We start from the raw sequence: 67,298 nt of genomic DNA, 5'->3' as shown, positions 1-67,298 counted from the left end.
TGAGCCGAACACCCCCCGGTTCGGTACGCACCAGAACTTTCGAACGGACCCCAAATTCATACGAACTTTAGAACCCCATTGAAGTCTATGGGACTCGAACGTTCGAAATTAAAAGTGCTAATTTTAACGGCTAATATGCAAGATACTGTCCTAAAAAGGGTTTGGGGACCTGGCTCCTGCCCCAGGGGACATGGATCAATGCCTAAAATGTTTTTAAAAACGTCCGTTTTGGCAGGAGCACTAATTTTAATGACGATTAAAGGGAAAAAAAGTGAAATATTCCTTTAAATATCGTGCCTGGGGGGTGTCTATATTATGCCTGTGAAGTGCCACGTGTTTCCCGTGTTTAGAACAGTCCCTGCACAAAATGACATTTAACGGAAATAACACCATTTAAAACTGCTTGCGGTTTTAATGTTATATCTGGTTCCTGCAATATGGTTGAAAATCATTGAGAAAAATGGCATGGGTAGCCCTCCCTGCCCATTACCAGCCCCTTTGGCTCTTGTACAGATATTAAGGGGAACCCTGTACCCATATTAAAAAAAGGAAATGCGTGTGGCCCCCAGGCCCTATATACTCAGAACAGCAGTATACAGGCGGTGCAAACAAGACAGGGACTGTGTAGGTTTGTTGTGTTAAGTAGAGTCTGTTTGTAATTTTGAACTGGTACATTTTTAAAGGGTAGCTGCAGTCAAAAAAACTATTTTTAAGCTTTTTGGAAAACATAGGGAAGGGTTATCACCCCTGTATAATTTGTTTTGCCGTCCATCTTTTTTCATCTCACTTGCTGTTGTCTCCTCCCGTTTGCAAGGAGGAGACGTTTGTAAGTTGGATGTTTGAAAGTAGGGGCCTGCCCTATATGCCCTGCAGAAATAGCGGAACAAGATGTTGGTTTTGCCACAACATTGTAAGCCCTCAAAGTGACTCTTGGTGGGCGCTGGAGCGCCCTGCTGTGAACGATTATATCAAGAATTGTAATTACATGCCATTGTTGAACAGTGGTAGAAAAATTGACCTTTGGTGGTTGTGGTGCTGGTGCCACAACACTATAAGTCCTCACAGTTACTCTGGGTGGGCACAGGAAAGGGCCCTCCTGTGAAATATTATATCAAGAATTGTAATTACATGTCCCTGTTAAACAGGGGCGGAAAAATTGGGCTGCTGGCACTGGTGCTGGTGCCACGACACTGCAACCTCTCCCATATACTCTAGTTGTAGTGCAGGAATTAGCCCCGCTGCAAAGCATTGCATCAAAAATTGTAATTAAACGCCCCTGTTAAACAGGGGCAGACAAAATTGTGCCTTAGGCACTGGTGCTGGTGCCACGACACTGCAACCTCTCCCATATACCGTATATACTCGAGTATAGGCCGACCCGAATATAAGCCGAGGCCCCCAATTTACCCCCAAAAAACTGGAAAAAATTATTGACTCGTGTATAAGCCGAGGGTGAGACATGCCTGTCCATCCCTGTGTGTCCGTCCATCCCTGTGGGTCCATCCATCCCTGTGTGTGTCCATGCATCCGTGTGTGTGTGTGTGTGTGTGTGTGTGTGTCCATGCATCCGTGTGTGTGTGTGTGTGTCCATGCATCCGTGTGTGTGTGTGTGTCCATCCATCCGTGTGTGTGTGTGTGTGTGTCCATCCGTGTGTGTGTGTGTGTGTGTGTGTGTGTGTGTGTGTGTGTGTGTGTGTGTGTGTGTGTGTGTCCGTGCAGCCTACCTGTGTCCAGCCTGCCTGTGTCCGTCCAGCCTGCGTCCCGTCCAGCCTGCGTCCCGTCCAGCCTGCGTCCCGTCCAGCCTGCGTCCCGTCCCGGCCCGTCCCGAGCCGAGCCTCCGTCCTTCAGCTCTTCGTCGGCGGCCATTCTAGGATTCAAAAGCCGCGCCTCCGTCGGTGATAGGCGGAACACTCAATTTCCCACTGACTGCTGGGAAATTGAGTGTTCCGCCTATCGGATGTCCGTGATAGGCGGAACACTCAATTTCCCAGCAGTCAGTGGTCCGCCTATCATGGACGTCCGCTCATCTTCATACTACGGACGAGGATGAGAGGATGTCCGTGATAGGCGGAACACAGACTGCTGGGAAATTCAGTGTTCCGCCTATCACCGACGGAGGCGCGGCCTTTGAATCCTAGAATGGCCGCTGTCTGTCTGCTCGACACGCTGATCGGGCAGACAGACAGCGATGACTCGAGTATAAGCCGAGGGGGGCACTTTCAGCCTCAAAAAAGAGGCTGAAAATCTCGGCTTATACTCGAGTATATACGGTACTCTAGTTTTAGTGCAGGAATTAGCCCTGCTGCAAAGCATTGCATCAAATATTGTAATTAAACGCCCCTGTTAAACAGGGGCAGAAAAATTGGGTTGATGGCATCACCCAGAACCAAAAATGTTCTTCCAACATATCAGTGGAGGAGGAAGAGGATAGACAATCAACATAACAGGACAGTCATTCAGCATCAGCATAGGCAGTCTTGAAGGGATGTGATATTTCAAAAAAAATTATTCAGTTACATCAGCTTCAGGTGCTTGGTAGCTGTGGGTGATCCAAGACTGATTCATCTTGATGAAGGTCAGTCGATCAACTGATTTGGTGGACAGGCGCACCCTGTGATCGATAACAAAGTCACCAGCAGCACTGAAGGTGCGTTCCGAAAGAACGCTGGATGCAGGACAGGCCAGTAGCTCATTTGCATACTGTGCAAGCTCTGGCCAGTGATCCATCCTCAAGACCCAGTAAGCCAGAGGATTTTCGGTGGGAAAGGTGTCCAAGTCTGACCTTGCCCTTAGGAATTCCTGCACCATGTAAATCAGACGCTGGCGATGATTGCTGGAACCGATCATACCTTGGGGCTGCGGACTAAAAAATTGTCTTAAAGCATCGGTCAGACGACCACCTTCTCCACCGCTCCTTCTGACCAATGCCTCAGCAACACGTTGTCCAGGTCCAGGAGTTTGTAACCTCCCAGTCTCTGGGAACGCGTTGCACAGACCTTTCTGCAAGGCCTCCTGGAGAGGTCTCATCCTCTGCTCCCTCTGCAATGGCAAGATAAGGTCGGCAACCTTACCCTTGTACCGTGGATCAAGGAGAGTGGCCAGCCAGTAATGGTCCCTCTCCTTGATCCGAAGAATACGAGGATCCTTCCGCAGGCTTTGCAGGATCAGGGAGGCCATGCAGCGTAGGTTAGCTGAGGCATTCGGTCCAGGGTCCTCTGGGTCACTAAGGACAACATGATCCGCAGCTACCTCCTCCCAGCCACGTACAAGTCCACAGGTTTCTTGGGACTGTAACTCATCCCTACAAGACTGCTGCTGCTGCTGATGCTGAGTGCCAGCCTCCACCTCCATGCTGACACAATCATCCTCCTCCTCCTCCTCCTCTTCCTGTGTGATGGGTGGCACAGCAGGAACACTGTATGAAAAAAGGAGGCCTTGAGAGGCAAGGAAGTCCTCCTCTTCCTGCCTCTGTTCTGCCTCAAGTGCCCTGTCCATTATTCCATGCAGCATAAGCGGTGGACAAGAGGTACAGTGTCACTGATGCATGCACTGTCACTGCTCACCATCCTTGTGGCCTCCTCAAACGGTGACAGGACAGTGCATGCATCCCTGATCATGCCCCATGAAAAAAAACGCGCTCCCCTGACCCTGTCCTGGTGCAGTAGTCGCACAGGTACTCATTGATGGCCCTCTGCTGCGTGTGCAGCCGCGTGTGCAGCCGCTGCAGCATGGCCAACGTTGAGTTCCACCTGGTGGGCATTTCACATATAAGGCGGTTCTTGGGCAGGTTCAACTCCTTTTGGAGCTCAGCCAGCCGAGCACAGGCATTAAATGATCGGCGGAAATGCACACAGACTTTCCTGGCCTGCTTCAGGACATCCTGTAAGCCCGGGTACCTGCCCAAGAACCGCTGAACCACCAGGTTAAGGACGTGAGCCACACAGGGCACATGGGTCAGTTGTCCCTGTCGGAGGACGGAGAGGAGGTTGGTGCCATTGTCGCAAACCACATTCCTGGCTTAAGCTGGCGTGGCGTCAACCACCTCTCGGCCTGCCCCTGCAGAGCTGACAAAACATCCACCCCAGTGTGGCTCCTGTCCCCTAAACAAACCAGCGCAAGCACGGCATGGCATCGTTTTGCCTGCGTACTTGCGTAGCCCCTGGAACGCCTACGGAGCACCACTGGTTCTGAGGACAGAGCACTGGAAGAGGCCATGGAGGAAGAAGAGGAAGGGGTGGAGGAGAGAGGTGTGTCACAACCAATAGTAGCATTTTGGAGGCGTGGTGGTGGAACAACCTCCAACACTACTGCACCTTGTCCTGCATCCTTCCCAGCTGCCAGAAGAGTGACCCAATGAGTCGTGAAAGACAGGTAACGTCCCTGTCCATGCCTGCTGGACCATGAGTCAGCGGTAATATGCCCCTTACCGCTGACCGCCCTGTCCAGCGAGGCAAGGACATTGCCTTCCACATGCCGGTAGAGAGCCGGAATCGCCTTCCGTGAGAAAAAGTGGCGTTTGGGGACCTGCCACTGAGGAACCGCACATTGTACAAACTCACGGAAGGGGGCCGAGTCTACCAACTGAAAAGGCAGCAGTTGAAGTGCTAGCAATTTAGCCAAGCTAGCATTCAACCGCTGGGCATGTGGATGGCTGGGAGTGAACTTCTTTCGCCGGTCCAGCAGCTGGGGCAGGGACATTTGCCTGCTATAATCGGACATGGGTGTACTGCTAGCAGAGTGCCCGGAAGCACTTGGCTGTGACACACCTAATTCTACACCTTCATTCCTCTCAGAGCAGGTTTCAGAAAGGACTGAAGGTCTAGTAGGGTTGGAGATCCCAGCTGATGAGGAGGAAGGAGAGGTCCGCTTTCTTCTTTGGTGTGGGTCTTTGAGGTACGCTTGCCAACAAGCTGCATGGCAGGTCAACATATGTCTGGTCAAGCATGTGGTGCCCAAGCGGCTGATGTTTTAGCCACGCGAGATACGCTTGAGACATATGTTGCAAATAGCAGCGGTGCGATCTGATGCACTTGTCTCAAAAAAGGCCCACACCAAAGAACTTTTAGAATAACGCGCAGAGGCAGCGCCCTGCACAGGCGGAGCTCTGTGGTGTGATTCAGTCGGTGTGCTGCCCCTAATCTGGCCCCCGGAGGGCATCCTGCCTCATTGGACATGTGCCTCCTCCTTCTCCTCCTCTCTCCTACCAGGCACCCATGTGGAGTCAGTGCCCCCATCATACCCTCCCTCTTCATCGCTGGAGCAAACCTGACAGTATGCTGCAGCTTGTGGAACATGACTGCCAGATTGCTGTCCTTCTTGAGCATCCCCTCTCTCTGCGCTCACGCTACTGCCTTCCTCTAGCTGAATATCATCATCAGAGCCTACAAAACACTGGGCATCCTCCTGGAGCATGTACCCAACACTGTGCTCAAAGAGTTCAGGAGCCTCCTCAGGAGGACCTGGTGGGTCTAGGGAAGGAGTCACTGATGATGACATTGAGAGGAGGGAAGACGATGCGTTGGCAGCTGCTTTGCTAGTACCCTGAGCCTGGGTGAGAGAGGATGAAGAGGGCTTGGTCATCCACTCTACCAAGTCGTTGGCATGTTGCGGTTCAACATGTCCAGCTGCCGAAAAGAAGGACAAGCGTGTCCCATGGCCACGTGCTGATGATGACGATGCACCGCGTCCACGACCAGCACTGTTGTCTCTAGACACAGAGCCTGCTTGCCCTGTTTTATCAGCTCGCGCCTGTCTGCCTCTCCTTGCTGGCCTTCCAGACATGGTAATGGTCTGAAGGGAGATGGGAAAACCAGCAATTGGGTAGTGTATATTGTGCTGGAGGCACACACAACATCCACTAACTCCTGCAGATGGCAGATGGCTCAATTAGAGAAGAGCTATGTAGGTGGATATAACGGTGTATACTGGGGTTCAGGGCACGCAGACAGCACGCACAATCTCCTACAACTGACTGCAAGCTCTATTTAAAAAGAGCAAGATAGTTAGCTATATAGGTGGATATAGCGGTGTATACTGGGTTCAGAGCACGCAGACAGCACGCACAATCTCCTACAACTGACTGCAAGCTCTATTTAAAACGAGCAAGATAGCTAGCTATATAGGTGGAAATTTTTTATTCCAGTAAAACTGCTACCAATCAAAACAAAACTTTACATTATACAAACAAACTTCACAATTTACATAACAGATAACAAAACATAAACTTATAACTTAGTTACTTGACTTTACATTTTTCTTACAAAGAGGAGATATGATTAGCTCCTGTACCTAATCATCAGTCAATTCATCAAAATACTTTTCCCAATCGTTACGTTCCTTTTTCTTCTTTTTCTTTTTGGCCAGACTTTTACCACTTATCTTGGGACTAAGACTATTGCCACCACCTATACTTTTTTTAACCTCTTGGACTGTTACAACAGTACCTTCCAGTGCCTTCCCATTCTCCTGCTCATCACCGGACACCGACGAGCTAGAGGACTCCACCCCTCTACCTGGGAGACGAGCCGGAGAAGGAGAAGCCGAAACAGAAGATCTAAGAGGGCTTCTACTCCGCGAGGAGCTCATCTTCCGCTCCGGCCTCAGCCTCGCCGACCCCCTCCTCCTCACTCTACCTCCCATTTCCCCTGTCGGGCTTAGTCCACGACGTGACATTCTACTGTTTGGAACAGGGAGGGGGCTTTCAACACCAGTATTACCCGAAGGGTTTTCATTACCAGGACTGACCACACCGTCCATTGGTGTTTCACTGACATGTACCACCATATTACCGTTAGGGGTCACTTCATCATCAGCCCCTCTAGAAGGGACCCTCCTAGCTTTCCCTGTCATGTTCCGGTCTCCTTCAGAATTACCTTCCGCAGGCTCAGGAGGAGGTCCCCCACCCCCAGGCCGACCGCCAGAGGGCGGTCCAGGAGGAGCAGGCTCAGGAGGAGGTCCCTCACCCCCAGGTCGACCACCAGAAGGCGGTCCAGGAGGAGAACCACCCCCCCCCGGCTGTCCACCAGGCGGGGCATCACTCCTGTAGGCTTTAGGGCACCTACTGAAAGGGTGGCCCATCTGCCCACACAGATTGCAACAAATGAGGCCACAGGCTTCACTTGAATGCCCAAACTTGTTGCATTTTATGCATTTAACAACCGTGCAATCTGCACTCAAGTGGGTTGGACACCCGCATTTGAAACATCTACGTGGCTGTCCCGGATAGAACACCAGGATTCGATCCCTTCCAATAAAAGCACTACCGGGAACATGTGCTACTGTGCTCCCGACTCTCCGCAATCGAATCCTGGTGTTCCACGCCCCGGTCCAAACTCCCCGTTCATCAAGGCATTTGTTTAGTGGACATTGTAATTGGCCATGCCTGCTCAGCCATGTCGAGATGTCTTCCGGAGGAAGACTCTCGTTTCTTACCAGGATTGTAAGATTCTTCACATCTTCCTGCCGGCTCAAAGGAATGATCCGAAACCCCTTCCAGGGCTCAGTTCCTCTGATCAGACCGAAAGAGGTGATAAAGATCTCCATCACCACTAAGTTTGTGAAACTTAGGTCAAAATCTGGAGATCCCGCGGGATGAATAACCGCAAAGATCTCACAAACCTTAATACCCAAAGACAAAACCATGTCAACCACCTTACCCCTACTGGGGCACTCGCCCTCCCCCACCCACCTTAACTGTACCACATTGCGGCGCTTGCGCTCCGGGCCACCTGTACCCCGAGACCAAGAGTTGGCCCCTGAAGACTGACCAGCCGGGGGAACCCGAAAGTTACCGGCACCGAACTGGTCATACAGGTGACCCAGAGACACATTTGCACCTGCAACGTTTGCATACGAACGCCTTTCACCCAAGGCATTCAAAAGTCTGGCCTCCGGTGAGCCCCTTAGAGCAGGCTCAGGGATAGGAACCCCCTCTTTAGGACCCGAGGGGGCGGCCTTAGCCCCAGAGCCCAATTCATCTCTTCCCTCTACCACCCCCTCCTGTTGGACCATCGTGATATCCTCCCCCAAACCACCTGATGGCTGGTCACCAAAGAGGGCATCCAGACTATCTGATACACCAACAACCTCGTGAGCTCCACAGGAGTCTACCTGTAACCTTTGTGACCCTTCCAGGTTTTTAATAAAGATCATTGCTGAGCTATCAGTTTCATCTAAATCCCCCATAGGGCAATCTCCCCATGCTGACACTTGCCCAGGGGGTAGGTTGTCAGAAACCTCCATACACTCGTTATCACCTCCCACTTCCTCCCGCTGTGATACTACACCGGAAGCCGCCGACCGGAAGTTCCTCACACGGCCAACTTCCGCCTCCGGTCCTGACGTCACTTCCGGCGCGACCACAGCATTATGAACTGCCTGACCGGAAGTTTCGTCAGCCACCGGCCGGAAATGCACTCCACGGCCGACTTCCGCTCCTAATGACGTCACTTCCGGCTCTGAGTCGACTTTGTTAGAGGCCGACCCGCCCACCGGAAGCGCGCCATTTTCCTCCAATGACCTTGCACTAGGCTCCCGCCCGGCAACTCCGCCCCTTTGCCCGCGAAAAGACGGCGTTCTGTCGGCAGCAGCCGCCATTACCACATCACCAGAAGCCCTGCCGCCGGTCGCCACTGAAATACCCCCCACAGCGGCGGCCTGGCTGACTTGGCTTTTAACATTCACTTTACACTTCCCATTCCCTTTCCCCTCTCCCTGAAGCCGGCTTGCAGCAGTGGCAGCCGACAACTCCGCTGACGGCCTGCCCTGCTTACAACCGGTCGGGATCCCTGGGGATACACAAGGTAAGTCCGTTTGTCTGTCCTTCAACCTTATCAACTGTACCACTGGCATCTTCTCTTTTTTAAAGTCCTTCTTGTTTCTTTGTTGCTGTTTTCCCTCTGCCTCACTGAGACCTACCACACCACCTGGGGACACAGCCTCACTCACAGGCTGGTCACCCTTGGGTTTACCTGGTCCCTCGGCAGCACTACCAGAAGCAGCAACCTTAGAAACTACTTTCACAACACCTCCTTTTCCCACACCAGTCTCTTTAGGCAAAACCTTCACCGCACTTTCTTCCATCACAGCAGTCTCTCTGGGGTAAGCTTTCACAGTCACAGTCCCACTTACATCAAGGGTCTTTACTGGCACCGGGTCTTCTGATACTTCACCCACAGGCTTACTTTCCTTCACCACTTGGACACTTTCCATGGCGGGAAGTTGCTTGCGGCGCCTCACCGCCTGGGAGCCCTCATCGCATGCCACTCTCATAACTTTTTCTATTCTCAACAGAAAGTCTTTTTCGCTTGAGGCACTTTCAATTAGATTTGATAAAAGCTCACCAAGCATGTTACACTGCTCTTTCAGTCCATCTATGACAGGCTTGAATTCTGTTCTCTTCTTGATACCTGATCTGTCGCGTCTATTCCTCAGTTCGGTCAAAACTTTCATTTTTTCGCAGTAACAGCGAGAAGCCTTTACCATTAAGCTCTGGGCTTTTCTTTTCCTCTCCGCAGATTTCTCCACGTCTTCTCCTGGCTGTCTCAGAGACCAGTCAACCAAGTCAAGCTGGTCTTCTAAGTACTGCCTCTCCTCCTCAGCGAACTCCAGGAGCTTCAGGGCTCCACGCTTTTCCTCAGGCCGAGAAACAGGCACCTGGCCTGGGCTGACCGACGCCATCAGCTCCCTGTCCTCCTCCACCACTCTGGAAGTCCTCAGAGCTCAGAGCACGCAGCCAGCACGCACAAGCTCCTACAACTGACTGCAAGCTCTATTTAAAACGAGCAAGATAGCTAGCTATATAGGTGGATATAGCAGTGTATACCGGGTTCAGAGCATGCAGACAGCACGCACAATCTCCTACAACTGACTGCAAGCTCTATTTAAAAAGAGCAAGATAGTTAGCTATATAGGTGGATATAGCAGTGTATACTGGGTTCAGAGCACGCAGACAGCACGCACAATCTCCTACAACTGACTGCAAGCTCTATTTAAAACGAGCAAGATAGCTAGCTATATAGGTGGATATAGCGGTGTATACTGGGTTCAGAGCATGCAGACAGCACGCACAATCTCCTACAACTGACTGCAAGCTCTATTTAAAACGAGCAAGATAGCTAGCTATATAGGTAGATATAGCGGTGTATACTGGGTTTAGAGCACGCAGACAGCATGCACAATCTCCTACAACTGACTGCAAGCTCTATTTAAAACGAGCAAGATAGCTAGCTATATAGGTGGATATAGCGGTGTATACTGGGTTTAGGGCACGCAGACAGCACGCACAATCTCCTACAACTGACTGCAAGCGCTATTAAAAAAAAACAAGATATTTAGCTATATAGGTGGATATAGCGGTGTATACTGCAGTCAGGGCACGCAGACAACAACCACTACAGAAGAGCAAGAACGAAAAATCGGCCGATAACGATCGGTGTATACTGTGTTGAAGGTACACAGAACACCCACTAACTCCTACAGACGCCAACACACTACACAAGGCCGCCGCGCTGGTGGCCTTATATAGTGTGGGGCGTGTACTACACAGCCTGAGCTATGATTGGCCACAGGCATCCTGCCTGTGGCCAATCATGGCTCTCCTCGCTGCCGGCGCTGTGATTGGCCAAGCATGCGGGGTCACAGTGCATGCTTGGCCAATCATGAGTCAGCAATGCACTGCGATGGCGCAGTGCATTGTGGGCCGTGAGCGCCAAACTAATTTGGCGCGAACGGTCCATAACATTCGGAATTCATCGAGCGGGCGAACAGCCGATGTTCGAGTCGAACGTATGTTCGACTCGAACACGAAGCTCATCCCTAGTCCCATCTTTCGAACCCTATGTAACTGTTGTGTCCCGTAGTTACATATGTGTTTAGATTAGAATATTGAAATGGCCAAGGACACAGCCATTTGACATTACTTCAAAACTTCACGCATTCTCTGAATCAAGCAGAAGGAGCCGCACTGGTTATTGAACGTCCTCTTTCTCTTGTACGTCACCACGTTCTCACATTCGGAAATTTTTGGCCAACATTTGTGTGTATGCAAGACAAGTTTGAGCCAACATCCTTCGGGAAAAAAATCCACGGTATTGTCGGGATAATCCGATCGTGCGTACGGGCCAAAAGTGTTCAAAAGTAGAAACTCTGGAACAGACGGGAAGCAGTAGAACTTTGGAGCCTGTGTCGATTGCCTTTTTGGGTTTTCTATTTCCATAAAAGTTCATTAGAAAAGTAAAGCCAACTCATAACAGGTCAAATGCATTCAGAAGGAAGTCAGGTGTACCTGTTAAAGAGGAAGTAAACCCTTCCAAACAACTTGGACCTACAGGTAAGCCTAGATTAAGGCTTACCTGTAGGTCCAAGCAATATCTCCTAAACCTATATGGTTTAGGAGATATTTGCCCGAAAATGGGCACCGCTGTCTACGGCGCATGCGCCGTAGACAGCGGCGCGCAGGCGCACTAAATGGGGCAAATCCATGAATGGATTTGCCAAATTTGTCGACTCCCGTGCGCATGCGCGGGAGTGACGTCATCGCGGCTTCGCCGAGTGGCAGGGGCGGAGCTGCGAGACGCGACTCCCGTGCGCATGCGCGGGAGTGACGTCATCGCGGCTTCGCCGCTCTGATTCGTCGGAGCTGCGAGACGCCACCAGCAACATGGATGCGGCGGACTACAGGGATCAGCGGCGACTTCGCTGGCTCCTGTGTCAGGTAAGTGACACATAATGAGCTACTATGCGATGCATAGTAGTCCATTATGCTTTACCTTTGCAGGGAAAAAAAGAGAAAGTAAACCCATCAGGGTTTACTTCCTCTTTAAGGAAATTTGAATGGTCTCGGAAGTGTCTCAACCTGATGTCAACCCAAAGCTCATCAATGCAGGCCCTTAAGATGAATAAATGATAATATAGAATTTCTATACACATTTCCTGTACACTGAAGCATCATTTTTTATGATTTTTTTTTTTTTGCATTGTTGTTTTTTTTTCACTGACCCAATTGAATATGTGCAGTTTTGAGGTAGGGATTGCCTCCTCCACCTAGGATTGGCTGTCGGCTTTAAGAGCTTCCTGGTGGGATAGCTCGGGTAGGTTCAGACTTGTGCCTGAACACATATGAGCTTATGACTACTCATCACCCCCCCCCCCCCCCAATATAAATCTTACCCCCCAGCCCCCTCTTCAATTCCAGTGCAAAGCTCTTCCACCCAACCCAAGCTATTTATTCAGTCCTCCATGTGGGAGGAGTTCCGGACAGGGAGCTGTGTTGTCACGCTCTGTGTGAACGCTCCCTACTCTTGAGGTTGACAGCCCCGCCTCCTGGCAGCTTCTCCCCCCCCCGTCCTGCACTGAGGAGGTGTTGTCTAATGGCGCGTACACGTGACCGGTTTTTCAGTCAGAATAAACTCAGACATTTTTTTCCGACTGAGTTTTCCGCTGAAACGGACTTGCCTACACAAGATCACTCCAATCGTTTAGAACGCGGTGACGTACAAACGCGCATGACGGGACTAGAAAAAGGAAGTTCAATAGCCAGTAGCCAATAGCTGCCCATGCGTCGTTCTTTGGTCCATTGGAATAGCACGCCGATGAACCATTTTCCCGATAGGAATTGATTCCGTCGGAAAGTTTTAAAACATATTCTATTTCTAGGTCCTTTAGAATTTTCGAAAAAACTTTTTCTGCCGGAAAGTCCAAGTACACGGCGTAAGTCAGCCCCGTAATACTCCAAATCCAGTAAAGCTGGACTTCAGGGGTAACACAGCTCTATGTTTCTTTATAGCCCGCGTTGTGTTCTATGAGGTCTGTCCTCACTGGCAGCCCAACTATCACGGTGCAAGGGTTGCTCTGTGATAGTTGGGCTGCCCCTGAGGAGAGACCTCATGGCACATCATTGACCATACATGGACATGACCAGATCTGGTCAGTGATATCACACGATTCCTGGAATTTAACAAATATTTTTGCTTTGGTATATATCTCCCAGAGCTTAGCCCCTACCCCCCTGTCCATGCCATTTGTTTGACCATCCCTTGCCTATGAGTCTATAAGTGACCAGATTTTTTTTTTTTTTTAAAGTACCGTACCCCCCATAGGAGGAACTGGAGAATTTGACCCTATTTCCCCACTTAGAGCACACTCACCCAGGCACCCAGCATTCTCCTTGCTCTTCCTCTGACTCCAAAGAACAGTCTAGAGTAGGGATATGCAATTAGCGGACCTCCAGCTGTTGCAGAACTACAAATCCCATGAGGCATAGCAAGACTCTGACAGCCACAACCAGAGGCAGAGGCATGATGGGACTTGTAGTTTTGCACCAGCTGGAGATCTGCTAATTGCAGATCCCTGGTCTAGAGTTTTTTTTTTTTTTGTTGCGTTTTTATTGGGAACGCTGAACTTGGATAGGGAGGGGAGCATGGGATACCCGACTAAAGTGTAGAAGTGAATAACTTGAGGACTCATCAACTTTCTGGCTGCACAGTACAAAAAAGGAATATCCCGCTGGATCTCTGTGGTGATGGTGACCTGTACTCTTTCCAGATTTTTTATTTACACACTAACTCTTCAACATTGGGGTCACTTACAGTACATAGACACAGGATCATCAGTTGCCTTCTGCCAATCTCCACCAGTTTCTTCCTAGGGATGGAGATATAGACTCACACAACCACAGGACAGCTTGACTCGTTCCCACTATGTTCCTCCTGGCCCTCTTCAGTGATCTTCTCTGGACCTAACTTGATCCCTGGACTCAAGCTTCCCAATAGGCACACCCAGCTAAGCCTAGTTGGGACCTCAGGGCCTTCTTAACTGCTTCTTCTAGAAATCTGCTCCAGGCGCAGACACCATACAGGGGTCTCCTCCAGGAGGACTGGACACAGGAACTCTGCCCCTGCCGCTCAGGCCTAAGACTATTTATGGACTCCCTCCCCACTAACTGGGCACACCTCCCCAGGAAATGGTTGGAATCCCATAAATACTTAGGTAGCATGCCCTGTTCTTCTTCCCACTATGATTCTAGAACAGTGGTGGTGCGTTCATAAGGGCGCACAGGGTCTGTTACCCGTCACCTGATTGACTGAAACGACAGGCGCTGTGATTGGCTTCTATCAGGCATACAATCATCGCAGAGGATGGGAAGAGAGGACGGGAGAAGACATGGAGGAGCATGTCCATGGAAGACACCACTCACCGCCATCACCCGCTGCCCCACCGATACAGGGTAAGTGTCGGGCAGATGGCGAGTGGCCAGGGGGAGTCACAGTGGCTGCATTTGATGGGCACAGTGGGAGCATTTGCTAGGCACAGTGGGAGAATTTGATGGCACACTGGGAGCATTTGATGGCAGCATTCGATGGGCACAGTGGAAGTATTTTATGGGCACAGTGACAGCATTTGATGGGCACAGTGTCAGCATTTGATGGGCACAGTGGGAGCATTTGATGGTACAGTGGCAGCATTCGATGGGCACAATAGAAGCATTTGATGGGCACAGTGGGAGCATTTGCTAGGCACAGTGGGAGAATTTGATGGCACACTGGGAGCATTTGAGGGGCACATTGGGAGCATTTGATGGCACAGTGGGAGCATTTGATGGCAGAGTGGCAGCATTCGATGGGCACAGTGGAAGTATTTTATGGGCACAGTGACAGCATTTGATGGGCACAGTGTCAGCATTTGATGGGCACAGTGGGAGCATTTGATGGCACAGTGGCAGCATTCGATGGGCACAATAGCAGCATTTGATGGGCACAGTGGGAGCATTTGCTAGGCACAGTGGGAGAATTTGATGGCACACTGGGAGCATTTGCTAGGCACAGTGGGAGAATTTGATGGCACACTGGGAGCATTTGAGGGGCACATTGGGAGAATTTGATGGCACAGTGGGAGCATTTGATAGGCACAGTGGCAGCATTTGATGGGAAAAGTGGCAGCATTCGATGGGCACAGTGGAAGTATTTTATGGGCACAGTGACAGCATTTGATGGGCACAGTGTCAGCATTTGATGGGCACAGTGGGAGCATTTGAGGGCACAGTGGCAGCATTTGATGGGCACAGTGTCAGCATTTGATGGGCACAGTGGGAGCATTTGATAGGCACAGTGGCAGCATTTTATGGGCACAGTGGCAGCATTTTATGGGCACAGTGGCAGCATTTGATGGGCACAGTGGGAGCATTTGATGGCACAGTGACAGCATTTGATGGGCACAGTGGAAGTATTTGATGGGCACAGTGGCAGCATTTGATGGGCACAATGGTGGCAATTGATGGGCACAGTGGCTGCGTTTGATGGCACAGTGAGGCTGCAATTTTCAGTTTGCACCCCCCCCCCCCCAAAACATTTTGAGCACCAGCCACCACTGTTCTAGAAGACAGGGGGAAGTAACAGAGCAGAGCCTTGTGAGACACTGAGCAGCCCTAATTAATCAACCTCTGCTGCTCTGATTACAGTGGACCAAACTAAATGTACCTAGCAGCCCACTCTACCAGGAGGGTGCAACATCAACATTCAGCTCCTTCAATGGTTTTCAGTGTCGTTACCTGAACTTTATATATGTTCTGCTAATAACTAGTCAGGACATAATGCAGGCTTCTTCTGGTCAGGGCTTATAGTTTTTATTTGTTTTTTCCATTTTGTACAGCATCACCTGGGGTCCCCAAAACTATCTGGATGCTTTATTATAAACATTTTGAACCCATTTTTACTTCCTCTACACCACCCTGTTGGGTCACCCCTAAAGCTCACCTGTTACTGGCTTGTATCTCCCTCACTTATGAACACGAAGGTGATCCAGAGAAAAACACAAAGCAGAAATAGTTCGGCACCTTCACTTTATTATGAGCAGAATGGTTTCATTTTGTATAGCGGTTCATATCTGCCTTTTTACATTCGTTCCTTCCTCTTCCCCCGGTAATCCCGCCGAAGGCGGGTTCGTGACTCGGCCAATCCAGAGAATGGTTTGGGTAACTTTGTGGTAGATCAGCATGAGGAACGGACGGTCAGCTTTGAATTCGGGGTTTGAATTCAAGTTCAAGTTGTAGTGTACGCGGGTATCAGTCACTCCGCTCGCCACTGCTTCTAACTCTTCAATGTTGGTAGAAGACTGGTGGTAAATCTGTCAACACAAGTAAAGGAACAAACCTATAAAAAGGGAAATGACTGCAAAATATAAAAAATACATCCTTAATAAAAAAAACTCATTTGAGAACTAAGATAAATCACAGATATGTATGGAGGAGAGTGTTCATAACGTTCATTGCAACAACAAAAAATGAATTTAAAGTGTATGTCTGGCCAAAAAACTTTAGGACTTATAACTTATATAGGTTTATAACAGAATTTAAACGCAGCCACTGAACAGAATTTGTATTAAATCTCAAGGACAGAGAAGGGATGTCTGACATTTTAAAATCAAGATCTGTGTAGACTTCATGGAAAAACAGTGGCCTAACCTCTCAAGCAGTGTATAAGTAGGTTCCCCTTTTGGTACTAAAACAACCCTGACCCATCGAGGCATGGACTCCACTAGACAAAGCATCGCACTGCCCCCGCCGGCTTGCCTTCTTCACACAATGCATCCTGGCACCATCTCTCTCAGGTAAGTGACACGCCTGTCCATCTGGTCCAGTTCTGATGCTCACGTGCCCATTATAGGCACTTTTGGCTGTGGACACGGGTCAGCCTGGGTACCCTGCCCAGTCTGCAGCTACGCAGCCCCCATACACAACAAACTATGATGCTCTGTGTACTCTGACACCTTGCTAGTAGAACCAGCATTCACTTTTTCAGAAATGTAAACTCCAGTAGCTCTTTCATTGGATCGGACTGCACAAGCCAACCTTGCCCACCTCCTTCTAAGAGCCTTCTCTCCCCACCTCCACCAATGATCTTTACTCCCCGCCTCCCCCAATGATCTTTCCTCCCCACCTCCATCAATCAGCCTTCCCTCCCCACCTCCATCAGTGAGCCTTCCCTCCCCACCTCCATCAAGGAGCCCTCCCTCCCCACCTCCATCAATGAGACTTCAGTCCCCACCTCCATCAGTGAACCTTCCCTCCCCCACCTCCATCAATTAGCTTCCCTCCCCACCTCCATCAATGAGCCTTTTATCCCCACCTCCATCAATTAGCCTTCACTCCCCACCTCCATCAAAGAGCCTTCCCTCCCCACCTACATCAATGAGCCTTCAGTCCCCACCTACATCAATGAGCCTTCAGTCCCCACCTACATCAATGAGCCTTCCCTCCCCAGCTGCACCAATTAGCTTCCCTCCCCACCTCCATCAATGAGCCTTTTATCCCCACCTCCATCAATTAGCCTTCACTCCCCACCTCCATCAATGAGCTTTTCCTCCCCACCTCCATCAATGAGCCTTCTCTCCCCATCTCCACCAATGATCTTTACTCCCTGCCTCCCCCAATGATCTTCCCTCCCCACCTCCATCAATTAGCTTCCCGCCCCACCTCCATCAATTAGCCTTCCCTCCCCACCTCTATCAGTGAGCCTTCCCCCCACTTCCATCAATAAGCCTTCCCTCCCCACCCCCATCAATGAGCTTTTCCTCCCCACCTCCATCAATGAGCCTTCCCTCCCCACCTCCATCAATGAGCTTCCCTCCCCACCTCCATCAATGAGCCTTCCCTCCCCACCTCCATCAATGAGCTTCCCTCCCCATCTCCATCAATGAGCCTTCACTCTCCACCTCCATCAATGAGCCTTCCCTCCTCACCTCCATCAACAAGCCTTCCCTCCCCACCTCCATCAGTTAGCCTTCCCTCCCCACCTCCATCAATTAGCCTTCCCTCCCCACCTCCATCAATTACCCTTCCCTCCCCACCTCCATCAATTAGCCTTCCCTCCCCATCTCCATTGATGAGCTTTTCCTCCCCACCTCCATTACCAACCTTCCCTTCCTGCCTCCACCAATGATCTTTCCTCCCAACGTCCATCAAGGAGCCTTCCCTCCCCACCTCATTACATTTGCGAGAACTTTGTGTCAAACTTTTGGTAATATAGTGTATATTGCTGTTTTTAAACAATGTTCCGAATAAAAATAGCTATATTTTGGTTAAATATTTGCTGTTATGTTGGGACCTCAAAAGTCCATTGTAAATTCACTGAACGAATGTCGTGTAAATTGGAGGTAGAACAGATACCGAGCTCATCTTCTCACACCTACATTGATAAGTTGTATCTTTCCATCCTCTGAGATCCCGGAGAAGTCGGCGTCTTCACTGGAGAACAGGCTTTCCATGCCCATGAGGGACATTATATATTTCAGACTGAACTGATCTTTAAAGGAGACTTTGGGTAGGTAGAGGTCCAACATACTGTAAAGGAAAAATACACATCAGTGTCTGTATTAGCAATCCCAACCGGAATCCCAGGCGCTCCCAATTCAACATAAAGTGTTTGCAATCCACAGCAACCCCCATCAGCCAATCAGAAAGTAACTGATTCTTTCTCACAATGCAACTCCTAAACGCCAATAAGGCCTGCCTCCCACTTCTGTGGAGAGATGCTGACCCCCCTTACGGAAGCTCTGTGGTTCACTAAAGTCAACAATTTACGAGACATGGAAGAACTAATGGCGCATACATACGACCGGAGTTTTCAACGGACTAGGTCCGACGGACTTTCGGAGGACTTTCCGAATGAACGGACTTGGCCACACACAATCACACCAAAGTCTGATGGATTAGAAAACGAGATGACTTATGACCGGACTAGAATAAGGACGTTCATAGCCAGTATCCAATAGCTGCCCTAGCATCGGTTTTCATCCGTCGGACTAGCACACACGCGAATGTGTTTCCCGCTAGGAACTGGGTCCGGTGAAAAAATTTGAAACATGTTCTATTTCTAAAGTCCGTCAGATTTTTAGGGATGGCAAAGGTCTGATGGAGCCCACACACGACCAAATTGTCTGGCGGATTCATTCCGTTGGACCTTTGCTGTGGAAAAGTCCGGTCGTGTGCACGCGGCTTTACAGCCACTCTGCATAACAGGGAAGAGGTATGTTCCCAAAACCTGGAGGCCGTGGAATTATTTAGCGCATACCGATACCTACCTTAAAGCGGAGGTCCACCCTAAAATGGACCTTCCGCTCATCGGATTCCTCCCCCCCTCCGGCGCCACAATTGGCACCTTTCAGGGGGGAGGGGGGTGCAGTTACCTGGATAATCCAGGTAACTGCACCCACTTCCGGGCTAGCTCACTGCAGAAAGGGGCGTACATTACGCCCCTTTCCGCAAGTGCCCCGCTGCCTGCTGGGAAACACACAGATCCCAGAGGCAGCGGGGACCGTCCTCATTGCGCAGCGCGACTCGCGCATGCGCAGTAGGGAACCGGGAAATGAAGCCGAAAGGCTCCATTTCCTGATTCCCATACCCAAGATGGCGGCGGCAGCACCCGAGTGTCGATCTAGAGATCGGCTTCGGGTGCCGACATCGCGGGCGCGCAGGACAGGTAAGTGTCACTATTTTAAAAGTCAGCAGCTGCAGTATTTGTAGCTGCTGACTTTAAAAAAAAAAAAAAAACGCGGAGTCCCGGCGCACTCCCGCTTTAATGTTCTGTCCACCGCAAAGCGAATTCCACACGCCTTACCACGCACCGGAAAAGGGATGACCGGGTGTTCCTTTCCACCCCCCCCCAATTCCCCCCCCCCCTTTTTACCTAGTTGGTCCCGCTCTGTTCCTGTTTTGGTGAAAACCCAAAACGTAGCGTTTTCTTTCACTTTTACTCTCGGTGATATTGGTCCCAGGACAAATAGAGAGGGTGAACCTCCCTAATGAGGGGGCGCACGCCCCAATATAAACCCAACAGGGGTTCTAATCCCTCTTCCAAAACTAAAAAAAAAAAGTTGCCTTTAGTTATAATTTAAAGCTGAACATAAAACACAGACATAAAAAATCCCACATATATTAAAGCTGTTCTGCCAGGGATCGAATTATGCGATCGTGTGATGCAGGCGTACTGTAGTCATTCGTCTCCTTTAGAGCCGGTTCACACAGCGGGCGATGCGAGGAGACACGACTCGCCTCGCTCTCGCAAGTCGCCCCCATTCTGTACAATGGAACCGTTCTGAGAGGAGCGACTCGAGTCGCTCCGACTCAGAAGAAAGGTTCCTGTACTACTTTTGGGCGACCTCGGGGTGACTTGCATTGACTTCTATACAGAAGTCATCTGCAAGTTGCCGCTGAGGTCGCGGCAGGTCGCGGCGAGGCAAGTCGGAGTCGCCTCGCCTCGCCTGCAGTGTGAACCGGCCCTTAGTAGATCCAACCCAATGTGTTCATACACACTGCGCAACCCTGCAGGTCTGCAATCTGTCACCAGAACTACTCGGGTGTGATGTGCTACAAAGCTGCAGAGACCACATACAGGAATACAAACTCTGACTCCATGTTTGACACTATTATCTAGTGTAGCACATTGAGCATGTTACCTCCCACCCCCCCAAAAAAAAAAAAAAGATAGAATAAAGATGTGTGTACCACATTCACTTCTTCTATCCTACTGGCATCACCCCTCCTTGATTCTGCACAGTACAGACTCCAGATAGATAAACACAAAGTAACATTGTTTATAAACATGAATCAGACAGGAGATAGAGAGATACAAAGTAACATTGTTTATAAACATTGATCAGACAGGAGATAGAGAGATACAAAGTAACATTGTTTATAAACATGAATCAGACAGGAGATAGAGAGATACAAATTAACATTGTTTATAAACATGAATCAGACAGGAGATAGAGAGATACAAAGTAACATTGTTTATAAACATGAATCAGACAGGAGATAGAGAGATACAAAGTAACATTGTTTATAAACATGAATCAGACAGGAGATAGAGAGATACAAAGTAACATTGTTTATAAACATGAATCAGACAGGAGATAGAGAGATACAAAGTAACATTGTTTATAAACATGAATCAGACAGGAGATAGAGAGATACAAAGTAACATTGTTTATAAACATTGATCAGACAGGAGATAGATACAAAGAAACATTGTTGATCAGACAGGAGATAGATATAAAATACCATTATAACAGTTATATCTCCTGTCTGATCAACAATGTTGGGATTGAAATGGAGAAATAGATTATTTATTTTGAATCTTCTTGCTATTAACCACTTCAGCCCCAGAAGATTTTATCCCCCTTCCTGAACAGACCACTTTTTGCGGTTCGGCACTGCGTCGCTTTAGCTGACAATTGCGCGGTCGTGCAACATTGCAACCGAACAAAATCGACGTCCTTTCCCCCCCCCCCCCCCACAAATAGAGCTTTCTTTTAGTGGTATTTGATCACCCCTGCGATCGATTTTTATTTTTTGCGCTATAAACAAAAAAAAAAGAGCGACAATTTTGGAAAAAAAGGCAATATTTGCTATAATAAATATCCCCAAAATATATCTAAAAAACATTTTTTTTCCCCTCAGTTTAGGCCGATACGTATTCTTCTACATATTTCTGGTAAAAAAAAAAAAAAAAAAATCTCAATACGCGTATATTGATTTGCACAAAAGTTATAGCGTCTACAAAATAGGGGATAGATTTATGGCATTTTCATTATTATTATTTTTTTTTTACTAGTAACGGCGACGATCTGCGATTTTTATCGGGACTGCAACATTGTAATGGACACGTCGGACACTTTTGACACTTTTGACACTATTTTGGGACCATTGACATTTATGCAGCGATCAGAGCTATAAATAGCCACTGATTACTGTGTACATGTCACTGGCAGGGGAGGGGTTAAACACTAGGGGGCGATCATGAAATTGTCCAAAATGTCTTGGTATGCTGACGCCTTAAGAGTTCCCTTCACTGGAACTAAAGGGCCAAGCCCAACCCCTGAAAAACAACCGCACACCATAATCCCCCCTCCCCCCACACCATAACTCCCCCTCCCCCCTCCACCAAGTGATTTGGAAAAGTGCACAAAGCAAGGTCCATAAAAACACGGATGAGCGAGTTTGGGGTGGAAGAACTTGACTGTCTGCACAGAGTCCTGACCTCAACCCGGTAGAACACCTTTGGGATAAATTAGAGTGGAGACTGCAAGCCAGGCCTTCTCCTCCAACATCAGTGCCTGACCTCACAAATGTGCTTCTGGAAGAACGGTCAAACATTCCCATAGACACATCTCCTAAACCTTGTGGACGGCCTTCCCAGAAGAGTTGAAGCTGTAATAGCTGCAAAGGGCCAACTCAAAATTGAACCCTATGGACTAAGACTGGGATGTCATTAACGTTCATGTGTGTGTAAAGGCAGGTGTACCAATACTTTTGACAATATAGTGTATATGTACACAGTGGCTATATCGGGACCTCCTTCCTCCAGCTGGTGACCCCTCTAGTGATATAAAGATCTATATAGAGGGATCAGGACCTCCTTCCTCCTGCTGGTGACCCCTCTAGTGATATAAAGATCTATATAGAGGGATCAGGACCTCCTTCCTCCTGCTGGTGACCCCTCTAGTGATATAAAGATATATATAGAGGGATCAGGACCTCCTTCCTCCTGCTGGTGACCCCTCTAGTGATATAAAGATCTATATAGAGGAATCAGGACCTCCTTCCTCCTGCTGGTGACCCCTCTAGTGATATAAAGATCTAAATAGAGGAATCAGGACCTCCTTCCTCCTGCTGGTGACCCCTCTAATGATATAAAGATCTATATAGAGGGATCAGGACCTCCTTCCTCCTGCTGGTGATCCCTCTAGCTATATAAAGATCTATATAGAGGAATCAGGACCTCCTTCCTCCTGCTGGTGATCCCTCTAGTGATATAAAGATCTATATAGAGGAATCAGGACCTCCTTCCTCCTGCTGGTGACCCCTCTAGTGATATAAAGATCTAAATAGAGGAATCAGGACCTCCTTCCTCCTGCTGGTGACCCCTCTAGTGATATAAAGATCTATATAGAGGAATCAGGACCTCCTTCCTCCTGCTGGTGACCCCTCTAGTGATATAAAGATCTAAATAGAGGAATCAGAACCTCCTTCCTCCTGCTGGTGACCCCTCTAGTGATATAAAGATCTATATAGAGGAATCAGGACCTCCTTCCTCCTGCTGGTGATCCCTCTAGTGATATAAAGATCTATATAGAGGAATCAGGACCTCCTTCCTCCTGCTGGTGACTCCTCTAGTGATATAAAGATCTATATAGAGGAATCAGGACCTCCTTCCTCCTGCTGGTGATCCCTCTAGTGATATAAAGATCTATATAGAGGAATCAGGACCTCCTTCCTCTTGCTGGTGACCCCTCTAGTGATATAAAGATCTATATAGAGGAATCAGGACCTCCTTCCTCCTGCTGGTGACCCCTCTAGTGATATAAAGATCTAAATAGAGGGATCAGGATCTCCTTCCTCCTGCTGGTGATCCCTCTAGTGATATAAAGATCTATATAGAGGAATCAGGACCTCCTTCCTCTTGCTGGTGATCCCTCTAGTGATATAAAGATCTATATAGAGGAATCAGGACCTCCTTCCTCTTGCTGGTGATCCCTCTAATGATATAAAGATCTATATAGAGGGATCAGGACCTCCTTCCTCCTGCTGGTGTTCCCTCTAGTGATATAAAGATCTATATAGAGGAATCAGGACCTCCTTCCTCTTGCTGGTGATCCCTCTAGTGATATAAAGATCTATATAGAGGAATCAGGACCTCCTTCCTCTTGCTGGTGATCCCTCTAATGATATAAAGATCTATATAGAGGGATCAGGACCTCCTTCCTCCTGCTGGTGTTCCCTCTAGTGATATAAAGATCTATATAGAGGAATCAGGACCTCCTTCCTCCTGCTGGTGATCCCTCTAGTGATATAAAGATCTATATAGAGGAATCAGGACCTCCTTCCTCTTGCTGGTGATCCCTCTAATGATATAAAGATCTATATAGAGGGATCAGGACCTCCTTCCTCCTGCTGGTGTTCCCTCTAGTGATATAAAGATCTATATAGAGGAATCAGGACCTCCTTCCTCCTGCAATCGGTATATCACATCAGGAATTTTTGTTGGATAAAGGAGGGATGCTCGGCTGCCTCTTTTGCCATTACCAGTCCAGCTGAAAGCAAGGATAGTCACATGACAGGCCACATATGGGATTCAGACAATCTCACAACAATTTCCTACCCTTTGGCCTTCTGGTTCCCCATTTCTGGGATTTTTACGGTTCTTATGCTGCCTATCTATCAGGTGAGTTTCTTGTCGTCTTCAACTTGGTGAGGACTGGCTAGCTTTTGGTCGGGCCTTTCCCCCCCCCCCCCTTGTTGCCCCACCCCCCTTTTCGGCTGTCGTTGGGTTGGCCGTGTCCGTCCCCGTCTTAAATGGTCACTGTGAGGTTAGCATAGCCATACGTTCTCCTTTCTTCATAAAAGTTCTGATGTGATATACCAAGACATCCGTTTCTATATGATACCATATATTACTCATGCCACTTTCTCCTGATGAAGAGGGATAACGCGTGACCTTGAAACGCGTTGCGCATCACTCTGTCCATTTATACACGAGTGATGTAAATTCGTGTTTTTTGGGGGATTTCATTGTGAATAACATGTCATATCCTCTGTAATTGTGTTGATGGTCGGTACAGCACATGCTGTATTTATTTTTATACCCTGCTTTATTAAATTTGTAAATTTTTTATCTATCTAATTTGTCATATGTTTTCTTTGGAGTCATTGCCCTTTAAAATCCTGCTAGAGGGTTCTTTGTTTTGTTTTTTTATGTCTTACATTAGGGATGTGGGCAATGCCTCTGATACCCCAATAGAATCCTCTACCAACCCTCTCCTCCAATCCCTACACTGGCTCCCAATCACCCAGCAAATTAAAATCAAAATACTAAACACAACATACAAAGCCATTCACAACTCTGCCCCGAGCTACATCACCAATCTTGTCTCCAAATACCATCCGAATCGTCCCCTCCGCTCTTCTCAAGACCTCCTACTCTCAAGCTCCCTCGTCTCCTCCTCCCATGCTCCTCTCCAGGATTTCTCCAGAGCCTCTCCCATCCTCTGGAACTCGCTATCTCCACCTGTCTCTTGCTACCTTCAGGCGATCCCTGAAAACTCATCTCTTCAGGGAAGCCTATCACGTCTCCAACTAATCTCCTACCACTTCCATCAGCTCATTCCCCTACAGTTACAACCCCCACCCTATTAGATTGTAAGTTCTTCTGAGCAGGGCCCTCTTAATCATCTTGTATTTTATTGTATTGTAACTGTATTGTCTCCTTTTATATTGTAAAGCGCTGCGTAAACTGTTGGCGCTATATAAATCCTGTATAATAATAATGTGGCTGACGCTGACCACTTGGACTAATAGATCGATGCAACCAACCTCCTTGTCAGAGAGGCCAAATCCCGAGGGATACCCAGATACTGTCACTGTATTTGTACTACACTGAACCGTACTGTATAGCTTATGTCATGTATTCTTCCCTTTAGTTAATTCTGTACAAAATCAGCTATTTGGTTCTGTCCGGCCACCTAGCATTCTTATGCCATGTGACTTTCCTGCAGAAAAGATCCGACGTTCCCCCCGGCGGAATTCCGATGGAGTTCCGAGTCTGACCGTATAGACTTGCCCACACACGAACGGACCATAGTTTGTTTGTTTTGAACGCGATGATGTACGACGGGACTAGAAAAGGAAGTTCAATAGCCAGTAGCCAATAGCTGTCCTTGTGTCGTATTTGGTCCATCGGTCCAGCATACAGACGACCGGATTTCCCGATAGAAAATGATTCAGTCAGACAGATTTGAAACATGTTCTATTTTTAGGTCCGTCTGAATTTCTGAAGAAAAAAGGTCAGATGAAGCCCACACGCGATCGTAATTTCAGATGGAATGATTCCATCTGACCTTTTCTGGCGGAAAGTCCGGTCATGTGTCCGCGGCTGTCAGAGAACTCACCGCGCGAATGCCCATCCCCGCGCAGCAGCAGCTTATTTTCGTTCTGTTAATACTAATGACTAGGGATGAGCCGAACACCTCCCCCCCCCCCCAGTTCGGTTCGCACCAGAACTTTCGAACGGACCCCAAATTCGTACGAACGTTAGAACCCCATTGAAGTCTATGGGAATGGAACGTTCAAAATTAAAAGTGCTAATTTTAACGGCTAATATGAAAGATACTGTCCTAAAAAGGGTTTGGGGACCTGGCTCCTGCCCCAGGGGACATGGGTCAATGCCTAAAATGTTTTTAAAAATGGCCGTTTTGGCGGGAGCACTGATTTTAATGACGATTAAAGTGGAAAAAAAGTGAAATATTCCTTTAAATATGGTGCCTGGGGGGTGTCTGTAGTATGCCTGTGAAGTGCCACGTGTTTCCCGTGTTTAGAACAGTCCCTGCACAAAATGACATTAAACGGAAATAACACCATTTAAAACTGCTTGTGGTTTTAATGTTATATCTGGTTCCTGCAATATGGTTGAAAATCATTGAGAAAAATGGCATGGGTAGCCCTCCCTGCCCATTACCAGCCCCTTTGGGTCTTGTACGCATATTAAAGGGAACCCCGTACCCATATTAAAAAAAGAAAATACGTGTGGCCCCCAGGCCCTATATACTCAGAACAGCAGTATACAGGCGGTGCAAACAAGACAGGGACTGTGTAGGTTTGTTGTGTTAAGTTGAATCTGTTTGTAATTTTCAACCGGTACATTTTTAAAGTGTAGCTCCAGTCAAAAAAATTTTAAGCTTTTTGGAAAACATAGGGAAGGGTTATCACCCCTGTATAATTTGTTTTGCCGTCCGTCTTTTTTCATCTCACTTGCTGTTGTCTCCTTCCGTTTGAAAGTAGGAGACGTTTGTAAGTTGGATGTTTGAAAGTATGGGCCTGTCCTATATGCTCTGCAGAAATGGCGGAACAAGGTGTTGGTTTTGCCACAACATTGTAAGCCCTCAAAGTGACTCTTGGTGGGCGCTGGAGTGCCCTGCTGTGAACGATTATATCAAGAATTGTAATTACATGCCATTGTTGAACAGTGGTAGAAGAATTGACCTTTGGTGGTTGTGGTGCTGGTGCCACAACACTATAAGTCCTCACAGTTACTCTGGGTGGGCAGAGGAACGGGCCCTCCTGGGAAATATTATATCAAGAATTGTAATTACATGCCTCTGTTAAACAGGGGCTGAAAAATTGGGCCTTAGGCACTGGTGCTGGTGCCACGACACTGCAACCTCTCCCATATACTCTAGTTGTAGTGCAGGAATGAGCCCTGCTGCAAAGCATTGCATCAAAAATTGTAATTAAACGCCCCTGTTAAACAGGGGCAGAAAAATTGGGCCTTAGGCACTGGTGCTGGTGCCATGACACTGCAACCTCTCCCATATACTCTAGTTGTGGTGCAGGAATGAGCCCTGCTGCAAAGCATTGCATCAAAAAGTGTAATTAAATGCCCTTGTTTAACAGGGGCAGAAAAATTGGGCCTTAGGCACTGGTGCTGGTGCCACGACACTGCAACCTCTCCCATATACTCTAGTTGTGGTGCAGGAATGAGCCTTGCTGCAAAGCATTGCATCAAAAATTGTAATTAAACGCCCCTGTTAAACAGGGGCTGAAAAATTGGGCTGGTGGCATCACCCAGAACCAAAAATGTTCTTCCAACATATCAGCGGAGGAGGAAGTGGATAGACAATCAACATAACACGACAGTCACTCAGCATCAGCATAGGCAGTCTTGAAGGGATGTGATATTTAAAAAAAAATGATTTGGTTATTTCCGCTTCAGGTGCTTGGTAGCTGTGGGTGATCCAAGACTGATTCATCTTGATGAAGGTCAGTCGTTCAACTAAGTCGGTGGACAGGCGCACCCTGTGATCGGTAACAAAGCCACCAGCAGCACTGAAGGTGCATTCGGAAAGAACGCTGGATGCAGGACAGGCCAGTAGCTCAATTGCATACTGTGCGAGCTGTGGCCAGTGTTCCATCCTCAAGACCCAGTAAGCCAGAGGATTTTCGGTGGGAAAGGTGTCCAAGTCGGACCTTGCCCCTAGGTATTCCTGCACCATGTAAATCAGACGCTGGCGATGGTTGCTGGAACCGATCATACCTTGGGGCTGCGGACAAAAAAATTGTCTGAACGCATCGGTCAGACGGCCACCTTCTCCCCCGCTCCTTCTGACCGATGCCTCAGCAACACGTTGTCCAGGACCAGGAGTTTGTAACCTCCCAGTCTCTGGGAACGCGTTGCACAGACCTTTCTGCAAGGCCTCCCAGAGATGTCTCATCCTCTGCTCCCTCTGCGACGGCAAGATAAGGTCGGCAACCTTACCCTTGTAACGTGGATCAAGGAGAGTGGCCAGCCAGTAATGGTCCCTCTCCTTGATCCGAAGAATGCGAGGATCCTTCCACAGGCTTTGCAGGATCAGGGAGGCCATGCAGCGTAGGTTACCTGAGGCATTCGGTCCGGAGTCCTCTGGGTCACTAAGGACAACATGATCTGCAGCTACCTCCTCCCAGCCACGTACAAGTCCACGGGTTTCTTGGGACTGTAAATCATCCCTACAAGACTGCTGCTGATGCTGAGTGCCAGCCTCCACCTCCATGCTGACACAATCATCCTCCTCCTCCTCCTCATTCTCTTCCTGTGTGATGGGTGGCACAGCAGGAACACTGTCTGGATAAAGGGGGCCTTGAGAGGCAAGGAAGTCCTCCTCTTCCTGCCTCTGTTCTGCCTCAAGTGCCCTGTCCATTATTCCACGCAGCGTATGCTCCAAGAGGTGGACAAGAGGTACAGTGTAACTGATGCATGCACTGTCACTGCTCACCATCCTTGTGGCCTCAAACGGTGACAGGACAGTGCATACATCCCTGATCATGCCCCACTGGCGTGGTGAGAAAAAACGGAGCTCCCCTGACCCTGTCCTGGTGCCGTAGTCGCTCAGGTACTCATTGATGGCCCTCTGCTGCGTGTGCAGCCGCTGCAGCATGGCCAAAGTTGAGTTCCACCTGGTGGGCATGTCACATATAAGGCGGTTCTTGGGCAGGTTCAACTCCTTTTGGAGCTCAGCCAGCCAAGAACAGGCATTAAATGATCGGCGGAAATGCACACAGACTTTCCTGGCCTGCTTCAGGACATCCTGTAAGCCCGGGTACCTGCCCAAGAACCGCTGCACCACCAGGTTAAGGATGTGAGTCACACAGGGCACATGGGTCAGTTGTCCCTGTCGGAGGGCGGAGAGGAGGTTGGTGCCATTGTCGCAAACCACCATTCCTGGCTTAAGCTGGCGTGGCGTCAACCCCCTCTTGGCCTGCCCCTGCAGACCTGACAAAACATCTGCCCCAGTGTGGCTCCTGTCCTCCAAACAAACCAGCGCAAGCACGGCATGGCATCGTTTTGCCTGCGTGCTTGCGTAGCCCCTTGAACGCCTACGGAGCACCGCTGGTTCTGAGGACAGAGCACTGAAAGAGGCCATGGAGGAAGAAGAAGAGGAGGGGGGTGGAGGAGAGAGGTGTGTCACAACCAATAGTAGCATTTTGGAGGTGTGGTGGCGGAACAACCTGCAACACTACTGCACCTTGTCCTGCATCCTTCCCAGCTGTCAGAAGAGTGACCCAATGGGCCGTGAAAGACAGGTAACGTCCCTGTCTATGCCTGCTGGACCATGAATCAGCGGTAATATGCACCTTACCGCTGACCGCCCTGTCCAGCGAGGCAAGGACATTGCCTTCCACATGCCGGTAGAGAGCCGGAATCGCCTTCCCATGAGAAAAAGTGGCGTTTGGGGACCTGCCACTGAGGAACCGCACATTGTACAAACTCACGAAATGGGGGTGAGTCTACCAACTGAAAAGGCAGCAGTTGAAATGCTAGCAATTTAGCCAAGCTAGCATTCAACCGCTGGGCATGTGGATGGCTGGGAGTGAACTTCTTTCGCCGGTCCAGCAGCTGGGGCAGGGACATTTGCCTGCAATAATCGGACGTGGGTGTACTGCTAGCAGAGTGCCCGGAAGCACTTGGCTGTGACACACCTAATTCTACACCTTCATTCCTCTCAGAGCAGGTTTCAGAGAGGACTGAAGGTCTAGTGGGGTTGGAGATCCCAGCTGATGAGGAGCAAGGAGAGGTCCGCTTTGTTCTTTGGTGTGGGTCTTTGATTTACGCTTGCCAACAAGCTGCATGGCAGGTCAACATATGTCTGGTCAAGCATGTGGTGCCCAAGCAGTTGATGTTTTGGCCACGCGAGATACGCTTGAGACATATGTTGCAAATAGCAGCGGTGCGATCTGATGCACTTGTCTCAAAAAAGGCCCACATCAAAGAACTTGTAGAATAACGCACAGAGGCAGCGCCCTGCACAGGGGGAGCTCTGCGGTGTGATTCAGTCGGTGTGCTGCACCTAAGCTGGCCCCCGGGGGGCATCCTGCCTTGTTGGACATATACCTCCTCCTCCTCTTCCCCCTCCTCTCTCCTACCAGGCACCCTTGTGGAGTCAGTGTCCTCCTCATCCCCTCCCTCTTCATCGCTAGAACAAACATGGCAGTATGCTGCAGCTTGTGGAACATGACTGCCAAATTGCTGTCCTTCTTGAGCATCCCCTCTCTCTGCACTCATGCTACTGCCTTCCTCTAGCTGAGTATCATCATCAGAGCCTACAAAACACTAGACATGTGCAGAGTAAAATATTTCGTTTCGGAATTTCGTTTTCGTCTGAAAACTTAATTTATTTAGTTACTCCCGAAATTCGTTTTTATTTATTTCGTTTTTCGTTCAAAAATTGCATTCGTCCGAAAATCCACATGAATCACGGTCGAATCTGTCTTTGAAGGCTTATGGTGTCTGTTGAATGTATAAAGAAGATTCGATGGAGCTAGTATATAGCATACTTTAGAACCCTATTAAAGTCTATGGGACTCCAACGTTCAAAATCTAAAGTGCTCATTTTAAAGGCTAATTTGCAAGTTACTGTCCTAAAAAGTGTTTGGGGACCCGGGTCCTGCCCCAGGGGACATGGATCAATGCAAAAAAAAGTTTTAAAAACGGCCGTTTTTTCGGGAGCAGTGATTTTAATAATGATTAAAGTGAAACAATAAAAGTGTAATATTCCTTTAAATTTCGTAGGGGGGGGGTTGTCTATAGTATGCCTGTGAAGGGGCGCATGTTTCCCGTGCTTAGAACTGTCCCTGCACAAAGTGTCATTTATGCAGGAAAAAAAGTCCTTTAAAATCACTCGCAGCTATTATGAATTGTCGGCTCCGTAATACAGAGAACACTCATTGAAAGTCATTGATAAAAAAAAAAAAAAAAAATAAATAAAAAAAGCGTGGGGGTCCCCCAAATTCAATTACCAGGCCCTTCAGGTCTGGTATGGATATTAAGGGGAACCCTGCCTCAAATTTAAGAAAAAATTTGACGTGGGGTTCCCCCTAAATATCCATAACCAGACCCTTCAGGTCTGGTATGGATATTAAGGGGAACCCCGCGTCAAATTAAAAAAAAAATTGACGTGGGGTTCCCCCTAAAAATCCATACCAGACCCTTTATCCGAGCACGTAACCTGGCAGGCCGCAGGAAAAGAGGGGGGGACGAGAGAGCGCCCCCCCCCTCCCTCCTGAACCGTACCAGGCCACATGCCCTCAACATTGGGAGGATGCTTTGGGGGTCTGTGACCCCTCAAAGCACCTTGTCCCCATGTTGATGAGGACAAGGGCCTCATCCCCACAACCCTGGCCGGTGGTTGTGGAGGTCTGCGGGCGGGGGGCTTATCAGAATCTGGAAGCCCCCTTTAACAAGGGGACCCCCAGATCCCAGCCCCCCCCCTGTTTGAAATGGTAAGGGGGTACCCCCTACCATTTCACAAAGAAAGTGTAAAAAATGGTTAAATAAAACAAACACACTTTTGAAAAATTCCTTTATTAAAAATAAAAAAATAAAAAAAAGATTCCAGCGGCGGTAATCCACTCTTGCTATCCAGCGACGGACGGTCATCTCTCCAGCGATGTCTCATCTCATCTAGCGCAGCGAATCCTCCGTCCTTCTTCTGTCTCCGTGGAGGAGACACTGCAAGGATTCCGGCGGCTGACGTTTCTTATATACGGAGGGCGGGGCCACCCGTCACCTGACCCCGCCCCCCTCTGACGCAAGGGAAAACCCGGGGTTCCCCGTGACGTATAGGTGACCCCGCCCCCCTCTGATGTAACGGAAACCTGCCTGTGTTACATCAGAGGGGTGCGGGTCACCCCTACGTCACAGGGAACCCCGGGTTTCCCCTTGCGTCAGAGGGGGCGGGGTCAGGTGACGGGTGGCCCCGCCCTCCGTATATAAGAAACGTCAGCCGCTGGAATCCTTGCAGTGTCTCCTCCACGGAGACAGAAGAAGGACGGAGGATTCGCTGCGCTGGATGAGATGAGACATCGCTGGAGAGATGACCGTCCGTCGCTGGATAGCAAGAGTGGATTACCGCCGCTGGAATCTTTTTTTTATTTTTTTATTTTTAATAAAGGAATTTTTCAAAAGTGTGTTTGTTTTATTTAACCATTTTTTACACTTTCTTTGTGAAATGGTAGGGGTACTTTTGTACCCCCTTACCATTTCAAACAGGGGGGGGGCCGGGATCTGGGGGTCCCCTTGTTAAAGGGGGCTTCCAGATTCTGATAAGCCCCCTGCCCGCAGACCTCCACAACCACCGGCCAGGGTTGTGGGGATGAGGCCCTTGTCTTCATCAACATGGGGACAAGGTGCTTTGAGGGGTCACAGACCCCCAAAGCATCCTCCCAATGTTGAGGGCATGTGGCCTGGTACGGTTCAGGAGGGAGGGGGGGCCGCTCTCTCGTCCCCCCCTCTTTTCCTGCGGCCTGCCAGGTTGCGTGCTTGGATAAAGGGTCTGGTATGGATTTTTAGGGGGAACCCCACGTCAATTTTTTTTTAAATTTGACGCGGGGTTCCCCTTAATATCCATACCAGACCTGAAGGGTCTGGTTATGGATATTTAGGGGGAACCCCACGTCAAATTTTTTCTTAAATTTGAGGCAGGGTTCCCCTTAATATCCATACCAGACCTGAAGGGCCTGGTAATTGAATTTGGGGGACCCCCACGCTTTATTTATTTATTTATTTATTTATTTTTTTATCAATGACTTTCAATGAGTGTTCTCTGTATTACGGAGCCGACAATTCATAATAGCTGCGAGTGATTTTAAAGGACTTTTTTTCCTGCATAAATGACACTTTGTGCAGGGACAGTTCTAAGCCCCAGAAACATGCGCCCCTTCACAGGCACACTATAGACAACCCCCCCTACGAAATTTAAAGGAATATTACACTTTTATTGTTTCACTTTAATCATTATTAAAATCACTGCTCCCGAAAAAACGTCCGTTTTTAAAACTTTTTTTTGCATTGATCCATGTCCCCTGGGGCAGGACCCGGGTCCCCAAACACTTTTTAGGACAGTATCTTGCAGAATCTTTTCTCTCTGTCAAATCTTTTTTCTCTGTCGAATATTTTCTCTATATAATCTTGGACTAATAGAGGTAAGGTTAAGCACATTCGAACACAGGTTCTATAGACACAGATTGTTGTCAGAGTCATGTCGAATCTCCTATTCTATATCGAACTGTTGTAACAATGAAAACGAAAATAAAGCATTTATTTATGTCGGATCTTCCGTTTTTCGGATTTTGTGCTTTCGTTATCGTTTGTCAAAACGAAAACGAAAATAGCTGAAATTCGGACGAAAATGCATTCGGACGAAAACGAATGCACATGTCTACAAAACACTGGGCATCCTCCTGGAGCATGTACCCAACACTGTTCTCAAAGAGTTCAGGAGACTCCTCAGGAGGACGTGGTGGGTCTAGGGAAGGAGTCACTGATGATGACATTGAGAGGAGGGAAGACGATGCGTTGGCAGCTGCTTTGCTAGTACCCTGAGCCTGGGTGAGAGAGGATGAGGAGGATGAAGAGGGCTTGGTCATCCACTCTACCAAGTCTTCGGCATGTTGCGGCTCAACATGTCCAGCTGCCGAAAAGAAGGACAAGCGTGTCCCATGGCCACGTGCTGATGATGACAATGCACCGCGTCCACGACCAGCACTGTTGTCTCTAGACACAGAGCCTGCTTGCCCTCTTTTATCGGCTCTCGCCTGTCTGCCTCTCCTTGCTGGCCTTCCATACATGGTAATGGCCTGAAGGGAGATGGGAAAACCAGCAATTGGGTAGTGTATATTGTGCTGGAGGCTCACACAACATCCACTAACTCCTGCAGATGGCTCAATTAGAGAAGAGCTATGTAGGTGGATATAACGGTGTATACTGCGGTCAGGGTACGCAGACAGCACGCACAATCTCCTACCACTGACTGCAAGCTCTTTTTAAAAAGAGCAATATAGCTAGCTATATAGGTGGATATAGCAGTGTGTATACTGCGGTCAGGGCACGCAGACAGCACGCACAATCTCCTACAACTGACTGCAAGCTCTTTTTAAAAAGAGCAATATAGCTAGCTATATAGGTGGATATAGCGGTGTATACTGCGGTCAGGGCAAGCAGACAACAACCACTACAGAAGAGCAAGAATGCAAAATCGGCCGATAACGATCGGTGTGTACTGTGTTGAAGGTACACAGAACACCCACTAACTCCTACAGACGCCAACACACTACACGAGGCCGCCGCGCTGGTGGCCTTATATAGTGTGGGGTGTGTACTACACAGCCTGAGCTATGATTGGCCACAGGAATCCTGCCTGTGGCCAATCATGGCTCTCCTCGCTAACGTTCGGTATTCGCCGATGTTCGAGTCGAACGTATGTTCGACTCGAACACGAAGCTCATCCCTAATTCCTACTTACCCGCTTGGCTTCCGCTGAACACTTCCGGTGAGCAGTCTACACTCCCTCCTCCGTGAGGATCCAGTATCTCCGAGCTTCAGTCTTCAGCCTGCAATCACCTGCACCCTTTCGCTGTCTTAGCACTCCCTGTCCTCACTACCAGGGGTGTTGAGATCGGAACCATGCAAGAGGTCACCCTCAGCATTCGGACTCCACTGTAAGGTACGTGACAGCGGCATTAGTGGAACCTGCTCCTAAGCAGACATGAGGGGGGGGATTGTTTTGTTTGGTTTTGATTCTAAATAATTCATTTATTTCCATTCGGTTGATTAGTTCAATTCGTATTCAGAATTTTCGAATCTTCTTCAAATTTACCGTTTTTTTTGGATTCAAAGCGTTCAAATCAATAAATTTTCAAATCAGTCCAAACGAAAACATTATATTGTTTTCGATTTGAATGCAGCAAAGTGAACAAACAAAAGAAGAATCTTCATCAAACGATAACAATGACTCTTGAAATCACCTTTTGGCTTAACAAAAATCAGCAATTATTTCCAAATGTTACTTCTAATAACACACACACAGGCTTTGATTTCAGCAATATGTGTAGTTAGATTTCGACTGGAGTTCAATGTAAAAATTAGATTCGAATTTAGTTCTGTTATTCGGAGTATTCAGTAAAAATTTGTTTACATTGTAATTTGGGTAGTCGGATATATCCAAATCTCTGAATAATGAAAGATTTGTCTAAATATTGATTTCGGGAAACAAAACGAACTGCACATGTCTACTCCTAAGCAGCCCCCGTTACTGCAATAGTTGCATTGCCTGTTATATAAAGTTTTTGGCATGTGGTATATCCCTTTACCATCCTGTCATCATTGTCAATGTATCCTGCATTGTACATTTCTGTTTGTATGATTATTTGGCTGATTTGTGTTAAAACTTTTTTAAGCCACTGAAGTAGAATAATAATGTATCGAACCAGGCAGGACTTCGGTGACGCAGGTTTTCTTTGACTCGTATGAGGAGACAAGGTACAAAAAAGGAACAGATATTTGCCTATTGGTTCTCACCGCTATAACCCGTGCGATAGGGCTGCAAATATATCGGTGAGCCGGATAGACGCCTATCTAGACGTGTCTGTCTAACCATTGTAGAACTTGCATTTATATGCCCTTTTACAAGCCTTATCTTAGCCATCTCTCCTAGATATGATTGGTTGCTAAAATCTACATCAATGTAACCATCCATAAACCTGACACCTGTTCTACAACCAGACAAACTTGTTCATTCCCAGAATTCATATACTGTATGTTCATTAAAGTGATTTATAACTGGTTTTGTCCAATTAAAAACACCTGTGTAGAGACAGTATGGCACCCAGCTGTGTTAAATCAAACCCTCCTTGTCCTGATAAGACAGATTTACGACTTCGGAAGAATGAACTTTCCACATAATTATTTCTAGACCACCTGTATAATATGTTCTTATCTTATCTCTGTGATTTATCTGCTGTCAAGTGTTTTCTTTTCTAATTAGCGCTTACTTAAAAACTAAAAATGAACTATCCTAATGAACTTTCACCCAATAAACCATCTTGTAAAAAGTATGAGAAAGAAGCAGAGAGGTCATCTAAAGTTCAACATTTTAAATTAAGTCTTTCTAAATCTATGGAAAGCATAGTATACATTATTAAAGATTACTAACTATTGCTTTACTTATTGAATAATAATATTGATAAAACCACTACTATATATTATTAATAATAATAATAACATAAAATATATATTGGTTAATGTGAAATTCTACTACACAACTCTCATGTATACCTGGTTTTCATGAAACTAAAGTAGTTTTTTATCCTCTGGGGGGTCAGTGTTTGTACCACACGGTCTATATCACCCAGTTTTGGTACGATGACGAGAAGGGATATGTTACCCGCGTATGGCACTTCCACCACATCACATTCCACCTCTGTGTCCTTGTACGTCATATACATTCCCTGCTGGTGCATCGTTGGCACTAACTTTGTTTTCTCCTCATTTAACATGAAGTTTCTCTTCTCTGTATTTTCTTTGTGAAATTCCGATTGCCATTTACCTGCAGGAAACAAAAGATGGTTGTTTTAAATGTAAACTATAATTTATTTGGGATCTATGAATGGAGGGGGTGGACCTTTCAATCATCCACCCATCTTCCATTTATAGATAATGTTTAATTTGTAGAAAGTTGTAGTATGGCTTCTATGAATGGATGAGCTGGGTGGAAAGAAGGGTAGGCTTAGTAGGGCTCTCTGGATGAAAGTGGGAAGGTAGGTGGGTGGTACTTCCTCCATGTTCTCCTCCTCATTGGGTGCCAAGTGTGGCTCCCATGAGAGGCCTACCCCAGAGAAAGCTCTTCTGGGCTACGCTAGGAACCTGAGACAGAGTCAATCACCTTGCAGATGGGGGTATCTTTACTGTGCCATGCTCATCAATGCCTCGGGACAAGGTGGAAGACACTTTTATGCCGCGTACACATGACCGGACTTTGACGGACTTGGTCCAGCGGACAATCCGACTTTCAAATGAACGGACTTTGGCCACACACGATCACACCAAAAGTCTGATGGATTTAAATATGATGTGATGTAGAATAAGGAAGTTCATAGCCAGTAGCCAATAGCTGGCCTAGCATTGGTTTTAGTCTGTCAGACTAGCACACAGACGACCAAATTTTTCGACCGGACTTGAGTCCGTCGGAAAGATTTGAAGCCAGTTTTATTTCTAGGCCCGCCGGGCTTTTGGGAAGAAAAGGTCAGCTGGAGCCCACACACAATCGAATTGTCCGATGAACTCTGGTGCGCCGGAAAGTCCGATCGTGTGTACGTGGCATTGGGGGAACTCAACCTTAACCACTTGCCGCCCGCCCCATAGGCAATTGACGGCGGCAAAGTGGTTTCATAATCCTGACCGGACGTCATATGACGTGATCAGGATTATGAGCAGCTGCGTGCCCCCGGGGGCGCGCATCGCGGCGATCGTTGTTGCGGGGTGTCAGTCTGACACCCGGCAACTACGATCTCGGTAAAGAGTCTCCGACGGAGACTCTTTACCATGTGATCAGCCGTGTCCAATCACGGCTGATCACAGTGTAAATGGGAAGAGCCGGTGATCGGCTTTCCCTCACTCGCGTCTGTCAGACGCGAGTAGAGGAGAGCCGATCGGCTGCTCCTCTGAAGGGGAGGTCTGTGCTGATCGATTATCAGCACAGCCCCCCCGAGGATGCCCACACTGGACCACCAGGGACGCCACCAGACCACCAGGGAAAAGGTAATAAAGGTCATAATCCTCCCTAGACCACCAGGGATGCCAGTCAGCACAATGGGTGCCAATCAGTGCCCATAATGGATGCCAATCAGTGCCCACAATGGGCATCACTGATTGGCATGCATTATTGTTTGGCAATGATTGGCATCCATTACTATAGTATAACACCGATGCCGCCTATGAGTGCCCACCTGTGCCGCCTATGAGTTCCCACCTGTGCCGCCTATGAGTGCCCACCTGTGCTGCCTATCCATGCCCACCTGTGCCGCCTATCCATGCCCATCCATGCCGCCCATCCGTGCCGCCCATCCGTGCCAGCTATCAGTGCCAATTTGTGCCACCTATCAGTGTCCGTCCGTGTCGCCCATCCGTGTCGCCCATCAGTGCCGCCTATCAGTGCCACTTCATTGGTGCCACATTGGTGCCCATCAGTGCCGCCTTATCAGTGCCCATCAGTGTAGCCCCATCAGTGCCCATCAGTGAAGGAGAAAACGTACTTATTTACAAAGTTTTTAAACTGAAACAAAAAAAAACATTTTTTATTTTCAAAATTTTCGGTATTTTTTTATTTGTAGCGCAAAAAATAAAAACCGTAGAGGTGATCAAATACCACCAAAAGAAAGCTCTATTTGTGGAAAAAAAAATGATAAAAATTTCATTTGGGTACAGTGTAGCATGACCGCGCAATTGTCATTCAAAGTGCGACAGCGCTGAAAGCTCAAAATTGGTCTGGGCAGGAAGGTGTTTAAGTGCCCTGTATTGAAGTGGTTAGTCATCAAACTTAGAGATGGCCATACACTGTATACACTTCAGCAGATAAGCTGGACTCCAGCTAACTCTCTCAGGCCATGAATCAATGTACACCACTACTATCACTTTTTGCAATTAGGAGGGAAACGCTGAGCCTATGCCCATCCACCTGTCCAGTAAAGCTCTGCTACCTCCCTTCCAGTAGCAGAATGGGATCCCAATATGATTTTGGCATGGGCTCCATGAGTACAGTACTACCTATTCCTCTTCTGTACCTAGTGGCCAGGCCAGGGACCTCTGTGGTGCTGATCCAATCCCATTGCCATTGGAGGCAGACCACCAGGGCAGATAATGCCAACAACAACTCCCTTACAACAAGAGGATGCCCCACCTGCCACAGGTACATGCCTCACGACAGGCTGCTTGTACTGGTTGCTAGATCTTCATTACCCCTTGGTAATGTACTCTTAACTCTTATGATCTTGTCTTCATACCCCAATGCGCTTTATCTGACCCACGCTGCAGGGGTTGTGTCTTAATACACTGGTTGCTGTCATACACCCCTTTCAAATAACTTTAGACCAAGCATGGCAGAATTTCAAAGGTTTTACTGAAGAATCTCAGCATAACAGTTCCAGAAAGTGCAACAAGTCTTTTCCCTATCTACCCTAACTATAGATGCGGCTGCCCCAGCATACCTGCACATGTGAGAGTCCATGCATGCGAAGTCCATAGTGGTGGTCTCCAAAAACTTGGTGGCAGGTCCCAGCAGTCCCCCTACATGTGGAAGGCTACAAGACGCAGGTCTCCAGCAGAACATAAGAGGCCAAGGCAGGGTTAAGAGCCAGTGGGTACTCCGGCCCTACCTGATGAATGAATGAATGAATGACTTGTATAGCGCTATCTATACGAACTGAATAGCCTCAGGGTGCTTTTCTTGCCACTGGTGTCCATCTGCAGCTATTTATACGGTCCTTTAACCTGTAGAGTCCTGACACACTTACAACATTGACATACACATACACATATTATGGCCAATTTTTTTGGATAGGGTCTAATTAACCTACCAGCATGTCTTTGGAGTGTGGGAGGAAACCCACGCAGGCACAGGGAGAACATGCAAACTCCAGGCAGATGGTGTCGTGGTCAGGATTTGAACCAGCAACCCTATTGCTGCTAGGTGAAGGTGCTAACCACTACACCACTACACCACTGTGCTGCCTATTTTTAGCTCTGATCCCTTTATAAATGCCAATGGTCCCAAAAAAAAGTGTCAAAAGCATCCGATCTGTTCTGCCGCAACGTTGCAGTCCCCCTAAAAATCGCAGGTCACCGCCATTACTAGTAAAAAATAAATAATAAAAAATGTCATAAGATTATCCCCTATATTGTAGACGCTATAACTTTTGCGCAAACTAATCGATATATACGTATTGTGTTTTTTTTAAATGTTTTTACCAAAAATATGTAGAAGTATATATATTGGCCTAAACTGATGAAGAAATGTGTTTTTTTTTTCTTTTTGTTATTTTTATTTAGGGGATATTTATATATACTAAATAAAAAAAAATTAAAAAAAAAAATATATATATAAAATAAATAAATTATATATTATATTATATATATATATATATATATATATATATATATATATATATATATATATATATATATATATATATATATATATATATATATATTTTTTTTTTTTTTTTTTTTTATTTAGTATATATAAATATCCCCTAAATAAAAATAACAAAAAGAAAAAAAACACATTTCTATATATATATATATAGAAATGTGTTTTTTTTCTTTTTGTTATTTTTATTTAGGGGATATTTATATATACTAAATAAAAAAAAATATGTATATATATATATATATATATATATATAATATAATATAATATAATATAATATATAATTTATTTATTTTATTTTTATTTTTATTTATATATATATATATATATGTGTGTGTGTGTGTGTGTGTGTGTGTGTGTGTGTGTATACATATATATATATATATATATATATATATATATATATATATATATATATATATATATATATATATATATATATATAAATGAATTATTTTTTTATTATTTTTTTAGTTTTTTTTGTTTTTTTTGTTTATAGCGCAAAAAACTGCAGAGGTGATCAAATACCACCAAGAGAAAGCTCTATTTGTGGTGGGAAAAGGACGCCAATTTTGTTTGGATACAACGTCCCACGACCGCGCAATTGTCAGTTGCGTGGTCGTTGACACAGTGCCGAATTGCAAAAAAAAAAATGGCCCCTCATTATGGGGACAAATCCTTCTGGTCCTTAAGTGGTTAAACCATAAAAAAAAAGTTTTCTGCTATACATACACTTTAAAAATATTTTCTTAAAAACTATATGTGATTATTGCATCTTCATCTTGTCCTTTAGTACCCAAGACGAGAAGCCAAATTGTGCCGCCCTTTATGATCTGCAAACTACTTCAGCAGCAAACTGAAAGTTCTGCCACTTTTAAAACTCTTGTTAGGTTGTTTGTTGCCGTGTGTCCTGCTTGGGAGATTTTTTACTTCTTGTTTTTTGAGCAGCCAATGAGAGGAAATCTATGAATAGTGCTGGGAAATTCCCTTCTTAAATGGTTGTTAGTAGAAAATCTGTCACCATTGGAGGACTTTCCCTCACCTCTTGCTCTGGTGACAACTTGGAATAATCAGTCTTTAGCGGGGCGCGCATGCGCTTGGGACTGATCATCCTGCTGAATCCTGCTGACAGCTGAAAAGGTTGGTCTCAGGTATCGGAGCCTTTGCACGAGTACTTATACTTGTGCAAATGCTTAGTATCGGCACCAATACCAGTCTCGGTATCGGTGCAACCCTACTGGTTATATTTTCAAATATTATTACATTTGTTATCTGTCTCGGTCATTGCTTAACCGCTTGCCGACCAGCTGCCGTCATTATACTGCGGCAGGGCAAGCACTATCCTGCAAACCCGTCGTAGCTCTACGTTGGCTCCTTTAAGCGGGATAGCAGGCGCGCCCGCTGCACTGCGAGAGTGACGATGCCCATGGCCGGTGGTCGTGATGATGGGCGGCCACGTACGATTGCAGACACGAGAGGCAGAACAAGGACGTGTGTGTGTGTAAACACACAAATTCCTGTTCTGTTAGGAGGAGAGTGCCAGGGAAGACATCTGCAGACTACAGCTGCCAGGCACATACCTGTGCGCAGGTGCCAACCAAGAGAGCCAGAACGGCCACTGGCGCATCTGTAAATGCGCATGTGCGTGCGCAATCACTCGTCCACGTGCGCGCACCTGTCATCAGAACTGGCACCAGTTAGTCTATTTAAACTGAGAGTCTAGATTGACAAGTTGCTGCTTGGTCTACAGCGTTACCTGAATCCTGATTCCTGTGTGTATGAATGATACCGATCCGGCTTGCTCCCGACTACCTCTGCCCGCCTCCTGCCCGGATCTCCGGCTTCCCACGGACTGATCTCTGTCTCCAGTTCCTGTTACCCAGCATCTTTTGCCAAACCTGCCTGTGACCCGACTACACCTCTGCCTGCTGTTTATGCCTGATCTGCCCGTCTCTTGCAAAAGCCTGCCTGTGACCTGACTACGCTCCTGCCTGCTGCCTCTGCCTGATCTGCCCATCTGTTGTCATCCCGGCCCGTCTGACCCTGCTCCTTGCTGCCCAGCCTGCTTCAGGCTCCAGTTTCTGGTGGTGCACCTCTGCCTGTCTTCTGCCAAGTCTACCAGCCATGTGCCGTCTCTCCAGCCTGCTGCCTGCTGTGTTACAGCTTCCTGTTCGGGAGTTCCTGGCCTCTACTGGTACAGACTTCTGGACTGATCATAGGCACTCTCACCCTGCCATGTTCTTGAGCCTGCTGTCCCACTCTCAGCGGCTCACGAACCGGAGCCATACAAGAGGCCTTCCCCCGCATGTCAGGCTCACCCACCAGGTACGTGACAGAGAGGAAGATCATGAGTTCCTACTAGCTAGGAACAAAGATTTGTCATCTCCTATAGTCAGCCACCTCCCCATACAGTTAGAACACACACCAGGGAACGCAGTTAACCCCTTGCTCGCCCCCTAGTGTTAACCCCTTCCCTGCCAGTGACATTTACACAGTAATTAGTGCATTTTTATAGCACTGATCGCTGTATAATTGTCAATCGTCCCAAAAATTTGTCAAAAGTGTCCGAAGTGTCCGTCATAATGTCGCAGACCCGATAAAAATCGCAGGTCACCGCCATTACTAGTAAAAAAAAAAAAAAAGATAATAAAAATGCCATAAAACTATCCCTATTTTGTAACTTTTGCGCAAACCAATCAATATACGCTTATTGCGATTTTTATTATCAAAAATATTTAGAAGAATTAATGAGGAAAACTGAAGAAAAAAAAATTGCTTTTTATAACAAAAATTGGGGATATTTATTACAGCAAATAAAGCACAAAATTTTGTGTTTTGTTTTTTTAAAACTGTCGCTCTTTTTTTGTTTATGGAGCTAAAAAATAAAAAAACACAGAGATGATCAAATACCACCAAAAGAAAGATCTATTTGTGGGGAAAAAAGGACGTCAATGTTGTTTGGGTACAACGTCGGGCGACTGCGCAATCGCCAGTTAAACAATTGACGCAGTGCCGAATCGCAAAAAAATATCCCGGTCACTGAGCAGCCAAATCTTCTGGGGCTGAAGCGGTTACTGAAGCGTTATATCTAAACGTATTTGTGTGATCTCTCTTTGCACATCTCCAATAAAACCCTTGTAAACATAAACTATCACGTAACCATGATACAAACACTGGCCTACAAGTGTCTTTTGTGATAGGCTCTTGAAAAAGTTAGTCCGATGGTTGATGTGACATCTTATGCCCCGTACACACAAGCGGAATTTCTGTCAAAAAAAGTGTGATGGGAGCTTTTGGTTGGATATTCCGACTGTGTGTACGCTCCATCCAACGTTTTCTGTCTGAATTTCCGCCAGCAAAAGATTGAGAGCTGGTTCTCTATTTTTCCGACGGAAAAAGTTCTTGACTGAGATTCCGTTCGTCTGTATGCAATTCCGATGCGCAAAAAAGACACGCATGCTCGGAAAACAAGTCAACGTACGCTCGGAAGCCTCTTCGTGGCTTGGAGAAATCGTGTCACCGCCTCTTCACTTTCAGTCTCGACCAGTTCATCTGATCACCTCATTGACTAGCCGCATGTAGGGGCACCGGGTTTTACCTTTCGCCATACTTGCTTTGGAGGCCCTGGTCAACTGGCAAGTCTCAATGAGATCACCGACTGTCATGTGAATCAGGAGCCCACTGATTTCGTCTTGCAGCTTTTCTATATCCATCTGTATATGATTCCTGTGCAGCAACGGTTAATATCTTATGCCCTGTACACACGATCGGAAATTCCACCAGCAAAATCATGTTCTCAATTTTTCGGTCGGAAAAAGTTCAGATCGGAAATTCCAATCCTCTGTACAAATTCCGATGTGCAAAATTCCTATGCATGCTCGGAAACAACTCGACGCATGCTCGGAAGCATTGAACTTACTTTTCTCGGCTCGTCGTACTGTGGTACGTCACGTGAACGTACGTTCTTGAAGGTCGAAAGTTCAGAGAACTTTTGTGTGACCTGTGTGTAGGCAAGCCAAGCTTGAGTGGAATTCCGACAGAAAAACCATCCAAGATTTTTCCAACAGAAATTCCGCTCGTGTGTACGGGGGAATCAGGTTTCAAAATCTCTTTTCTGCAGTCAACAGTAAAATGGACTTACCTTGGAATCTTGCATTGTCTAGGATAACCATATTCTGTTTCTTATTGTCTGCTCTGTCACTCACAAGCTTAAATATTGTTTTCTCTGTATTCTCAGGGTCATTGAAGTTGATGGTACTAATGGAGGCGTTGTAGTATTGAGCCATGTTCTGTTTGTATTCTGGTAAAATCTTTACCGACTCGTCTATGAAGACCTCTTTATGATCCTTGAATTCCATGTCATTGGCTGGCTGACTTAACACTTGAAGGAGCTTTCTATTGGCATCATGCAGCTCCTCGTCGGTCACGGTGTCCTCCAGGCCTAAGGCGATGAGAATTTCCTTGTGAGTTCTTGATCGGGCACCGAGAGCCAGCATGGAAAAGGTTGTGTAGATGCTGATCGGTGAAATTAATAGGTTTGGTGAGGGTCTCATCGTTGGTGCTGAAATGTGTTGATAAATCCTCACGGCAAAGTCCATTTGAGATTCAGATACATCTGCCATCAGGCATTCCCAGAAAAGGTTGTAGCTGTGTCCTTGGTTGGGTTTGCAAGGGCCAGCTGCAAGGATCAGCGAGATGAACAACTGGAGGAGAAGAAGAATCTTCATCTTTCTTTCACACCGACACCTCTGTAAAACAAAATACATGTTGAGTTTATTACCAGTAAACTTCTAAAAAGGGGTCCTTTGGAACTCTCGCCAGTTATCCTCCATATAACTTTTTCCAAAAACGTCTACCACTTACCCTCTAATGGGGTCCAAAGCCCAGGTTCAAAGATGCATTCTCCCTGTCTATGGCTTGGGAAAAGTTATTTGATATGAAGTCCTTTGAAACCCTTATGCCGCATACACACGACCAGACTTTTCGAGGGACTAATTCTGACAGACTTTCGACGGAGTTCTGACGGAGTTCTGACGGAGTTCTGACGGACTTTCCGAATGAACGGACTTGGCCACACACAATCACACCAAAGTCCGACGGATTCGAACGCGATGACGTACGACTGGACTAGAATAAGGAAGTTCATAGCCAGTAGCCAATAGCTGCCCTCACGTCGGTTTTAGTCCGTCAGACTAGCACACACACGAGTGGATTTCTCAGTAGGAACTGGGTCCGGCAGAGTTCTGTCGGAAAAATTTGAAACATGTTCCATTTCTAAAGTCTGTCAGACTTTTGCAAATCAAAAGTCCGCTGCAGCCCCCACACACGATCGAATAGTCTGCCGGAATCATTCCGTCAGACTTTTGATGTTGAAAAGTCTGGTCGTGTGTACGAGGCATTACAAGTTTCCTTGCACACCCTATGCTTTAAAGGTCCTGATGTGTGTGATGCACTGGACCAATAGAAATAAACGTTGGTTCATATGGATCTACCGTAAAGTGATTATTCTTTAAATTTTAAAATAAATAAATTTGTGGTTGAAATATATAACATAGGTGGACCCTTTTCTGGTCCTAGCCGGAAGCCCTAAGGGAGTACAGTCAGGCCTCCTGTCTGGGGCCCGGGTCCCATCAGTTCAGCAAGGGGATTGGGCAGCTGACAAGCAAGGGGAATCGGATTCTGGAGAGGAAAGGGTGATCTCTCTCTCTCTCTCTCTCTCTCTGTCTCCTATTGCTTTCTACAATTTCTCTAGATACATTTACAATTGCCTTCTTCTCGGGGTCTCCATCCAGTACATGGACAGCATGAGCCTACACGGCTTTGGAAAACAAAATCAATCAGTCTATCATGAAATAAATGAAAGTAGAACTTACTATTATAGATGGGTTCGCTTGTCCTCTGGAAAAACACAAATCTCTGTGAATTTTAGGTTTATATTGGCCATGAAATGTTTGCTAATCAGATTTACCACAAGATCACAATGACCCGACCCGACTCTGGATGGTGTCCAACATTGTGAAGGACAGAGAGAGGTTTGCTTCTTCGTGATATTTAGTGAGGGTGTCAGTCCACCATAAAGTGAACCTGTCCTGAGACAGATATGGGGGGGGGGGGGGGAATGGGGGATGGGGTTTCTCCACTAAAGCCTCGTACACACGATCGGATGTTCAGCCGGGAATTGTGTGATGATGGACCGTTGCCCTAAAATCCGACCGTTGGTATGCTCCATCAGACAATTGATGTCCAACTTTCCGGCAGGCTAGTAAATTTTCGGGTGGACAACGGTCCGTCAAACAAAAGTCCATAGTACAAAACACGCGTGCTCGGAATCAATGCTCACCAAACACAACAATAGCAGAAGGTGCCCAAAGGGTGGCGCTCAAGAGCTGAAATTCCACGTAGTACGTCACTACGTTAGTGTTTGTTGGCCGACAATTGTGTGCCGTTAGTATGCAAGACAAGATCCCGGCACGCGTGCTTCGGACAAAAGTCTGACGCTCTGTTGGCCAACAATCCGTTCGTGTGTACGAGGCTTTAGACTGCTTTCTTGCCACATACATTGTGTGGGGTTTTGTGTGGTGCAGATTACAGATACACACACATATATACGATTGGACTACTCTGATTGGATTTTCAGGTATTCAAATACATTCATATTGCTATTTGATCCTTCAGTAGACATGTGTATTTTTTTCCCTTCAGTGATATATATAGTTTATATATAGGTATATGTAATAGCTGGTCATGGACTCTGTTCGGCGCATATATACAGTATTTCACAAAAGTAAGTACACCTCTCATATTTTTGAAAATATTTTATTCTATCTTTTCATGTAACAACTCTGAAGAAATGACACTTGTCTACAATGTAAAGTAGTGAGTGTACAGCTTGTATAACAGTGTAAATTTCCTGTCCCCTCAAAATAACTCAACACACAGGCATTAATGTCTAAACCGCTGGCAACAAGAATCAGTACACCCCTAAGTGAAAATGTCCAAATTGGGCCCAATTAGCCATTTTCCCTCAGGTCTCAGGTGTGAATGGGGAGCAGGTGTGTTAAATTTGGTGTTCTCACTCTCTCATACTGGTCACTGGAAGTACAACATGGCACCTCATGGCAAATAACTCTCTGAGGATCTGAAGATAAGAATTGTTGCTCTACATAAAGATGGCCTAGGCTATAAGAAGATTGCCAAGACTCTGAAACTGATCTCCAGCACGGTGGCCAAGACCATACAGCGGTATAACAGGACAGGTTCCCCTCAGAACAGGCCTCGCCATGGTCCACCAAAGAAGTTGAGGTCACGTGCTCAGCGTCATATCCAGAGGTTGTCTTTGGGAAATAGACGTATGAGTGCTGCCAGCATTGCTGCAGAGGTTGTAGGGGTGGGGAGTCAGCCTGTCAGTGCTCAGACCATATGCCACACACTGCATCAAATTGGTCTGCATGGCTGTCGTCCCAGAAGGAAGCCTCTTCTAAAGATGATGCACAAGAAAGACCGCAAACAGTTTGTTGAAGACAAGCAGACTAAGGAGATGGATTACTGGAACCATGTCCTGTGGTCTGATGAGACCAAGATAAACTTATTTGGTGTCAGATGGTGTCAAGCGTGTGTGGGGGCAACCAGGTGAGGAGGACAAAGACAAGTGTGTCTTGTCTACAGTCAGGCATGGTGGTGGGAGTGTCATGGTCTGGGGCTGCATAAGTGCTGCCGGCACTGGGGGGCTACAGATTATTGAGGGGACCATGAATGCCAACATGTACTGTGACATACTGAAGCATAGCATGATCCCCTCCCTTCAGAGACTGGGCCGCAGGGCAGTATTCCAACATGATAACTACCCCAAACACACCTCCAAGACCACCACTGCCTTGCTAAAGAAGCTGAGGGTAAAGGTGATGGACTGGCCAAGCATGTCTCCAGACCTAAACCCTATTGATCATCTGTAGGGGATCCTCAAAGGAAGGTGGAGGAGGGGAAGGTCTCTAACATCCACCAGCTCCATGATGTAGTCATGGGGGAGGGGAAGAGGACTCCAGTGGTGACCTGTGAAGCTCTGGTGACCTCCATGCCCAAGAGGGTTAAGGCAGTTCTGGAAAATAATGGGGGCCCACACAAAATATTGACACTTTGGGCCCAATTTGGACATTTTCACTTAGGGGTGTCCTGACTTTTGTTGCCAGTGGTTTAGACATTAATGGCTGTGTGTTGAGTTATTTTGAGGGGACGGCAAATTTACACTGTTATACAAGCTGTACGCTCACTACTAGGGATGAGCTTCGTGTTCGAGTCGAACATATGTTTCGACTCGAACATCGGCTGTTCGCCCGTTTGGCGAATTACGAACGTTATGGACCGTTCGTGCCAAATTCGTGTGGCGCTCACGGCCCAAAATGCACTCGCAGTGCATTGCTGGCTCATGATTTGCCAAGCATGCACTGTGACTCCGCATGCTTGGCCAATCACAGCGCCGGCAGCGAGGAGAGCCATGATTGGCCACAGGCAGGATGCCTGGGGCCATTCATAGCTCAGGCTGTGTAGTACACGCCCCACACTATATAAGGCCACCAGCGCGGCGGCCTTGTGTAGTGTGTTGGCATCTGTAGGAGTTAGTGGGTGTTCTGTGTACCTTCAACACAGTACACACCGATCGTTATCGGCCGATTTTGCGTTCTTGCTCTTCTGTAGTGGTTGTTGTCTGCGTGCCCTGACCGCAGTATACACCGCTATATAAACCTATATAGCTAGCTATATTTCTCTTTTTTAATAGAGCTTGCAGTCAGTTGTAGGAGATTGTGTGCTGTCTGCGTGCTCTGAACCCAGTATACACCGCTATATCCACCTATATAGCTAACTATCTTGCTCGTTTTAAAATTATTTTCAACCATATTGCAGGAACTAGATATAACATTAAAACCGCAAGCAGTTTTAAATGACGTTATTTCCGTTAAATGTCATTTTGTGCAGGGACTGTTCTAAACACGGGAAACACGTGGCACTTCACAGAAATACTATCCCCCCCCCCGGGCACGATATTTAAAGGAATATTTCACTTTTTTTTTCACTTTAATCGTCATTAAAATCAGAGCTTCCGCCAAAACGGCCATTTTTAAAAACATTTTAGGCATTGACCCATGTCCCCTGGGGCAGGAGCCAGGTCCCCAAACCCTTTTTAGGACAGTATCTTGCATATTAGCCACTTAAATTAGCACTTTTAATTTTGAACGTTCGAGTCCCATAGACTTCAATGGGGTTCTAAAGTTCGTATGAATTTTCGGTCCGTTCGAAAGTTCTGGTGCGAACCGAACCGGGGGTGTTCAGCTCATCCCTAACCACAAGTGTAAGGACCATTCTTCCCAATGACCACAAGTGTGAGGACCATTCTTCCCAATGACCACAAGTGTAAGGACCATTCTTCCCAATGACCACAAGTGTGAGGACCATTCTTCCCAATGACCACAAGTGTGAGGACCATTCTTCCCAATGACCACAAGTGTAAGGACCATTCTTCCCAATGACCACAAGTGTAAGGACCATTCTTCCCAATGACCACAAGTGTGAGGACCATTCTTCCCAATGACCACAAGTGTGAGGACCATTCTTCCCAATGACCACAAGTGTAAGGACCATTCTTCCCAATGACCACAAGTGTGAGGACCATTCTTCCCACTGACCACAAGTGTAAGGACCATTCTTCCCAATGACCACAAGTGTAAGGACCATTCTTCCCAATGACCACAAGTGTGAGGACCATTCTTCCCAATGACCACAAGTGTGAGGACCATTCTTCCCAATGACCATCACACGAATGTATCATGAGTTGTAGATTTCTAATTTTTAACAGGGGTTCCGCTGAGACCGGAGAACTATTTCAAGGGTTCCTCTGTGTTGAAAAGGTTGAGAAAAGCTGGATTAGATCATCGCTGGTCCTCTGGTTGGTTGCAGACGCGTAAGTGGTGGCCTCTCGAAGGTCCATGAGATGACCAGATGACAGACACAATAGAGTAAGCATGCACATAGGGTAACATTGCTTTAAAAAAAGTTTTACTCGAAAGAAGGGATGGGCCGAACATAGGGTTGCCACCCTCATCCCTTTAAACCCAAACACATATTAACCACTTCAACTCCGGGAAGATTTTACCCCCCCCCCCTTCCTGACCAGAGTACTTTTTGCGATTCGGCACTGCGTCGCTTTAACTGACAATTGTGCGGTCGTTCGACTTTGCAACCAAACAAAATTGACGTCATTTTTTCCCTACAAATAGAGCTTTCTTTTGGTGGTATTTGATCACCTCTGCGGTTTTTATTTTTTGCGCTATAAACAAAAAAAAACAGCGACAATTTTGAAAAAAAAAACGCATTATTTTTTACTTTTTGCTATAATAAATATGCCCCAAAAATATATTTAAAAAAACACTTTTTTGCTCAGTTTAGCCCGATATGTATTCTTCATTCTACATATTCTTGGTTAAAAAAAATCTCAATAAGCGTATATTGATCGGTTTGCGCAAAAGTTATAGCATCTACCAAATAAAGGATAGTTTTATGGTCTTTTTATTATCATTTTTTTTAATTAGTAATATCGGCGATCTGCGATTTTTATCGGGACTGCGACATTATGGCGGACACATCGGACACTTTTGACACTATTTTGGGACCATTGTCATTTATACAGCGATCAGTGCTATAAAAATGCAATGATTCCTGTATAAATGACACTGGAAGGGAAGGGGTTAACCACTAGGGGGAGATGAAGGGTTACGTGTGTCCTAGGGAGTGATTCTAACTGTGGGGGGGATGGGCTACCACTGACTTGACAGCGATCACTGCTCCCAATGACAGGGAGCAGTAGATTTGTCATATCACAAGGCAGAACGGGGAAATGCCTTGTTTACATAGGCATCTCTCCGTGACACGATCGCCGGGAGAGCGAAGGACATCGAGTCCACCGGTCCCAGGGGCACGGTCACGCTGTACGGACGTGCATGTTAACCCTGGATCTTAAGGTACGTCCATTTGCCCACCGCTGCCATTGTGCCGACGTATATCAGCGTGCAGCTGTCAGCAAGTGGTTAATAACACGGGTTCTGTGGCTGATTGAGGTGGTAATTGAACTCACTTGGTGCCTTATCTGCATTAAATCAGCCTCAGAACCCATGTAATTCCTATGTGTTCGGGTTTAAAGGGATGAGGTGGATACCCTAGCCGAACCCCACCCTGTTCAGTTTGCAGCAGAACTCCCAAAAAGGGGAAATATTTAGCCCCCGAACAGAGAATCCCATTGAAGTCCGTGGGAGCCCAACACGAGAAATCAAAAGTGCCCATTTTGAAGGCTTATATGCAAGTAATTGGCTATAAAAGGGGTATGGGGGTTTGGTTACCTGCCCTGGGGGACATCAATGCAAAAAATAAAAAGTAGTGATTTTAATGATGATCAAAGTGCAGCATTAAACATGAAAAATTCCTTTAACCACTTCAGCCCCAGAAGGTTTTACCCCCCCCCCCCACCAGGCTATTTTTTGTGATACAGCACTGCGTTACTTTTACTTTAACTGACAATTGCGCAGTCCCCAAATAAAATTGACGTCCTTTTTTTCCCACAAATAGAACTTTCTTTTGGTGATATTTGATCACTGCAGTTTTTTTTTTTTTTTTTTTTTGCACTATAAACAAAAAAAAGGCACACAGTTTTGAAAAAAAAAAAATTTTTTACTTTATGCTATAAAACATATCCCATAACAAAAATGTAAAAAATCGAATTTCTTCATAAATTTATGCCAATATGTAATCTGTTACATATTTATGGTAAAAAAAAAAAAAAAAGAAAAATCACAATAAGTGTATATTGATTGATTTGAACAAAAGTTATTGCATCTACAAACTATGGGATAGATTTAGGGACTTTTTTTTATTGTTTTACTAGTAACTAGGGACTGCGACATTGTGGTGGACAACGCATGAGACTAGTTTCTCCATACAGGAGCCTGCGTCTTGAAGCCGTCATTACCAACAAAGGATTTTGTACCAAGTATGAAATACATTTCAGTTAGCGGGTTCAATACTTTTTCCCGGAGTCCTTCCATTTTATTACACAGAATTTCATTTCTGAACGTATTTGTTTTGGGATCAAGGTATGTATGGAGTGCATGGGTTGTTAACGACATGTGAGGAAAATTTCATGTCAATAGCGCCTTTATCATATATTTACCTAGAAAGAAGGTGATGTGTTCAATACTTATCTTACTCGCCTATATAGCGTTACTGCAAGTTTAACGCCATATAGTTTTGTGCATTACTGCAAGTTTAACGCCATTTATTTCATTGCGTTAGTGCACATTTAGCGTCATATAGTTCTGTGCATTACTGCAAGATTAATGCCATGTAGTTCTGTGCGTTACTGCAAGTTTAATGCCATATAGTTCTGTGCATTAATGGAAGTTTAACACCATATAGTTCTGTGTGTTACTGCAAGTTTAACGCCATATAGCTTTGTGCATTATTGCAAGTTTAACGCTGTATATTTCATTGAGTTACTGCAAGTTAAAGCCATAAAGCTCTGTGCATTAATGCAAGTTTAGGGCCATATAGTTCTGTGCGTTACTGCAAGCTTAATGCCATATAGTTCTGTGCCTTACTGCAAGTTTAACGCCATATATTTCATTGCGTTGCTGCACGTTTAGCATCATATATTTCTGTGCCTTACTGCAAGTTTAACGCCATATATTTCATTGCGTTGCTGCACGTTTAGCATCATATATTTCTGTGCATTACTGCAAGTTTAATGCCATATAGTTCTGTGTGTTACTGCAAGTTTAACGCTGTATGTTTCATTGCGTTACTGCGTGTTTAACGTCATATAGTTCTGTGCATTACTGCAAGTTTAAAGAGGAAGTAAAGGCATAAAAAAATAAATTAAAAAAACACCCTGTAAGGCAAAGGCATAATGAGCTAGTATGCATAGCATACTAGCTCATTATGAATAACTTACCTGAGAACGAAGCCCCCGAAGCGGTCCTCCATCTTCCTCTTCGCTGCTGCCATGTATCCCGGAGCGACTTCCGGGTCTCGCTGTAATTCGCCGGAGCCACGATGACATCACGACACGAGCGGCATATCGCCGTGATCTGCGGACTGCGCGCCGCTGACAGCGGTGGCTGTCTTCGGGTAAATATCTCCTAAACCATATAGGTTTAGGAAATATTTCTTGGACCTACAGGTAAGCCTTAATCTAGGCTTACCTGTAGGTCAAAGTTGGTTGTAAGGGTTTACAACCACTTTAATGCCATATAGTTCTGTGTGTTACTGCAAGTTTAAGGCCGTATATTTCATTGCGTTGCTGCACATTTAACATCATATAGTTGTGTGCGTTACTGCAAGTTTAACATTGTATAGTTCTGTGAATTATCGCAAGTTTAATGCTGTATATTTCATTGCTTTCCTGCAAGTTTAGCACTGTATATTTCATTGCATTCCTGCAAGTTTAACACCATAAAGTTCTGTGCGCTACTGCAAGGTTAACGGTGTATATTTCATTGCGTTACTGCAAGTTTAATGCCGTATATTTCATTGTGTTACTGCAAGTTTAACGTCATATAGTTCTGCGTGTTACTGCAAGTCTAACGCCTTATAGTACTGTGCGTTACTGCAAGTTTAACGGTATATATTTCATTGCGTTACTGCAAGTTTAGGGCCATATAGTAGTGTGCATTACTGCAAGTTTAGGGCCATATAGTAGTATGCATTACTGCAAGTTTAGGGCCATATAGTAGTGTGCATTACTGCAAGTTTAACGTCTTATAGTTCTGTGCATTACTGCAAGTTACATCTTGTATCTTTGTGAAACATTGGTAGTGTTACCTTCTTTCTAAATCTAAAATAAACCTGCAGAATTCTGCATGCTTGGACTTAATAAAGTGCAAGCATGCAAAACTCTGCACGTTTATTTTAGATTTAGATGAAGGTAACACTACCAATGTTTCACAAAGATACAAGATGTAACTTGCAGTAATGCACAGAACTATAAGACGTTAAACTTGCAGTAATGCACACTACTATATGGCCCTAAACTTGCAGTAAGAAAATGCAAGATGCAAGAAAATCTCCAACAACCGGGATGAGTTTTTGAGTAAACGTGTTTCCTCGTTGGAGAGTAGAGGGAACATTCGGATGTGAGGTGTCCATTTGCTCACATGTTTGACATTTACTCTGTAATTATAAATACTTTGTTTCCAGTCTCATCATTTCTCTCTACACTGTGAGGTTTGATGTGTTGTCAGTGTTTCTTATCTCAGCCAGTTCATGCCCAAAAAGCTTGTACCTATTTAAAGCAATTGTATTGTTACTTTCTATCTAAAGAAAACTACAAAAAAACATTCTCCAGTATCAATGGGAGAAGAATCCTTCACATTAATGGGAAGAGGGGGAAGTGGCCTGTCATTAGTGGTTCCTGGGAGGAAAATAATGGCCCACATTGGTGGTCAGTGATCAGAAAAAATATCGGTGGTAGAATGAATACCAGACATCATTGACCATGGCAAGAAGAAAGCCTGGACATTGGTTGTTAGGACATTGTACTGCTAGAGGTGAGCAAATCAGTTCCTTTTTACAAACTAAAATCTTCAAATCCCTCTGTTACATTGGTGGTCAGTACAGGAGCATTTACACTGCCCACCAATTTAATGGGGGGTTTCTATACTGACTGACAATGTAACTAGGACATTTACACTGACCACCAAGGACGGGAGAACGGTTCGGACTGAACATTGGCTGTTCGGAAGATCTCTGAACAACTAAAAAAAATAAGGTAGTTTGACAGTTTGTTCGGCCCGCTGAACGACCACCATGCACTGCGCCGCCGCACAGTGCATTGAAAGCCCTGATTGGCTAAAGCCACGAAAGCTTCGCCCAAGCAGGGCACAGAGCACTGTCAGAGCCATGATTGGACACGTCACGATGACTGTATCCAATCATGGCTCGTTGCTCTTAATCCCGCCCCACACTATAAAAGTATTCTTTCTATAGCGGCCATTTGTAGTGTGATAGAGGTGTGGAGAGAGGTAGAACAGGGCTCTGTTCAGAGCGACTAGACAGTGTGCTATTCTGATTCTATTGTCAGTAGAATATCGGTTTGCATCTAGGGATAGTTCACTGTGGTTGTAGTGCGACCATTCATCTTTACATTAGTGTCAATTTAGCGGTAGGTCAGTCAGTGTGAGTGTAGTGACCGTTTAGCACAGTTTTTTTCTTTTCTGTGCCTCACTGCAAGTTTAACACCATATATTTCATTGCGTTTTTCTGCATGTTTAGCGTCTTATAGTTCTGTGCATTACTGCAAGTTTAACGCTGTTGTTTCATTGCGTTACTACAAGTTTAACACTGTATAGTTCTGTGTGTTACTGCAAGTCTAACGCCATATAGTTCTGTGCGTTATTGCAAGTTTAACGCTGTATGTTCAATTGCGTTACTACAAGTTTAACGCCATATATTATATTGCGTTACTGCAAGTTTAACGCCATATAGTTCTGTGCATTACTGCAAGTTCAACGCCATATAGCTCTTTGTGTTATACACCGTTAAACTTGCAGTATTTCATTGCATTACTGCAAGTTTAACGCCATATAGTTCTGTGCATTATTGCAAGTTTAAGGCTGTATGTTCAATTGCGTTACTACAAGTTTAAAGCCATATATTATATTGCGTTACTGCAAGTTTAACGCCATATAGTTCTGTGCATTACTGCAAGTTCAACGCCATATAGCTCTTTGTGTTACTGCAAGTTTAACGGTGTATATTTCATTGCATTACTGCAAATTTAACACCATATAGTTATGTGCGTTACTGCAAGTTTAGCAATGTATATTGCAGTATATTATAGAGTATCCGTGGAGTGTGTCTGTGTCATGAATACTTAAGTTATAGTGCACCAAACACCACTTTCCATTGATTAAAGTGCATCCATATTTACACATCTTTAGTACCTTTTGTTAAAGCGGTACTCCGGGACTCCGCGTTTTTTTTTTTTTTTTTAAAAGCCAGCAGCTACAAATACTGCAGCTGCTGACTTTTAAAATAGTGACACTTACCTGTCCAGCGCGCCCACGATGTTGGCACCCGAAGCTGATTTCTAGGTCATCTGTCGGGTCCTGCCGCCGCCATCTTGGGTATGGGAATCAGGAAATGGAGCCTTTCGGCTTCATTTCCCTTTTCCCTACTGTGCATGCGCGAATCGCGCTGCGCAATAAGGACGCTCCCCGCTGCCTCTGGGATCTGTGTGTTTCCCAGCAGGCAGCGGGGCACTTGCGGGAAGGGGCGGGCACTTGCGGAAAGGGGCGAAAGTTACGCCCCTTTCCGCAGAGAGCTATTCCGGAAGTGGGTGCAGTTACCTGGATTATCCAGGTAACTGCACCCCCCTCCCCCCTGAAAGGTGCCGATTGTGGCACCGGAGGGGGGGAGGGTTCCGATGAGCGGAAGGTCCACTTTAGGGTGGACCTCCGCTTTAATAAGCAACCCCCACTACCTCCATCATGTCTGGGAGGACAGCAAGGAGAGGCAGGTGTTCCCATGGCACTGTAAGGGGGTCAGCAGTGACTGTGTCCCCAGGCAAAGGTGGCCTTAGTCAGTCCTCAGGCAGGGCATCATTTCCTCTTAGTCCACAGTAGGGATGAGCTCAGGCGTGTTTGCATGGAACACGTGCAGAGCCCTCCAGGAAGTCTGCAGGGTGCTGCGCTAATCACAGGCATTGAGACATTGACCTGATGTGCGGCTGCAGAGATCGGGCAATGTCTCATTTCCTGTGATTAGCGAAGCACTGCGCCGACTTCGTGGCGGGCTCTGCACGTGTTCCATGGAAACACGCCTGACTTATCCCTAGTCCACAGCATGCAGAGGAGGTGGTGGACTGGCTTACTAAACTGTTCTCCTTCTCCTTCTCCCCCTCCTCATCCTCCTCCTCATCCTCCTCCCAGCCGCAGCATATTGCAAAGTTGTCCCCAGTGGTAATGAGGATGGAGGAGATGATGATGAGATTACTAACTCAACTTGGGTGCCGGATAGAGCAGAGGAGGAAAGTGAGGGTGAGGCACAACCCCAACAAGGCAGCCATCATGGAAGAGTAGAGAGCAGCCACCCTTTTCCATCACATTGTGGAGCTGTTATCTCCCGGCCCGCTTCCCACAGCTCAGCTGTCTGGCCCATTTTTAGTACACGTGTAGCCGATCGCACTGTTGCAATCTGTAAACTTCATCTCATACGCATCAAGTGTGGCAAAAACACTAACCATTTGGGTACTACATGCTTGACAAGTGATTTAACCTTCCACCACCCAGCTAGGGTTGCCACCTGTCCGAGATTCACACGGACAGTCCGATTTATTGTATATATCTAAATGTGTGTTTATACATGTATCTGATTGTGTATATCTAGGTGTGTATACATGTATCTCACTGTATTTTGCCTTGCAAAAGTATTCACCCCCCTTGGCTTTTTGCCTATTTTGTTACATTACAGCCTTTAGTTCAATGTTTTTTTTTTTTATCTGAATTATATGTGATGGATCAAAACACAATTGTCTAAGTTGGTGAAGTAAAGCTTGAAAAATATATACATAAAACTTTTTTTCAGAAATAAAAAAATGATAATTGGCATGTGTGTATGTATTCACCCCTTTTGTTATGAAGCCCATAAAAATCTCTGGTGCAACCAATTACCTTCATAAGTCACATAATTAGTGAGATGATGCCCACCTGTGTGCAATCCAAGTGTCACATGACCTGTCATTACATATACACACCTTTTTTGAAAGTCCCCAGAGTAGGGATGATGGTATAGCGAAGGGTGTTCCAGGTCCTTGCAGCACATCTGCTAGCAGCACACCACCAACTGTAGACTAAAGCAGGCACATTTTTCTGCCCCATCTTCTCTAGTAGAAAAAGAAAATGCAGTCCCTGTCAAACAGGTGTAGAAAACTTGTTCTTTGGATGTTGTTTGTGCCTATGAAACCTATACCATAAACATTCTTCCAGATCAAATAAACACCCACAACACTAGGCAGCCTAGAAGTTCTGCAGAGATTCCACATCCCAAAAACACTTAATCCTCGACATCGACATCAGGGGCTTCATAGCTGCTGGTAATCCAGGACTGATTAATTTTGATAAAAGTCAGATGGTCCAGGGAGTCTGTGGACAGACGCGTTTTATGATCAGTAACAAAACCTCCAGCAGCACTGAATGCCCATTCAGAAAGCACGCTGGATGGGCAACCCAGGAGTTCAATTGCATACTGGGCAAGTTCTGGCCAGTGGTCTATTCTCATGACCCAGTACTGTAAACCAGTGGAAAGCTCTCCATGTCTGTTTTCGCCCCTAGATAATCATCCACCATGTGATGCAGACACTGCAGATGGGATGTGGAAGCTGACAGCCCTAGGTGGCGAGGACGAAATAAATTCATAAATGCATCACTTAGGCAGCCGCATTCTCCGCCGCTCCTCTCTTGACCAACAGAAGCCTCAAAACTGTGTTTTCCGAGACACTGTAACCTACCAGAGCAGGGAAAAGCGTTTAATAAACTCCTCATTAAGGTGTCCTCAAGAGATTTAATCTTCTGCACTCTCTGTGGGGATGGGATGAGTACTGAGACTTTCCCCTTATAACGGTGGTCAAGGAGGGTTGCCAACCAATAGTGATCCTTTCCCTTTACTCCACGTATTCTTGGGTCCTTTCACAGGCTTTGAAACATGAGGGAGCACTAGCACCGCAAATTTGCGGAGGCTTGACAAGAAGACTCCTCGGGGTCACAGAGGATTACAGTATGTGGATTTGCCTCCTCCCAGCCACGTACTACTCCCAAGGGCTCTGGGGATAGAGAACAATCTCTAAGGCCACGTACACACGCGGGGACTGTTCGCCCAACTTTGTCCGTCAAACAGTTTCGGCAAACAGTCCGCTCAAAATTAGCATGGACGGACATGGCCACACACGACGTACGAACAGTTTGCTGAAACCGTGCGCGATGACGTGAACGGCACGTACGACGGGACGAAAAATACGACGTCCTATACACTGCATTATAACTTTCGGCGTGTAAAGCCTTTCTGAGCATGCGCGGAACTTAGTTTGTCGAACAAGCCTACACACGAGGGAACTGTTCGCTGAAACAAGGTTTCAGCGGACAGTTTTTCGGAAATTCCGAAAAACCTTGTTCAGCGGACTGTTCGCTGAAACTGTCCGCTGAAAGCCCACACACGAGCGGACTGTTTGCCGAAACACTGTTCAGCGGACAAAGTTGGGCGAACAGTCCCCGCGTGTGTACGCGGCCTTACTGTTTGATGTATGACTTCCTCTGCTTCACTGCCTCCGAAACTGCCAGAATCTTCCTCTTCCTCCTCCTCTCTCGATCTCTGGTGTGTTCTGTGGCATAAGAACTGTCAGGAAAGGTTCCATACACTGGTGATATTATCTGACATTTGGCATGCAGTACTGAGGCCTGCCAACAGGTGTCTCCTGGCAGTTTGGAACTGTTAGGAGAGCTTTCCCCTGCTGGTGTTATGTGATCTTTGGGCCGCAGTACTGGCCTCCACCAGCGGATGGATCCTGGCAGTATGGAGACGATATCACCTCCTGCAATCAGGCATCACCTGAGCCTGATTTCAGGAAATGGTATAAATACCCGGCAAAGCTCACACATCCTTGCCTTGGTATCGTCCTTGTGCCCTGACCTGATCGCTGGTCCCTGTATCCTGAACCTGAACCTGAACCTGAACCTGAACCTGTATTTGTACCTGTTCCTGCCAATCCTGTACTCCTGTTCCCCTGCAGGCTGATCCCTTCCTCCTGTATGTCTTGCTTCTTGCCCCCCCATCTGCTGATCTCCTGTTATGACCCTGGCCTGGCTAGACTATGATTCTGAAATCCCCTTTTGCTGTATATGCTGGTTAGTTTGTTGTCACTGTTTGGTTGTTTGGTTTATTTGCACTGTTTGGTATTGGTGGTGCGTTTATATTTATATGCTTTATCTTAATAAATGAAACGTACATATACATACAAGCCATATATGTCTCTGAAGTCACAAAATACAAATGCATAAGAAAGGATCAAATAGCAATATAATTCCCTTCGAATACCTCAACATAATAACAAGAATTGTTGAGAATACAATAAAAATAACCCGATCATAAACAGTTGTGTGCGTCTACAGCCCACCCCACACAAACCCCCCACACACAATGCATGGTGTGAGCTTAGGACGCCCACACAAACCACCCCCCAAACAATCACATGCATACCCATATCTGGAGAGAAATGGAGATGTATCCATAATCGGGAACATCCCGGTGAAAACAAACCCCATAATTTCACATAGATATACATGTACAGTATCTCACAAAAGTGAGTACGCCCCTCAAATTTTTGTAAATCTTCTCTCTTTTCATGTGACAACACTGAAGAAATGACACTTGTCTACAATGTAAAGTAGTGAGTGTACAGCTTGTATAACAGTGTAAATTTCCTGTCCCCTCAAAATAACTCAACACACAGCCATTAATGTCTAAACCGCTGGCAACAAAGGTCAGTACACCCCTAAGTGAAAATGTCCAAATTGGGCCCAATTAGCCATTTTCCCTCCCCGGTGTCATGTGACTCGTTAGTGTTACAAGGTCTCAGGTGTGAATGGGGAGCAGGTTTGTTAAATTTGGCGTTATCGCTCTCACTCTCTCATACTGGTTACTGGAAGTACAACATGGCACCTCATGGCAAAGAACTCTCTGAGGATTTGAAAAAAAAAAGAATTGTTGCTCTACATCAGGGGTGTCCAAACTTTTTTCAAAGAGGGCCAGATTTGATGAAGTGAACATGAATGAGGGCCGACCATTGAACAATTCAAATTCTGCCTGCGTGTTCGTTCAAGCACTAATACACTGCCCAGCATGAATTCTCTTGCCTCTGCTCTTTAGAGGTACCATTAATTCTTATACCCCACACATTGGAAAACATGGGGTGCTTTTGGTGCAGTTCAATAAAAGAAAAAAAAAAAGATCGGGGACTTCTTTCCCTGCATTTTTGTGGGTAGGGAAGCCCATTGGAATGAGTGAGCTTCCCTACACGCAGCCACACAGATGTGAACCAAGGGCTTGTTCACATGTCCGGTTGGAGGGGCAGTAAAACGACATGGTTAAGCTGTTTTTACCACCCCCAATTTCTCCCCCTTTAGCTGCAGAGGGAAAAGCTGGGGGTGTACACATGATTTGGCTGCAGCTGGAGGTATACCCAGGGTGAATGGGCCTGCACTGCAACTACCCCGCAACTGTGTGGATTGCACAGTTGCGGTATAGTGATGCTGCATTTACGGGCTTAAAACAGGTGGTGAGGAGGCAACATAATGCCTCTTTACCACCTTCCAAATGCCTCTGAAAAGCGATCTGTGCATGGATTGCTTTGCAGAGGAGCAGCAATCCTGGCTGCTATCACACACAAGTCTTACAAAAGCAGTTCTGATGGTACAGGAATGGGGGGGGTCTGGATTAAAAGTAACACACAGACACATGCAGACAAATGCACGCACACACATACATACAGACACACATACAGACACACATACAGACACACATACAGACATACATACATACAGACACACAGACGTACAGACATACAGACACACATACAGACACACAGACATACAGACATACAGACACACAGACACACAGACATACAGACAGACATACATACAGACACACAGACATACAGACATACAGACACACATACAGACATACAGACACACATACAGACATACAGATACACATATAGACATACAGACACATGGCCACACACATGAATAAAGCACTTTTAAAACTAATTTAGCTTGTAGCATAGTACAGTACCTTTCCAGCTTCCTCATTCAGCCGGGTACTGCACTGTAGGGGGAAGCAGAGAGCACAGCACACTCCTCTGCACTTTACTTTCTCTTTTGGGGCTGAGGAGCTTCTCACAGTGCCGATGTACAGCTCGGCAGGGGATCGCTCACCTGGCAGCCCTGATAGCCAGGCGGGCCATTCAAAACCGGACTTTGGACATGCCTGCTCTACATAAAGATGGCCTAGGCTATAAGAAGATTGCCAAGACCCTGAAACTGAGCTGCATGCGTGTTTTGTACTTTGGACTTTTGTGTGACAGTCTGGTGTACACACGATACGAAAATCTGACAACAGACCGTTGTCCGCCGAAAATTTACTAGCCTGCCATCCAACGTTTGTCGGCGGAAAGCTGGACAACAATTGTCTGATGGAGCATACCAACAGTCAGATTTTAGGCCAACGGTCCATCATCACACAATTCCCGTCTGGACATCCGATCGTGTGTATGAGGCTTTAGTGGATAAACCCCCCCCCATCTGTCTCTGGACAGGTTCACTTTATGGTGGACTGACACCCTCACCAAATATCACGAAGAAGCAAACCTCCCTCTGTCCTTCACAATGTTGGACACCATCCAGAGTCGGGTTGGGTCATTGTGATCTTGTGGTAAATCTGATTAGCAAACATTTCATGGCCAATATAAACCTAAAATTCACAGAGATTTGTGTTTCTGCAGAGGACAAGCGAGCTCATCTATAATAGTAAGTTCTACTTTCATTTATATTATGATAGACTGATTGATTTTGTTTTCCAAAGCCGTGTAGGCTCATGCTGTCCATGTACTGGATGGAGACCCCGAGAAGAAGTCAATTGTAAATGTATCTAGAGAAATTGTAGAAAGCAATAGGAGAGAGAGAGATCACCCTTTCCTCTCCAGGATCCGATTCCCCTTGCTTGTCAGCTGCCCAATCCCCTTGCTGAACTAATGGGACCCGGGCCCCAGACAGGAGGCCTGACTGTACCCCCCTATTAGCGGCCCTGAAAACCTGGAAAAGGGCTTCTGGCTAGGGCCGGAAAAGGGTCCACCTATGTTATATATTTCAACCACAAATTTATTTATTTTAAAATTCAAAGAATAATCACTTTATGGTAGATCCATATGAACCAACGTTTATTTCAATCGGTGCAGTGCATCACACACATCAGGACCTTTAAAGCATAGGGTGTGAAAGGAAACTTGTAAGGGTTTCAAAGGACTTCATATCAAATAACTTTTCCCAAGCCATAGGCAGGGAGAATGCATCTTTGAACCTGGGCTTTGGACCCCATTAGAGGGTGGTAGACCCTTTTGGAAAAAGTTATATGGAGGATAACTGGCGAGAGTTCCAAAGGACCCATTTTTAGAAGTTTACTGGTAATAACTCAACATGTATTTTGTTTTACAGAGGTGTCGGTGTGAAAGAAAGATGAAGATTCTTCTTCTCCTCCAGTTGTTCATCTCGCTGATCCTTGCAGCTGGCCCTTGCAAACCCAACCAAGGACGCAGCTACAACCTTTTCTGGGAATGCCTGGTGGCAGAGGTATCTGAATCTCAAATGGACTTTGCCTTGAGGGTTTATCAACACATTTCAGCACCAACGATGAGACCCCCACCAAACCTATTAATTTCACCGATCAGCATCTACACAACCTTTTCCATGCTGGCTCTCGGTGCCCGATCAAGAACTCACAAGGAAATTCTCATCGCCTTAGGCCTGGAGGACACCGTGACCGACGAGGAGCTGCATGATGCCAATAGAAAGCTCCTTCAAGTGTTAAGTCAGCCAGCCAATGACATGGAATTCAAGGATCATAAAGAGGTCTTCATAGATGAGTCGGCAAAGATTTTACCAGAATACAAACAGAACATGGCTCAATACTACAACGCCTCCATTAGTACCATCAACTTCAATAACCCTGAGAATACAGAGAAAACAATATTTAAGCTTGTGAGTGACAGAGCAGACAATAAGAAACAGAATATGGTTTTCCTAGACTATGCAAGCTTCCAAGGTAAGTCCATTTTACTGTTGACTGCAGAAAAGAGATTTTGAAACCTGATTCCCCCGTACACACGAGCGGAATTTCTGTCGGAAAAAATCTTGGATGGTTTTTCTGTCGGAATTCCACTCAAGCTTGGCTTGCCTACACACAGGTCACACAAAAGTTCTCTGAACTTTCGACCTTCAAGAACGTACGTTCACGTGACGTACCACAGTACGACGAGCCGAGAAAATTAAGTTCAATGCTTCCGAGCATGCGTCGAGTTGTTTCCGAGCATGCGTAGGAATTTTGCACATCGGAATTTGTACAGAGGATTGGAATTTCCGATCTGAACTTTTTCCGACCGGAAAATTTAAAAACATGATTTTGCTGGCGGAATTTCCGATCGTGTAGATATTAACCGTTGCTGCACAGGAATCATATACAGATGGATATAGAAAAGCTGCAAGACGAAATCAGTGGGCTCCTGATTCACATCACAGTCGGTGATCTCATTGAGACTTGCCAGTTGACCGGGGCCTCCAAAGCAAGTATGGCGAAAGGTAAAACCCGGTGCCCCTACATGCGGCTAGTCAATGAGGTGATCAGATGAACTGGTCGAGACTGAAAGTGAAGAGGCGGTGACACGATTTCTCCAAGCCACGAAGAGGCTTCCGAGCGTACGTTGACTTGTTTTCCGAGCATGTGTGTCTTTTTTGCGCATCGGAATTGCATACAGACGAATGGAGTCTCCGTCAAGAACTTTTCCGTCAGAAAAATAGAGAACCAGCTCTCAATCTTTTGCTGGCGGAAATTCAGACAGAAAACGTTGGATGGAGCGTACACACAGTCGGAATATCCAACCAAAAGCTCCCATCACACTTTTTTTTGACAGAAATTCCCGAAATTTGTGTGTACGGGGCATAAGATGTCACATCAACCATTGTACTAACTTTTTCAAGAGCCTATCACAAAAGACACTTGTAGGCCAGTGTTTGTATCATGGTTACGTGATAGTTTATGTTTTCGGGGGGTTTTATTGGAGATGTGCAAAGAGAGATCACACAAATACGTTTAGATATAACGTTTCAGTAACCGCTTCAGCAGCCGGAAGATTTGGCTGCTCAGTGACCGGGCCATTTTTTTGCGATTCGGCACTGCGTCAATTGTTTAACTGGCGATTGCGCAGTCGCCCGACGTTGTACCCAAACAAAATTGACGTATTTTTTTCCCCACAAATAGATCTTACTTTTGGTGGTATGTATTTATTTTATTTTTTGCTCTATAAACAAAAGAAGAGCAACAGTTTTACACAATATTTTGTGCTTTTTGCTGTAATAAATATCCCCAATTTTTGTTATAAAAAGCTAATTTTTTTCTTCAGTTTTCCTCATTAATTCTTCTAAATATTTTTGATAATAAAAATCACAATAAGCGTGTATTGATTGGTTTGCGCAAAAGTTATAGCGTCTACAAAATAGGGATAGTCTTATGGCATTTTTATTATCTTTTTTTTTTTTTACTAGTAATGGCAGCGACCTGCGATTTTTATCGGGTCTGTGACATTATGACGGACACTCCGGACACTTTTGACAAATTTTTGGGACAATTATACAGCGATCAGTGCTATAAAAATGCACTAATTACTGTGTAAATGTCACTGTCAGGGAAGGGGTTAACACTAGAGGGTGAGCAAGGGGGTTAACTGCGTTCCCTGGTATGTGTTCTAACTGTAGGGGAAGGGGGCTGACTATAGGAGATGACAAAACGTTGTTCCTAGCTAGTAGGAACTCGTGATCTGCCTCTCTGTCACGTACCTGGTGGGTGAGCCTGACATGTGGGGAAGGCCTCTTGTATGGCTCCGGTTCGCTGAGAGTGGGACAGCAGGCTCAAGAGCAGAGCATGGCAGGGTAAGAGTACCTATGATCAGTCCAGAAGTCTGTACAAGTAGAGGCCAGGAACTCCCGAACAGGAAGCTGGAACACCGCAGGTAGCAGGCTGGAGAGACGGCAGATGGCTGGCAGACTTGGCAGAAGACAGCCAGAGGTGCACCACTGGAAACTGGAGCTTGAAGAAGGCTGGGCGGCAAGGAGCAGGGTCAGACGGGCCGGGCTGACAACAGACGGGCAGATGAGGCAGCAGGCAGGAGCGTAGTCAGGTCACAGGCAGGCTTCGGCAACAGACGGGCAGATCAGGCATAAACAGCAGGCAGAGGTGTAGTCGGGTCACAGGCAGGTTCGGCAACAGATGCTGGGTAACAGGAACTGGAGACAGAGATCAGTCCGTGGGAAGCCGGAGATCCGGGCAGGAGGCGGGCAGAGGTAGTCGGGAGCAAGCCGGATCGGTATCAGTAGTCCTACACACAGCAATCAGGATTCAGGTAACGCTGTAGACCAAGCAGCAACTTGTCAATCTAGACTCTCCGTTTAAATAGACTAACTGGCGCCAGTTCTGATGACAGGTGCGCGCATATGGACGAGTGATTGCGCATGCGCATTTACAGATGCGCCAGTGGCCGTTCTGGCCACTCTTGGTTGGCACCTGCGCACAGGTATGCGCCTGGCAGCTGTAGTCTGCAGATGTCTTCCCTGGCACTCTCCTCCTAACAGAACAAGAACTGGGGTAGGCCTCTCATGGGAGCCACACTTGGCACCCAATGAGGAGGAGAACATGGAGGAGCATGGAGGAAGTACCACCCACCTACCCTCCCACTTTTATCTAGAGAGCCGTACTAAGCCTACCCTTCTTTCCACCCAGCTCATCCATTCATAGAAGCCGTACTACAACTTTCTACGAATTAAACATTATCTATAAATGGAAGATGGGTGGATGATTGAAAGGTCCACCCCCTCCATTCATAGATCCCAAATAAATTATAGTTTACATTTAAAACAACCATCTTTTGTTTCCTTCGGGTAAATGGC

At 46.4% G+C, this 67,298-nt stretch overlaps 2 protein-coding genes across 2 annotated transcripts in view; one reads left to right on the top strand and one right to left on the bottom strand.

The window, feature by feature from the left end:
- Window positions 1–15,829: 15,829 nt before the first annotated feature.
- LOC143956454 (serine protease inhibitor A6-like) lies at window positions 15,830–45,244 on the bottom strand. The gene is made up of 4 exons (XM_077466636.1): window positions 44,642–45,244; window positions 36,633–36,903; window positions 18,184–18,334; window positions 15,830–16,119 (listed from the first exon to the last, which is right to left on the bottom strand). Exons 1-4 carry the CDS (start codon window positions 45,225–45,227, stop codon window positions 15,874–15,876), a joined length of 1,254 nt encoding a protein of 417 aa, XP_077322762.1. The 5' UTR covers window positions 45,228–45,244; the 3' UTR covers window positions 15,830–15,873.
- Window positions 45,245–63,779: 18,535 nt separating this feature from the next.
- LOC143956603 (serine protease inhibitor A6-like) overlaps window positions 63,780–67,298 on the top strand; it is an 11,677-nt gene continuing 8,158 nt past the window's right edge. The window contains exons 1-2 of the mRNA XM_077466816.1: window positions 63,780–64,404; window positions 67,290–67,298. The exon at window positions 67,290–67,298 is cut by the window's right edge and continues 262 nt beyond it. Coding sequence (XP_077322942.1) covers window positions 63,780–64,404; window positions 67,290–67,298 — 634 coding nt within the window. The remainder of the gene's footprint in view (window positions 64,405–67,289) is intronic.

This window comes from Lithobates pipiens, unplaced genomic scaffold (genome assembly GCF_037356315.1).
Source record: "Lithobates pipiens isolate NorthernLeopardFrog02 unplaced genomic scaffold, aLitPip1_a1.2 Scaffold_37, whole genome shotgun sequence".
Classification (NCBI taxonomy): Eukaryota; Metazoa; Chordata; class Amphibia; order Anura; family Ranidae; genus Lithobates; species Lithobates pipiens.
This window is presented reverse-complemented; position numbering and strand designations above follow the sequence as displayed.

Excerpts from the sequence above, each read along its gene's own strand:
- LOC143956454 (XM_077466636.1), bottom strand. The coding sequence starts at position 45,227 with ATGAAGATTCTTCTTCTCCTCCAGTTGTTCATCTCGCTGATCCTTGCA. Across the intron at positions 36,904-44,641 it reads AGACAATGCAAGATTCCAAG|GTAAATGGCAATCGGAATTT; the intron begins GTAAGTCCATTT and ends TGTTTCCTGCAG. Across the intron at positions 18,335-36,632 it reads TTTAGTTTCATGAAAACCAG|TATGTTGGACCTCTACCTAC; the intron begins GTATACATGAGA and ends TTTCCTTTACAG.